This window comes from Tripterygium wilfordii, chromosome 12 (assembly GCF_013401445.1).
Source record: "Tripterygium wilfordii isolate XIE 37 chromosome 12, ASM1340144v1, whole genome shotgun sequence".
NCBI classification, from domain to species: domain Eukaryota; kingdom Viridiplantae; phylum Streptophyta; class Magnoliopsida; order Celastrales; family Celastraceae; genus Tripterygium; species Tripterygium wilfordii.
In genome coordinates, this window is record NC_052243.1 from 5403060 (window position 1) to 5475148 (window position 72089).

Genomic DNA, 72089 nt, shown 5'->3' on the forward strand with positions numbered 1-72089 from the left:
CTCTTTATTGTACTCCATCTTTATGGTAGTTTGAGTGTTTATGGGCCTTAATTACCTAATTTATTGGGTGAATCAATACAATTAGGTTTATGATCTTTTCAAAAACACATGTGATGCGTGTATATATATATATAATATATAATATATAATTTTAGGGAGCGATTATATACACCACATTTTTTGTTAAATACAACTCTAGAGTTAAAATACACCATAATATCAATTTAAAATATATGTGTTTTTATGAATACACTCTCTCAATTTTACTATTATACCCTTTAATATAATTTGATGAATGCACACCCACAAACAAATATACAACCCCACTCATTTTAGAAAAATCACGCTTCTGACATATTGGCTTGCCATTGTGGCAACATTTTCCTGTAGACCACTCCAAAAAAGGAATTGAAAAGTAACATTGTCAACACCGATTGCAGGTTTTGAACAAATAAGAACTAAAGTGTACTTTGGGTCATACTCAAAAACTCCTTCAATAGTTTTTGCCCCTAAAGTTCTCCCAGATGACATTTTTGAAGAAAATATGTGTGCTACACATATATATTCACTTGATTAGATTGCCTTCTATTGGATATATAACTTCTGAATTTATAATACATTTGAATTTGAATGTATTTAACCATGAAAACTAGGGTATAAGATGGAATGGGTAATGAAATTCTAGTGCAATCAAATCCCTTATCTTTGTCGAGAGATATACTTGCACATTTCCTATTATTGGGACTGTTTTAAGGGTAATTGTTGTCGGGGTGTTGAGACACAAATTATCCACTTGCCAACTACTAGTAAATGGATAAAAATTCTAATGGTAAGATAGTCTGGACCAAAAAGAGTATGTACAATTTTGTCATATAAATATTATAAAATGACGTTATTGTCCAAAGATTATAAAAATTTTATGGTGTTGTTTTTAACAAAAGTTGCGCATATTTAATCACCTCCATAATTTTGTCAATGCGTTATTATTTCAGTTTTTGGTTTCAGCTGAATTTCGTTTTAAAAACTGAACCAAAATTCAAAATTATCAAAATTTTAAAATCAAAAATTGAAAAATCGAAATCGAATTAAATGATTTTCGGTTTGGTTTTGAATCCCCTGAAGACTCGAAACTTTGTTACGCATGGTTGATGGTTCCATGTTTCTGACGTGGTCAAAATGGCCCACAAGGATGCCTTACGGGCCATACCCCACAACCCGCCTTCACTTGTTTGGTGTTTCGATTGACAGAGAGTAGGGTTTTTCCAAGCACATCCTCCTCCTAAATCCCAATTTGGTGTTTCGATTGACAGAGAGTAGGGTTTTTCCAAGCACATCCTCCTCCTAAATCCCAATTGTTCTCTTCTACGTAGCAATTAGCTCGAGCTAGGTTTCAATTTTACAGTGATTGAGCAAGTAAATCGATAGGGGAGAAGAAATCGGAGATGGGTGCACCAAAAAAGGGTGCAGCTAGGGTTACAGAGGACCCAGAGGAATTGACCAGAACTCCATTGCAGGCCATTCTACTCGCAGATAGCTTCGCCACCAAGTTTCGTCCTATCACTCTTGAACGCCCCAAAGTATGTAATTACTTCGTCGGGGTGTGTGTAAATTTCTTATGCGGATTGTAGTTTATTCAATTTGTGATTTTCTATTGCTTGATTGCAGGTTCTATTGCCGTTGGTGAATGTTCCTATGATAGATTATACATTGGCATGGCTTGAATCTGCTGAGGTTGAAGAAGTTTTCGTTTTCTGCTGTGCACATTCTAAGCAAGTAATTGATTATCTAGAGAACTCTGAGTGGTTTGACCAACCAAACTTCAGGGTCACCACGATAGAGTCCCACAATTCTGTTGGTGCAGGAGATGCTTTACGGTTGATTTATGATCGTCATGTTGTAAGTTTATCTCCCCGCTTGTGAATCTAAGTCACTATATCTGTCTTCATAGGAAGTCAAAACATCTTTGAATGCAACTTTTTTTTGGGTGTCTTAGATAGTGTATGGCTCCCTTGTACAGTAGCCATGCTTTTTTATTAGCTTCTTTTCTTTTTGTTGCGTGCACTATTTTCTGGTCCACTTCCATAGTGCCCTTCAGTTATATATTTTTTGCATTCAAAAGGGGAAAAAAGTTCTCTTTTTTTAAGGTGTAGGAAGTCAAAACATCTGTTAGTCAGATGACGCAGGAGCTACTTATGTTTGATTTCCATGGACATTAACTCTAAATGAAGCTGGAAAGCCTTTATTTGTTATTCAAACGAAAGTTCTAACTCTCTTTGCGTGGATTGTAACATGAATTCTGAAGGGGTGGTTGTTATTTTCACCAAAGCTTTAAATGTTAATCTTATGCTCCAACTTGCATCTCTTTCTCAATCTCAAGGAAGCCGAAAAGGGTTCATGATCCTTGGTGTTTTAATAAAATTTAGCCTTTAAAGCAATATGATATTATTTGGCAGTCAAGGTAGCATATGGAGTGTCTTATGTTGTTTGTTTTATTGCAGCAATAGAGTTTCTTATCTATTTGATCTGCAAAGTCTTCAACGACTGAATAGTGAATATAAAGTGTGATGGTATTTTCTAGACTTGGTACTCAGAATCTCAGACTGCCGCAGCATCTATTTTTTAATTTTAGAAGTAGCTTTAACTTTTAAGTTTCTGTCTATTCCTTTTAAAAAAATGGTGTTTTGCAAAGGTCTTGAACTGCGCTTTCACCCCATCCCCAATTGACAGCTGTCTTGGAAAGAGATTTCGAAGGAACCAAGTTCAATAAGTACATTGCATTTTTTTATGCTTTAATGTAGTATCTTACTTTGTTGAGTTTGTTTGTGACAATCTAATGATTCTTCTTTCTTATTCGTGTTTGAAGATACATGGGGACTTTATCCTTATTAGTGGAGATACAGTGAGCAACATGTCACTTACACAGGTGCTCCAGGAACATAAGGAGAGAAGAAAAAAAGATACTAATGCTGTGATGACAATGGTTATCAAGCAGTCGAAGGCATCTCCAATCGCTCACCAATCACGACTTGGTACTGAGGAACTTTTTATGGCGATTGATCCCAATACTAAGCAGCTTCTGTATTATGAGGAAAAGGCAGACCACTCAAGAGGGACCATATCCCTTGATTGTTCGTTGCTCGCTGATAAACCTTCCATAACTTTGCATAATGACAAGCAGGTTTCTGTCCCTAATTTTTCCCAAAATCTCTTCATTTTGATATTCCATATTACCTCCTATCGCCTCTATTCTAGGCCTCAATGTCATGCAGTTTTCTTTTTGGTGACACTCTTTTCTCTCTCATAGACATACAAATTGGGACCATTTTAATCTATTCAAACTTTGACAATTGATCCCTCATGCTTGCATTTCTTTCTTTTTGGCTTTAGTTTCTTCTGTTGGCAGGGTTCTGTTAGTCCTCTCCATGTTTCCTTCGATTTTTTTGCATTAAGATAAAGACTAGATTACTATAAGATGGGCCAGCTCCAAATTTTCTGTGTTTTGAATTATTACATGGGCTTAATGGAACTAAAAAAGGCATGTTTTGAATTCATTACTATTTAGCATTTACTTGGCCTGTGCAAATGATGTCTTTAAAAAAATGGATATGTTTGCTTTGGCGTAACCTACATTAATGTTCATGTTGTTGCTGCTTCAGTTTCTTTTTGGTTGATGTGTTCTTTTATATTTTGTACATCTCTTTTATTTTTCTCTCAGGAGTCGGGAGTAAGATCCACTTTATGAAATTTATTTTACTTTCAAATGATCTTATTGAATACCCATGATTTCTTTGCATGATTGCTATGATCCACTTTATGAAATTTATTTTACTTTCAAATTATCTTATTGAATACCCATGATTTCTTTGCAGGATTGCTATATTGATATATGCTCCCAAGAAGTTCTTACTGTTTTTAAGGACAATTTTGACTATCAGCATCTTCGCCGCCATTTTGTCAAAGGATTGCTTATGGATGATGTATGTATTGCTTGATTTACAGTGAAATATACTTTCTTTACAATTCACTTATTTTGTGGACGTGCTTACTGCTCAGACACATGCATTAATCTTCATTGCAGTAGCTGTTCACATCCCCCGACCCTAATTAGTAAGAAATCGTTAAACATCTAATAAAAGGCACATCTAGTGTACACGGTGAATGAAAACAGAAAAAAAAGAATAAAGAATAATAGAACGGCTGTAGGGTAAAATAAAGCTGAAGGTTCAAGTAGAAAGCATCTGCTCGAAGGGGGAAAGTGTAGAAAGAAACTTTTCCTTGATTGGAAAATAGATTTTTCTTAAGGCAGCAAGGAGGTGCAAATACATAAAATTATTGTCTGTGCTTTGCACATATAACCAGCCACCTTTAATCCTTTTGTTACCATAGGAAATCATCCTATGGAAAAAAACGAATGCCCAAGTAGGTGCGGGTATTTATAGTGTTCTCTTCCTAGGGAATTGTATTGTGTATTACATTATTGTACAGCATAATGAGAGGATATTTGAAATGTGTGCCTTGAACTGAATGTGAGTTTTGCTCGTTGTCCAATTGAGGTAGAATAGATGCATCCTTCTCTAGTTCTCTTCCATTTCATCCAATCCAAGTCTATAGAGAATATTTGGTTTACTTATTGCCAAAGAACTGTCAAAAACTCTGCAAGTGAGGCTTTGCAGCTTGATTGAATTCTGGGATTTATTGCACCACTTTGAATTACTGAGAATTTTGCGTTTGACTAGCAAATATACTAGTAAATTCATTTAAGGTGGTCATACATTAAGTTGTCACTGTTCACTACATTTCTGATTATATATTATGATTGCTAGAAGTAAGACAAGCACCTTGTCGGCTCTTCTCTCAATCAACAAAAGAAGCAGTATCTTGCTAGACTTTCTGATATTCACTTTAGGATTCATTGGGTTGAGCATCATTTGGTTGGAGAGGGGTAGTTTTTATGTTCAATTAGAACTGGGCCCTACTGGAAATGCAACTATTATTTGTATTGTGACAACATAAATGAACTTGAGAGAAGATTAAAGTTTAATGTATTTAAGTTATGTGGCAATAATATTTTTTTCCAGTTCTGTGATCTTCCACTAAACGTAAAACTTTTATCTCAGAAAATGGTTTTGAGTGATTATATTTAGCTAATTGCCTATGCTTTCAGATCACGGGTTACAAAATATTCAGTCATGAGATCAACTCGAGCTACGCAGCTAGGATTGATAATTATCGAAGTTATGATACCATCAGCAAGGACATAATTCAGAGGTGGACATATCCATATGTTCCAGATGTAATATTTTCCGGAAATGATGCAGCTAAACTTGAAAGGCAGGGGATGTATCGAGCATCAGGTGAGGATGTTATAAATGGATTGATAAGTTTTGATGTATTTTCTTCCAAGAATTACTTTCTATGGCCAACAACACTCCCCTTTCCTTTTGAGTAAATAATTGCTTGATGTAGCTAACTGGCCAATTACACATTTAATATTGCTCTATTTAGCATTTTACACTTGTAAAAGGAATGCCAGGTTCTGTTATGCCTGATATCTTTGGATAAAACTGTTTTTTGTACCATGCATGCTTAATTTCTTAGTAATGTCTTTTGAAAATTTCTCTTCCGCTTTATGTTGTGCGTTGGACATAGATGCAGTAGAATGTGGTTCAACTTTTATGATGTTTGAGATTTCTGAGAATTGTATTTTATGATGTGTTTGAGTAGTTATTTCATATGGTGTTTTACTCCCTTGATTTGTGTTTATTATTTCTGTTGTTTTGATGCTCTCGTGGTTTGCTAAACACTGAAACCAGTTACAGAGTGAAGAAGAAATTGGATGGCAGGGTAGAAATTTTTTAGTTAATGGGAACTAGATTAAAATGTTGATTGTCATCTATATCAAATATATAAGCGGGGGAAGGTTCATTTTTGTGCTTGCTTGCATGCATCTCTGAACATTATGGGTTTAAATGAGCTGAGCTGAGGTGAGCCGCTTGGCTAGCCTTAGGATCATCTCTCTTTTAAGATTACGGAGCTTGAGCATCTGCTTGAGTCATGCACTTTCAGCATTAAAAAACTTTGGCTTGGGATGACTCGTTTAAAATTAGCTGATCCACAGCTGTAGCCCTAACTTGACTTTCGATTTGACTAAAATCTTTAAAAAGCTCGAATTTAACCTTGTCATCAAAATCAATCTAATTGAATTGAAAACCACCACTTTAAATACAAGCAGGAGAAAGAAACTTTATCTCATACCAGTTCATTGTGAAATATTTGCTTAACCTTTGTCGAAATTTTAATGTCAGAAAGTTCCATAGACAAATAATGAAATAAGGAAGGGTTAATAGGTTAATTGAATAGCTAGGTTTTTAAAGCAGCTCTTCTGTGGTGTCATTTCTTTCTAATATTTTTGCCTTAACCACCATATTATAGTGATATTGTAACTGGCACCTTTTCATTTGCCAGTCGTGGTATCCATTTCCATGATATAAACTGAAACTATGACATTCTTTCTTTTGTAGTGAGAAGCAATAATTTTTATGTTGTGTACTTCCCCAAAAGCTTCTCGTTGACTTTGATTTGATGTCAATTTTTGTCAGAAATAGAGCAATCACGCTCTGCAAAAATTGGTCCTTTTACCGTTATTGGAAAGGGTACGAGAATAGGGAATGACGTCAAAATTGCAAACTCAGTTGTCGGAAATGGATGTAAAATTGGGTCAAATGTCGTCATAGAAGGTTCATATATTTGGGATAATGTCATCATTGAAGATCACTGTGAGCTAAGGCATGCAATAGTATGCAGCGGGGTTACAATGAGGTCAGGAGCAGTTTTGGAACCTGGTGTTGTATTGTCTTTCAAGGTACATGCCACTACATATCTGTCATATTCCGTTTATTTTGGCTCCCTCTCATACTATTAGATTTCCTTGTGAATTTCATTGAAAGGTTTGTATCCGGAGTTCCTTGTGACATGCTACCTTATGTTCTCTGACTGAAATTTAAATGCTTTTGATTTAATTCACCAATATTAATGTAGTTTTAGTTGTTCATATTGAGTATGTTAAATTATCTTAATGTTGGTGGCTTTCGAAGAAATTTAAATTTTGTGCCTGCTATGGTCTTCTTTTTTTTTTTAATTTTTTTTTAAAGTTTGGAGAGTTCAATTTGACTTGGGACTTTTGTTTGTCGTTGGGGCAGTGTATAATCCAAGATATTTGAAGCCCTTAATTTTAGTTTCATTTTTTCATGCCTTTGTTGACACTCACGAGTTTGTTTCTTTTGTTTTTGTTAATATATTTAATATTTGAATGACTATGAAAACAATAAATGAGAAGTTATGGCGTTTCATTGACCTATTAAGTTATTTTTCCCACTTTAATATTATAGACTAACCCAATTTCTTTTGCTCTGCAGGTTATAATAGGCCAAAAGTTTGTCGTCCCTGCTTATTCAAAGGTGTCTTTACTTCAGCAGCCAATTGAGGAAGATAGTGATGAAGAGCTTGAGTATGCAGAAAATAGCAGTGGAACTGTAGATTCATGTAAGTGGCGAGCATAACCTTTGTCGTAACTTGCCTTGATGTTCTAATTTTTTTAAAGGACTTTTTTTTAATGGAATTTTGTTAATAGCTATAAATATTCCTAGGTAGTTCTGGTATTGTCCACCACAGTTTCCTCCTCATCTAGCCTTTGTAGAGCTTGCTTCTTCTTCTTCTTCTTGTTTTTTTTTAAATTTTACTTCTTGAAATTTCACTTCTCGAAATTTCACAAAATTTCAACAAATTTATGTAAAGGAGGTTTGAGTTGTGTTGTTCAAGGGGTTGGGTAGAGATTTCATGGGCCATGAAACGTTTAATCACACTAGCTTACAAACCATTTAGCCATAAAAGGAAGAGAGAGCCTGAGATGATAGAGGGTGGATTGGGTGCAGGCAAAGTTAGTGGAAGGCTCTTTTTGAGAAGTGAAAAAGAATTTATTGAAGGAGCACCACTATGTTGCAACCAAAGAAACAATTACAAAGAGGATAAACTGATACCATCAAAGAAATTAGTGCAGCAATCTGATAATAATCCGGAAAGAAAATTAAGAGAAGGAATATGAATAACATGTTCGAAACTAGGGGTATAATTTGAGATCTGAGGATAACGTGCATCTATCAGAAATAATAGATTAAAAAAAAGCCACACAGAGTTTGTTGGAAGGATGTGTCCAAAGGTTGAGGAAGTGTGCAATGTTGAACAAGGGAAAGGGTATAGATAGTGAGAGTACCGGAGACAAACAACCAAAGAACATTTGGATTGAGCTTCCGTTTTGGAATGTAGGGCCAAAACTGTGATCCATATCGGAGAGAATAACTCGATTGCTTTATAAGACCAGAAGGCATAAACAACAGAATCACAACCATAGTCAGTCAAGTGGGGTAAGAAAGGTCTATGTCTTTTAGGTAAGTGAAAAGAAAAGCAGGTTTGGCCTATGAATGGAAACAGGCCAGCCAAACAAATTAATGCCAAAAATAATGCTGTAACGAAGGTTCAAAGTCCAGAAAATATTGTGTGTTAGAGTTTAAAGAATGAATAAAAGGCAAAGCTCAACTGGTAGCTTTGGGGGTGGAAGTTGAACAAAAGATAGGATCCTCCTTTGGTTGTTGGGGGGCATTTTTATGTAACGTTCACTTGTGGTGTGAGAAGTGGGTTTTTTTTGGGCTAGGGAGTGTGGCCGGAGGAAGCTTCAACAAAATAAAAGTAAGAAAAGGCTGACAATAATAAAATATTGATGATAAACACAAGATTCTGGCAATACCCCTACTGATGAAAGTTAAAGGAAACATAATAAAACAGACCTAATAATTATCTTTAGAAAACATAAAAGGACAAGGCTAAAAGCTAGCTTGAAAAGTGTGTGAGGTACCAAATCGGCCATTATCTGGGATCTTTTGATCTTGAAATTTTCTACTCTACACTATCTGCATTAGTGGCTTTTGGGAAGGGCATATTACCATCACACAGGAGTGGTAACTCTTGCCTGCTATGTGGTGGCTATAGACTTTTGGTGAACTTTTGCATTGATGTGTGGAATGAAGATTTAGGAAGGTGAGTGTTTTTGTTTGTTAAAAGTATAGCCAGGAGTAAAGAATCTATGGTGGGTGGGAATTTCACCATTTTTGTCCTTTAATACTGCTTTTGCTATGTTATGATGAACATAACTCATAGAGTTGTGGCATGAAAATTAAATTTATTTGTATTTTGTCTGCTTGGATAATTTGCCTATTGGTTGTTTCTGTACGGCTCACCTACATGTTATTTGTAGCAATTCTATTAGTTATAATGGACAAGAGCTTTATTGTTTCGTTTTGATATTCCACGTGATTTGCAGTGATCACAGGTGCAGTAGATAAGTTAAATGGAGTGATGACGCCTGCAGCTGAGGTTAGATATTACTCTAGTTTTCATATTCTGTTACCCAGAATAATCTCTAGTGTGTCTGTTTTTGTCAGTCCTATGCTATACATATTGTGAAAATTAATTATATGAAATATCACTAAGCTTGTAGTGTTGTGGTGTGTCTAATATGCAAAATATTGAGGCTGAACATAGCACCGTATCATAGTAGTCGTGAACGTAGTTCTCACTTGTCAGTATCATATGATACTCTATATACATCTTATTTGTTGATTTATTCATGTGTTTTGTTGAGGTGCATCTAGAGGAAGCTCAAATTTGAAAATACAATGTACAATATCATTTTTTCTAGCGTGTATCATACTCCACAGAAAACCTTAGGGGTTTTTTTGGAGGTAGAGAGGAGGGAGGGAGGAAGGGACAATCTGCTTAAGTTGTATCAAAATCTGGTCCTCTTTACTTTATATCAACTTTCTGGAGGCCATTGACTCTTTCTATTTGTAGTTCTTTCCACCCTCTTGGTGCTTCAGTGATAAGCCTTGCATTGGCTGAGCTACTTCAATGTCAAGAAGTATCTCAATCTTTTAAGATCTTTTGGTACTAAAGTAGGCATCCTTGCTAATATTGAAGCCATCAACTACTTGTTTCATCCTAAATTTCTATGCAAATTATCAAACCAGACTATAAATAGCTTTTTTCAATTTACATGCCTTATGTGACTGGGCAAATTTAGGAGGTTGCTTTATGATATACCTCATCCAAAACATAATGTAAGCAAGATTTTATGCCTAACTTATGCATTGATAAGTGTCATTTTTTTTGAAACTTGGTTCTCAACAACCAATTCTTGGCTCTCTAAACATCGTAACAATGTTCTTGATATTTTCAACCTAGAATAGTGGTGCATTCTTTGTGCCCTGGAATAAAATTTTCTTTCACACTAAAAAAAAAATGAAAAGTAGTCTAAGATGGCCATTAGGTTGAAATTAATAACGCATTTGGGCTACAATTAGGTGTTAGTTTGATTTTTAATTATTTAGTCTATTCGTGGTATTATTTTTTATTTTAAATGGTCAGATTTTTTTTTGAATGGAAAAAAAGTTATTCAAGCACCAAGAGGGTGCAACCCAAACAAGTTACAAGGAAGAGCTACTCAAATGATGAAAACTGTTCCCAGAAAAGGAAGAACCCCAGAACCTAAGACAGTCAAACCAACTAGCTAAGAAAGAGTCTATGGAGAATAGTTAGATTTTTTATTTGGTACATTTCCCATCACAGCACAATTTATTATTAGTACTTACCAAAAGAAAACAATTTATTATTTGAACTTGAACCCTAACTGTTCTAGGGATAGGCTGCGAGTCTATGTATCCTTGTACTTCCTGCTTATGAAGAGAATATTTTTGGCTAATAAATATAGTATTTGAATTCTAATATTTGAACCATTAAAAAATAATTCTAATATTTGAAATATTGAATATTATTCCAAGAAAGTTAATTATAGTAACAGAAGGCGTAATTTAACTCAGACAATGGTCATTCAGTTGTGTTCCAGACTCAAATTTTTTGCAAATTTATTTGTCTGGTGTACTTTTACTCTTTTTTGTTTTTTTGCCCTTTTGAAGATTTGTTAGCTTATCCAAAGGAAAATAATTGTGTACTTTAGAATGGTTGATAAGCATGAATCTTAAGCTTTTTTTTTGCAATTTTGCTGCAATTCCTCTATCCATGGTGAATGAAGGGCATGAGACTGGAGTATATTAACTTATTATATCTGGGTGATTCATTATGTATTTCAATATATTTGTTATTTGCCTCTGCTAATTGTTTTGCTGTATTAGGTTGGTGATGGTGGAGCTGGCTATATCTGGTCAATATGCGAAGGAGGTCATGAGGAGGAATGGAGGCATTCAATTGCCCCCATTCCTGCTGATAAACTTGCTGAGGCTATACGGGCAATACATGATGATCTTGAATTGTTAAATCACGATGGTAATGCTCTCTCGTCATCTGGGGAGGTCAAATGTGAGTTGGACAGTGATGATTCTGAAGATGATGAAGATCCTAGAGATTTCGAGCAAGAGGTGAAATGAAAAACATCAAATACAATACTGGAATTGAATATGCATTTTATACCGACAAAAGGTTCAAATTATTATTTATTTGTTATGGTGTGTAGGTTGAAGCAACTTTCCAGAGGGCTGTTCTTGAAAACATTGAAGTAGGACATGTGATCCTAGAAGTTAACTCATTGCGGTATGCTACTTCTATTTTCCTTTTATCAATAAATGCCTTATTTTAATGTGTAGTAGTATAACTACTATTCAATTTTTATCTTTATTTATAGTTTTAAAGTGTAAACTTAACTGTGGCAGCTTACTTTTGAACATTTGATCTATATATCCAGAATTGTGGCAGTCATCAGTAAACCCTCTAACTTTAACGGTATCCTTTGGCGACGACATCAGATGCACTCTTCCACTCCAACCAATCATTGTTAATTTTATGGGATCCATTCCTCCTCAACCTCTATACTCTTGTATCGCTTTTGATCAATTTTTATCTGATCTTCATCTCCTCTTTCTCCTTTGCTAATTTTTTACTTCATGTACTCTGTTTCAGTGCTATCTCTTCCCCACCACATTTTATTAAATCCTAATACCGTCTTCTCCTTTGCTAGATGTTCACTTCATATTCTCTGTTTTTAGTCGTCCTTATTCTAGAAACTGGTGATACCCAATTATGGGCTTACATGTGGCATCTTACAGAGAAAATTGAACTGGTGGAGATATATGTGTGTCATGATTAAGGGATGGTATATCGACTGTCATCAAATGAAGGTCTTTTTTCCGTGAAAGTTGAAACACATGTTTTACCAGAAAAGTATATTTCCTCTCTTTACATTTTGAATGAAGTACATGGGCTTCTAGTGTACCTGCCCATAATAATATTAATCTGCCAATCATCTTATTTTTTTTTTTCTAATTTCCTTTAGATTCCAACTCTCCTAGCCCCTCTAAACTCTCTTGATGTCCAAACATTTTTCTCTAACCCGTACTTAGCCACAATGATTTTTCTCCAAAGCCTAGTCTCCTCATTAGCAGATCTCTACAACAATTTCCCGAGGAGGCTCTTATTTGAAAGAATTAACAATTTAATCCCTAATGCAGGCTTTTCTTCTTTTTTTTCTCCGATCACAATCTCCGATTTCGATTGGTGATTTATGTGTAGTACTATTTGTTTTTGGATGACTCAAAAGTGGAAACTGTCAAGTGTCAAGCTTGGTCTGTCGGTTGTTTATTCCTTCTTATGTTGTTGTTTGAGCTAAATGCAGTTGTTTTGCTGATCTGCCTAAGTTTGGACTAACTTGGTTAGTTAGTTATGCAGTCATTAATTACAGTTAGCGGTTAATCAAGTTTTGCAAAAGAACTTTTAAGCCGTCAATACTTCCTTTGTATCAACGGTTGCGATATGTTTTCAGCAGGGTACAAGAACCTGCTGTTTGGGAAATTAGGGTTAGGTTGATCATTCTGAAATTCACTATCGGCTGTTCCTTCTTTTCTGGAAACCCTCATTGATCTTTCATTTACAAATTTATCGTGTTCTTGTGATTTTCTGTTTTTCCTTGCATTTGAGTTGTATTCAGTCCTCTCAATTGGGAATCTATAAATTCTCTATGAAAGTCCTTATGTTCAAAACCCAATTCTTTGTGTATTTTACCCAAATGTTGGGAATAGCCCACATGATTAGTCGTGTTGGCTAAATCTCTCTGCAATCAGAAGATCGAGTGAATCATTGATATGGAAAGATCACCAATACACATCAATACATATGATACTGAAACCGTATCCCATGATATTTAAAAACTAATACGTGTTTTACGTGCATCATATGATATTAACAAGCATGAACCTTACTCTAATGGGCTTTGATGGACGTGCTCTTATTACTGAAGCTCATGTTTGATCATCTATAGAAAAATAACTCAACGTAAAAAGGCAACTGACAGTTACGCCTATAGCCTCTCTACTATGCCTAAATGTCAATGATGCCCCCCACCCCAAACTTTTTTTTTTCTTTTTCATTTTCATTTTCAGCAGCTCCTCTCAACTTTTTTTCCTGTTGTGAAGAAGTCTTTCTAAATGACCATTTGCTAGAGGACAGTTAGTATCGGTAAAATGCTGTAATGGCAGTTGCATACTGTATTATAAATTTATAATACATGAGATGGCTTTTTTCGAGTAAAAAATATTGTATTTTATTTTTGTTTCTCTGACCCTCCCTTTTTTTCTTCCTTCCCTAACATCTCCATCGTCATCCGAAGGCCCAGCTAGAGTCCCCAACTGTGTACGGTTTCTCTGATCTGCATTTGTTCCCACCAAAAGATATTCAAAACTCCAGGATTCTGTGGGTGGCCCCTTGACTGCAGCTGCGACAACTAGTTGTTGGGGTGGTTTAGACTGTTAGTGTCTAGAGGCTATTAGGGTATTAATCCCCTTTAAAAATAAAATAATTTGTCACAAACTTAGTTAAGCAAGCTTTCAAACAACTTAGTTGCTGAAATCCTGGATCATATCTTGGGGTTTGGAAGCATACTTTTTATTCTCTTGTAAAATCTATAGCGTTCCTGACGATTATATCTATGAGTTTAACTTTGCATGATGGGTAAGTAAGGGGCTGATTTCTGAAACCCTTCTTATCTATTATGTTTCATTTTATTTTCTTTGTTTAACCCTTTTGTATTCCTTTCTAAAAATTTCTTTTGTTTTCAAGTGTTGTTCTTGCTATGTTGCTTATAAATTAGTTCAACACTATCAAAGTCTGAAACTTTTGTGTTTTTCCTCTAGGTTGGCATACAACATGAACTCAGATGATTGTGCTGGAGCACTATTTTATTCAATGATGAAATTGGCACTAGAAAACAGTTCTGGGGGTCGGTAGTTTCTCACTCATGTCTCCTTTCATTTTCCATTTTCATAATATGCTCAATCTTGTGCATTTTTCTTTGTGTTCACTGAATATTAAAGTTACTCTATGCAACCGGAACATGATTGCTTAAAATAAGGTTAAGATGTACATGCGAACATGTGGCCCATTGGTAGAGTTGCAGTGGTGCAACCTAGAGGTCAATTCCTGGAAATAGCCTCTCCACATATTATGTGGGGTAAATCTCCACATATTATGTGGGGTAAGTTTTGCGTACATCTTGCTTGTCCCCGACCACACCCACTGTGGGAGCCTTGTACGCGGGTGTTGCTTACATACCACATACCATGCTCATGTTGTCTTGTTGGAACATTTCTATGACTCTTGTTTTCATCATTTGGAGCTTGGTTGCTGCAGATCTAACACTAGTCACTGACTTTCAAGTTTATACTTGATACTAGGGTTTTTGTATCCCCCAGTTATTTCATTCTGCAAATATGAAAAGTTCCGTGTGTGCTCACTTTGTTGTATCCTGTTTACCTATGTGAATGACCTCTGTGACTTCTAATTATTATTATTATTTTTGGTCTATTTTTTGTCACTTATCATGTGTCATAAGAGGAGGTTAAAACTTAAAAGTCTAAATTTCTCATTCAGGATAATCCTTTTCCCCCAGAAATGATCCCTTGTTTTCACTTTTTTACCTTTTCTTCGAGGCTTTGCCATAGACCAGTTATGGTATTTGCAACTTATAAAACAAGTAGCATAATTTGTGGTGATACATTTTTCATGTATAATAGGCATTTGGAGAAACATTTGATTACTAGAAAGCTTTTACGCAATTCAAAGATATTTGAAGTGATCCATAGCTACAGCCTATGCCTCCATTTTTGTTCTCACCTGCTATATTTGTTTAAGCATCTTTTTTGTCTGTATAACTACTTCCCCTTATAGCACATGGCCCTACCTTGTGCGGTTATAGTTCTCTTCTTCACATTCTACAAAGCGCATAAATTGTGCTTTAGCTATGGCTTTATAATACATGTGAAGTATCATGCCTATATTGGTATGCTGATACTCAAATTGCGTACCCCTATTACATCATCATTCTCAAATTAAATGTTTACAACTACTACATTGTGAGTGTTAAAGGTTAGCTACTTGTCATTCATATATATATTCTAACACTCCCCACGTGACACTCCCCCTCACTCATTGGCTGCGCAATCTGACGGTCCAAAACGTGCACAACAAACGATGTCCAACACTAGGGAATCTCACAAGGTTCACACTTAGGGCAACAACAAACACAAACAAAGGCCCACACTTGGGGCAACGCCCCAACGACAAATGGAGGTTTAAATTACGGAAGCTAAGGTTTAAACCCAAGACTTCCTACTCTAACACTATATTAAGATTAGTTACTTTGCCATTCAATTCAATAAATTAACTTGTTGGTTTGAGGTGTTTCACATCATTTATATATATATATATATATATATATATATATATATATATATATATATATTCCAACACTGAGGAAGGAATACAGGTGGGGATGGTTATTTTACCCCAAGAGAAGGTTGGGGGAGTTCCAGGAGCATTCCATTCCCTCTCTTTCCTCCTTTTCTTGTTTGATAACGGAAAATAAGTAGATAAGCTCATAGCCTAACTGTTTCTGTTCACGTTAGCAGTCATGTTATGATAGTTTATTTGACATGGTTGTTTGTAACTGTTCTTATTTTGTAGAAACACGTGATTACAATCATCACAGTTCCATGTGTTGGAGCTGGCAAGACTTGAGGAACCTCATTCACAGTTCTTGCAAATTGTTGAATGGCCACCTCTAATTAAATGGATTACCATTGATCCATAAATTGCTTTCTCCATATTATTTTACGAGATTTATGTAATTTTATGAGCTTAAAATAGTATTTTTGTTTATGAGGATAGAAAAATTCTAATGCTGATATAGATGATAACTGAACTGAAGAGCGGCTGATTTTTTGGGTCTCATTTCTTGCATGAAGCCTAAACCTGTTTCCTCACAATCCCTCTATGTAAATTCCCCAACCTCTTTATTTTCTATGTTTATTTACTTGCATGAAATTTTTTTATTATGATCCAAAAATATAGTGGATATATTAAATTTCATATGGAAGTGTGTATTTGTGTGTGAATTTTGCTGTACCTATGTGTTGTCTGCATCTTAATTCCTTTGAGGATTTTATTTTTGTCTCTCTGTTCGTAGTCGTGCTGTTACTGCATACTTGCAGCATAAAATTCTTGTTTTATATATGGATGCAAAATCGTTTGTGGTAATATCTCTGTTCAGAATCTCTTTGGTTTTCTGTTCTTTATGGTTCCTGCAAAGGGAACATGCACAAAATTGAGAAGTTCTATAGGAGTTACATTTTAGCTTGGACTTTCTCATTTTAGCATTTAATTTTTGGCTTTGCTAATTGTTTTCACCTTTACAGCTATTTTACTGTCTTTCTTTCAGGTGAATTGCTTAAAAATGCTGCTAATGTTATAAGTACGTGGCAGAAACTGCTGAAGTCCTACCTTCGAGAAATAGATGAGCAGGTTTGTACCTTTTTTTCCCCTCCAAATTACACATATTACTGGGAAATTCTATTTTGAATGTTAACTCCTTTTAGCAAATTATGTTTTTTGCGAGAGAATCTCAATGATTAGTTATTTAGAGGTTCTCCTTGATTGCTTTTGAATTTTTGATATTTGCAAATGGGAATTTTTCCTACCTTCTAGCTATCAAACATGGTTATTGCTCCCCCCATCCTTTCTCTCTCCTCAGGAATGGTAAAGAGACTTCTGTTGATAATGTAACCCAGAAGGTGTTAAAAAATAGAACTGGGAAGCATCAGTTTATGTAAAGTAAATATGTTCTTCCCTTACATTTATCTCGCAAGTAAATGATAAAAAAGATTTTTATTTTCCCCATCCACTCAAGAATCCATGTGGTTTCATCGCAAAGATTCTTTTATTGTGTTCTCAGCAAATTACTCAACAACTCATTAATGTGTTGAGTCTTGAGTGAGTATTTTCTCCAAAGTGCTTTCTAGCATAAAGAGCATCGATGGAAAATTACAGAATTAATTCATCTCTCTTCCTTTGAGTTGTCTCGGGTGGACAATAGCTTGTAACCATTTCTCATTGAACTTACTAGTTGAAGCTTGGACCCTCCTCAGGTCCAATTTACTCAAAGGGCATGCCATCTACCCAAGGTCTTTATGAACGGGCCTCCTTGAAGAATTCCTTATTGTGACTTATTTCCCTTGCCTCATGTCTTGATCCTCAGTCATCTTGCCTTCAATTTTGCTAATATGATTATAGCCTTTATGAATGATAGCTATCCTACAGAAAAAGTCTGGAGGACTATTACCTTGTTTCAACCTTAAGTACAGTAAATTTGTCCCAAAGCGATTTACTCCTCAATTTTGCTGCCTAATTCCTTTATAATCTTACTTCTCTCCCTCGTACCTTCCCCCCAATACCTAAATTTTCGGTTTTCTCACTTCCTCCAATGTGGCCACAGGGGACCCAACGGTCCCAACCCCGCTGAGTGATTACTAGATACTATTGGTCACCCACTGACCGCTAGCATTGTTCTAAATGCAAGATGCACTAACTAGATTTGAACCCAAGACCTCCGAGTTTACTATTGGTGCTGGAGTTCAAGTTTCGCATTCTCATGTGTTTTCCTGTTTGGATCTCACGAACCCCTCCATTGGCTCGCATATTGGTGGTCCATAATGCTCCCTTTTACTGGTCTGGCCCGAAAAACCCGCAATCAATTAAAATTGGAACCTGCTGGTAATCAGCAGCCTGCTGCTGTCCAATTGTTGTGTCCTAATGGATTGATCGGGCCCATAGTGAGCAACATGTGCATCATTGTTAACGTTTGCCTACTCTTTGATTTTGTCATGAGAACATTGGGCCTTTGGTATCTCCTGGATTCCCTCTTCAAAGGTCCCAGTTTGTGCGGGTATTAGGGATTGGGGGTTTATTTTCAGCATGTTATACATCTAATATGTTTTTTAGAGTTACGCATTTGATAGATGGGGTCATATTTCTTAGTAATTATACACTATGTTTGCTGTAGTTTTTGTCCTATTAGACCCGATCTTCAAAAGTTATGGTATTTTTATTCTTGGGTATCTTATTTATCGATGAAGGCATAGACTTCTCCAACTTCTTTCCTTGCCATCATGCGGCAGTATATCTTGCAATATCACTTGGGGTTTGTTAAAATTTCTTCCCTCCGTGTACTTCATGTTTCTGTTATTGCTCGTATTATCTAAAGTTTTCTCATACTTGGTATTTCTTGTGGTGTTTTGTATTGTGATCACTATATGGAAAAAGTGACAGTTCTTTCCTTTTTCCATACTGAATAGAATGTTGTCATTGTTACATTACCCTAGAGTAAGATTTATTGGTTAATCAAATCAATGGCTAGGAAGTTACTATGTTGTTCTGTGATGTTCTTGTTTCATTTTATAATTTCACTTGTATTAAATTTTAATGTCTCTGGTGCTCAACAGATAGAAGTGTTACAAAAATTGGAAGAAATGTGTCTGGAATCTGCTAAGGAGTTTGCACCATTGTTTGCACAGGTATTTTTATTGTCTTCCTTTATGATTTCTCTGTCAAAGGGTTTTTTTGAGTAACTTATTGAACATATTTGCAGTAATTATGGTTTAGTTCATGATGGTGATTTAAATTGCCTTGGTTTAACTTGACAAAATATTAAATTCAGTCTAGAACTATATACCCTTACAGCAGCCTCGCTTATTTAACCCTTGCTACTTTTAAATGACCATGAAATCCCTCTTCAGGAGGGCAAATAACTGATATACGAAAGATATGCAGGAGCATAATTTTTTTTAACTATTTTGAATATCTTCTTGGTGCTTCCCTTGCTTTATTTTGGTCTACAGTTAGTAGACCTTTTAAAGTAGTTATGTGTCTTTTCACGGGTTTCAATGGCTTGTTTAAATAGATTTTATAAGATATCCTTTTCCCATGACCCTAGCATAAGTAGTTTCTTAGGACTTTCTGAACAGATGTTTATTTGCCGCTCTGAATTTAAGTTATTATTCAACAATTGAGACTATCAGTCCAATTCTTTTGCTTGTTATAAACTCTATTTTGCTGTTTCTATCACTACAGTGTTATATTCACTACTTCCAAAAGGTTATCCATACTTTGTACGCTTTCCTTCACATGGTGTTTTGCCATACGGGGTGTCAAAAGAAAATATGTGTGCACTTGTTTTTTTGAATTTTGAGTTCTCCAGGGGGAACTTTTAGCGTGGACCTTGGTTTTACTTTCATAGATGCTCTTAAAAAAAATTTTATATTTTGCTCTTCCATTTAAAAAAGAAAAAAAAGAAAAAAGAAAAGGGATGGATCATTATAGAGCGCTCTCGAATATTCCATGGTATTGTGCTCGTGAATTACTGGGAAAATTCTTTGGTTGTGTTGATGAATTTACCATTGAAGGGTGTTAATGGATGTTGTCAAGTCTTCAAGGATCCTAAATCTTTGGCTTGTTCTCCTGATAATTTTAAATGGTGTCCAGAGTCTGTTTGGGTGAGGTAAGTGCAAAAGATTGCCTGTGCACACGGTGCATAAAGGTGACAATAGGAAGATTTCAATGGCATTTTTCAAAGATTGCTCTCTATCATGATATAAATTTTGTCATTTTGCTTACCTTTGCCATCAGTGCTGTCTTTGGTTCCTACTGGCCTCATGGGGTGTTGGGGAACTTTAATTGTGGAACCAGAGTGATGTGTTATATACTTATTGATATTTAACATGCAATCTTTAAAGGATGTTACCCTTTTCCTTTAGTTATTGTGACAAGCTAGACATTTAGACAACGTATTGTTAAGATCTTCATATCCAAAATATTGACTGATCTTTGGCAAGAACACCCAAGCAGTTAATACCGTCTTTGTAACATCTGACATCCTATGATTAACTGACATAACATAAAATTAATTTAGCGAATTATGGTTTCTGCTTTTATTAGCATGCAATAACTGAAGATGACAGTAAATTTAGTGTATTACTCGACTGTTATGTCTGTGCACCTAAAATTGGCGGAGAGAGAATTTCGTAGGGTGGCATAGCTTTCACAGCCATGCAAAGAATTAGTGTGGGTTCAGATTTGTGATTTTTTTTCCTTGGCTTATGTGCACAAGTTTTCCACCGTCTTGTAGTAAACATGCTTATACTGTGCTTCAGGGGAATGGATCAAGAATTTCATCCATTCATCTTTATGCAACATAAGTGGGATACAGTGAGTCATATTAGTTATCTGATAGAAGTTGCAATTCCCTATATGAAGTCTGTCTTTAAACCTATATAAAAAAGAAGAGTTGATGGCTAAAAGATTTGCAAATGGAAGTTGTAGAATTGCGTTTTTTTTTTTTTTTTTGGTTTCCTTCAAATTGGTTCCCAATTGAATATATATAAAGATGGAAAGAAAGAGACTGACATTTGGGCTTCAATTTAACACTTGTAAAATACCTTGATAGCTCAGTGTTTGTAAGTTTTAATTTATTATTTAGACTACTGGTCAAGTAATTGGTTCTTTTCACAGATCTTGCATTATCTATATGAAAAAGACCTTATAGCAGAAGAAGCTATATTGAGGTGGGCTGATGAAAAGAAAGATGCTGATGAATCAGATAAAGTTTTTGTGAAGCAGTCAGAAAAATTTATTCAGGTTAGAAATTTATCCCTTTTTACTGGGTATTATGTCAATTTATCAATTACTATATGTGGTATCCTTGCATTATACTTATTATGTGGTCACAATTTGTGTGCATAATCACCAACTAAAAACATATCAGAAACAGTATATTATTTCTGTCGACATGCAGAAACGGTGATATTTATGTGTGCTTATGTGTCCATTGATCTAACAATCATATGGGCGTGCTTGGGTCTAGTATCTTTTCAAAAATTAAAGTAAAAAATAGAAATTAGAAGTAAAACGGAGAGAGACAGTAGAGAACTGAAGGATTCACCTTAACCTTCCATCTTACTTGCCGAAGAAAAAGATCCGATTCTTAGCAGTTGAAACTTTGGTTTGTATTTGCCTTCAAATCTGTGTTAATTTCAGTTCCATGTTATTGGCATGCGATTAGAAAATCACCATGACACAGTTAATGCACGGCTCTTTGGATAATTATTTGTTTCAGAATGGCCAAAATGTTATGTTGGTTCTTGACTAATCGTGTTAATGTCAAATCTTTTTTGTACTAAAACATCATATTGTCGACATTGCACATGACATACATGCCTGTCTTGTGCAGTGGTTGAGAGAGGCTGATGAAGAAGAAGAAGAAGAAGATGATGATGTAGAAGATGATTGAGACTCAAAAACTTTGTGTTCTGCCTTTTTGCTGTGCAATCTTTATTTTGTGCATACCACTGCCAAATGTTGTAAATGGTCCTGTTATGCTTTACCAATTACCACCTGTTTTAGCGTAAACTGGTAAAGTTACTGAGAAGGTGGAGTGGGCGAGCAAGCTAACCTTGAAGACATAAGGCGGCATATGCCTTCACAGCAAAAGCCAACGCTACCACATTTACCTGGTCCACCTCTCGGTGGTGGTGCCCACCTGGTGGCGTATCTCTCCTCCTCTATGAGACGCCATAATCTTTTGAGCCGGTTCATTGAGAGGTTCTCAGACTCACTGTGTACTTGTGTAAGCCATAACTCTAAGAGTGTCAAGTCTAATTAAGTTGAGTTGATTTGAATTATATCTCCAAATTCAGAGTTGAATCCTCTCTTTAAACCAATTTCATAGATCAAACATCACACACAAAATTGCAAGGTCAACAACTAAATCAATCAAGGCAGAAAATCACATGCAAATCCCAATACACAACATGCAAGGTCAACAAATCAGTTTGCACAAAATAGAAATGCATGAGCAAATGTGTTAGGATAAAGTAAATAATCAAAGCCTTTTAAAAAACAAAGAGTAAATAATAAAAGCAATAAAGAAAAACGGTAAAATATAAGGGAACACAGATAATTTATAGTGGTTCGGAGACTTCACTGCAATGTCCTACTACATTCACTACCCAAACAAACATACCTATCTATGATTTCAAAACCACTAAGCATTGTGGTTTTTACAAGTTCATCCCCAACTTATATGTTTCCAAACATGCTAACCCTCAAACTTGATCATAAAAAGCTTCAGGTTCATCCCAAACTAGAGGTTTTCATAAGTTTACCTCCAAACTTGTACAAGAGTATGCAGTTTACCAAAAACTTTCTCACAAACTCAAAAATAGAAACCCTTTATAGAATGGGGGTATACAAATGATACTCCTGGCTCTCTCTCTCACAAAATATGAGTGAGAAAAATCAGCACAATACAAAGTCATGTACTCACTCAATTAGGCAAGCTAATAGGAATAGGCGGAGCCATGAAATAATGTTAGGGTGTGCTAGTATTAAAACAATATTACTTTGAGCCGCTTGAAAAACTTTTTGCGGGAATCTGAGGGCAGCGCATTCGAGCTATTTATAACAACACAACTCCTTGAGATGATATTATCGATAAATATTCATCTTAATGTTTGGTCTCATAAGTAATCCAAAATTTTAATATAAATACATATTAAAAATCAGATCACAAATTACATTTTAATGAGCCGAGCATAAGTCTTTCGATTCAAACATTCAAGTCTAATTATAAGGTTTATTAATGTTTGTTGTCGGGTGCGGAATTCTCGTCTAGACTGGCGTTAGAGGGTCAATTAGTTTCATATTAAATGGTTGAACCAAAAAATCCCTAGCATGAGACTTCATAAACCATCAGCATTCTGCAGCGGAAAATCAGAATGTTGAACAAGAAAAGAAATAGTCTTGCTGCTAAATACATATTAGATTCTCCTTCCACTGTACTAAATAGTAGCAGTTTTCACTGCAGGAATTTAATTATTTTTTTTTTAAAAAAAGAGAGAAACATTTACATATCTTGTGAATATCTGACCTTCCAACCAAAAAAATAAGACATGTTTGTTTTGGAATGGAAAATTTGATTCTTCTCCGTGTCGTGGTGATTTATTACAATCCTATAAAATAGCAGTGCTTCTGACGAATATGTGTAAAACTTCAGCAGTTCACCGGGTCTGCGAATTCTTAATGCAAGAATTTAAGCTTTCTCTTTCCTTCCCTAGGCCCTACTTCGATCTCTCTGAGTCGCAGGTCGTGGTTTGGATGAATCTCGTGCATCACTTGCTGCATTCTTCTTCCGTCTTGAAACACGATTACTGGAAGGATCACCCAATGGACCAGACCAAGTTTGGATTGGCTCTTTTGAATAGTAGAATGAAGAGCTGAAAGGAACGCCAGCGGGAACCAAACCAGGATCAATATGATTCGACATTCCCAATGGATAGCCAAGCGCGCCATCCTGGTGTGGTGGAGGAAACTTTTCACTCTTGCTCTTTGCATTGGCATGATTGATTAGACGTCTTCTCTGAAATAGATGCAGATGAACATGGCCAACAAATTACGACAGTCAAAAAACAGTAGTAAACTATAGCGGCCAAGTTTAGTTATTGCTCATATATACTAATTTCTAAGTGTAGAAGAAAAGGTTCCTAAGTTGCTTTTGCTCCTATATCATTTAAGAAATAGTTCGTAATAAGTGCATTGGTGGTCAAGTCTAGCACCAAAAAGGAACATGAGAATGCCAAAAGCAGTAATAATGGGTTAGTATTTTCTGCAAAAAAGAAAATCATTTGTTTTGTTGGTTTGGATATTGATAACTCTAGATTTGATTATAAGGTTATAAAAAGAGCTTTGACACTTGAAGCTACTACTTGCAAACAAGGATGATGATTTAGAGAGCTCAGACATACATCTATATTAGATTGAAGCTCTGCATTTGCTTCAGGAGCAGCCATTGCCCGAGCACTACGTTCGCGTGTTCGTGTTTTCTTTGAACCATCACCGTGGCCTTTACCGGCAGCTCTTATTCTGCACAATGACAATATAAATGCTGAATACTTCACATTGTATCGACTATCAAGAGTAGGCATGCAATCAAGGTATGGCATAAACAGGTACAAATACGGTAACTAATGATCATTTTATCTAAACTCTATCCAGTAGAACTGCATCAAGAGATGTGCATCCCGAATATAATACGAGGAGAAGATAAGCCACAAACAGAAAGGGAGACTTGATCATTGCTCTGACTCAGTAACTTTAAATGATCCATGAAGTTGAAGCAAGAGCAAAAATTACTCCCTCATTAAGATCTGTTACTTCACCCTTCCAGATTGTTGAATTTTTGCAAAGACCCCAACAAATGACATTATAAATCACAAATGAGAATCCACATATATAAATAAATAATTTTTTTGAAAACATATATGAATTGTATGGTGTGACTTGTGAGAGTAAGCAATTTTGTCACCATCAGCCCATTAGCTGGGAAAAACAGAATTCATGCAGTTGACTCTAACTGATTCCTCACAGCCAGGGACTAGACTCAGATGATGATAATGATGATGATCAGCCAATTAGCATTATGAACAGAGTATCAGATTATCCAACTCATCAATAACGATTAAATGCTTTACCCTTTCAGCGTCTTGTCCAGACCAGGGTAAATGAAATGAAAAGATTTTAAATAAGGTGACCTTTTCTTTTTCCTAGTTTGGCAAAAAATAACATTCAAATCGCTAGGCAATCCTTTACTTATATCATTGGAGTTATTTATATTAAAGTAGAAATAGAGGAGAGATTTGTTTTCTTAGTAGTTTAGAGAACTAAATTTTAACTTCACTATTAGTTCGGAGTAAAAGTATCTTGTCTCAGATAAGAATTTTTTTAATAATTATTATATAATTGGAATAATATAGTAAAATCAATGGATATAATAAAAATATGATGGAGATAAACAACGATGGTGCAAGATTGCAAGCAAATGCTGTCACAACACACTAAAAGATCTTAAAACATAGTGACTTACATCTAAAAAGTCACTCACCACAAAGCAAAATCATGTACCAAACCACTTATAGGAGGGAGGGAGAAGTACCAAACCATTATTAATTTTACACTTAATAAGTTTGAGGAGATATTACCCTAAATGGATGGCGAAAGACATAAAAATGCATCAAGAAAAATGCATTCATCAATTAAGATTGTAGTGTGCCTAGCATGCCGGTCAGCTGTGTTTGTGTGTCTAACAAATGTGTTTACATGTGTGTGTGTGTGTCTGGTTTGAGAATGTACCATGGAACGATATTAGTCATCATAAAAATAATAACAACAATATACGGAGACGAGAAGGCAGACCTCCGAGCTTCATCATCTCGTCGTTTGGCATCGATCTCCTTACTTGGAGGATATTTCGGGAGACTAGAAGGATCACAAGCATAAGGCTCCGTCAAGAAGAACTGTATTTAGAAATAAAGCAATGATAAATGAAGGTTTAAGGAGCACATCCTCACATATGGAACTCTTATAGAGTGAATATATGTAAAGCATTCAATAATATTCCGTTACGCAATTATAGAAGACAATGAGCCATATATCTTAGCTGAGGCACAAATTCTACTGCTGTTATATTAGCTTAGTCTCTTCTGCTGATGGCCTTGTAGCCTATTAGGATCTCCCCTCACCGAAAGGTGGGATGAAGGTCAAGTCATGAGTTATTTTTCATTTGAATGTGCTAGTACACTAACCAATCTAAAAACAAAAGGCCCTCGCCCCCTTCCCCCCATCCACCCCCCAAAAAAACTGACAATTTCGCTAGTCCAATAATTAGATTGGAAACACAAAAGACCATTTCCCACACGCAGCAGCCCGCCAGCAATAAGAATAAGTTATTTTTCATATATAAATGTAACTAACGTATCGCCTTTGGAAAGGATAACTCCATAATGGCCATGAAGAGTTGCTCCTGAAGTGGTCAAATAAGGCTTAGCTGATCTTATTATTACCAAGTCGCCTTGAGCAATTATAACTCGACCTGATTTTAGGTGTGGTTCGTAATACTCAAAAAGGTGCAGAGTACAGAGCAACCATCAACACCGAGGATGAAGAGATGAAAAACATGTTTATTTCTTTGTGAGATCATGCCAAGTGGTCTGTGGTCCTAAAAGGACAATTATACAATGCTGAATTCCCAGGTCTAAAAAAGGGGTAACATAGATTGTTTTAAAATTTTCAGTGTCCCAACTACCTAATAGATTTTTATCCTATTTTCTCACTTTTTTTCTTTGAGTTTCATACAGGTAGAATTTTTCTAGAATATGCATATCAAACTTGAGCAATGTATTGCAACCACATTAAATTCCAATGTCAAAGGATGCAATAAAATTTTCCAAAGATCTAGAATGGGACTACCACGAAAAAAAGGAAAATGATTGCTCTTGGAAACGTAAAAGCTCACCTCACTTTTTAATGCTGCAGTTGCAGTCTCACGTTCAGCAGGATCTATTGCAAGTAGGGTCTCTATGAGAGGAATTGATGACAGTGGGAAATCTTTAAAAGTTGATCGTATGCACCTTTTATAGGGCTCCCGGGGCCTAAATAAGGTTGCGTTGGGCAACCTTGATTTTTTCCAGTATTCGTCAGAAGGTGAACCACATAGCTTGTATATCTTATGTAGTTGTTCTACCTAAGAAACAGACAGAATAATAGATAATAGGATTAGAAACATCGATAAAATTGAAACCAGACAATAAAAACCGCATTTCCGAATAATACATAATAGAGGATACTGAAAAGTGAAAAATTTGAAGGAAAAATAAAGTATATCTCTAATTTGCCTACAGGAAAAGGCCCAAACTTTAATCATCCAGATAAGCACACAACACAATTTGAATCTTCTTATTTTTTATTGAGACACAATTTAAATCTACAAGAAGTCAGCAGCAGAGATACAAAAACCATTAAACCAACCAATTGAACAAGGCAAACCAAATAGCAAAGAATCATGGCACGTCTTAGATCCAACATAGAAACATGTACCTAGATGGACAAAGATGATTTACTTTAAATTATTCAGCAGTGTCATCTCCATTGATAACAAACCTGTTTGTTCCACGTTTCAAGATGAGAACATGGTCAAGAACTATTAACATCAATTCACTTCTGGTTTTCATACAGCAACATGTTAAAGTTATTAGAAAGCCATTAAAGCTCAAAAACCTTAGCTAAATATGCACAAAGATAGAGAATGTCGGAGATATGCATCAAATTCGCATTCCTATATCCATCAAAAGAGATAAAATAAAAGCAGTAAGCTTCACAACTCTTCCATTGACAATCAGAATATACAAACACCCCATCTGTACCAGCTCATCAAGTAATAAATTAAGCCAGATCTATGATTCAGAATATACACTGAGCCTCAGCAAACAAATTTATTTGTCTAATTGTCTTTTTGTGAATGCAACAAGGATAATATTATTAAGAGACACTAAGAAAATGCAACCCAAACTAGAGAAACAGAGTACATAGAAGAGTGAAACAACAGAGAAAAGACAGAGCAACATTGATATTAGCAACAAATTACTGAGAATTTCAAGAAGATTGTTACAATGTTTTGACCACAAAAAGTTGGTCATAGAGAACCAGTTATCAATGAATATGTCCAACCGAGACTTTTTCTCATGGAATATCCATTGTTCCCTTCCAACCGCAAGAACTAAAAAGTAATCATAGGAAATCTATGCAGGATTTTCCCTTTAGTCCTGGCTTTACAGAGTAACCTCCAAAAAAATCAATTCTGCGCCCATGTTTTCACTTACTACCTAGCTGATTCTCATCATCGACCAGATTTTATTCAGTCTAGCAACAGTGTAGGGGGCTATGACCAATAGATATCGCTCTTTGTACTATCAAATGTCAGAAACTCAGAATTCTGTTCCATAGGACTTCCCACAACCCAAGGGTTACAAGTTCATATCCCAGAAACAGCTTCTTCCAATATGGGAATAAGGCTGCTTATGTCTTTCTGGCCCTGATCCTGCCTCCATTGTGCAAGAATTTTGTACGGTTGTTGCTTAACATTTAAACTACATCACACATAAAGAAGAGTTTTTAGGGGGTACTTTGGCTTTCCAAATCCAGTCCCAAGGGAAGTCCGTCCTGCCCAGATGATGACTATGCTAAACCACCTCATTGTAATAAGACTTGGCTGTGTAATTTCTATCTTTGGTAATATCCCAGCAGATCCTGTCGCTGATGATAGATTTAACTTTTTGCTTGTAAGCCACTGCCAGAAGCTGGTGAAAAGATCAACTTCCCAACTATGTCCATTCCTAAGGAAACTGATGTCAAAGTAGTAGTGGAATCAGAATGATTGTCACCATCAATAACTAAGGGTCCTTTAGAAAGATTGTAAAGTACCGGAAATTGGGTTGTTAAGGGATAGGATCCTATCCAAGTATCATGCCAGAATCAGAATGATTGTCACCATCAATAACTAAGGCTCCTTTATGACTGGAAAGATTGTAAAGTACTGGAAATTGGGTTGTTAAGGGATAGGATCCTATCCAAGTATCATGCCAGAATCTGACTTCGTTCCAAATGGCTAACTTAGGTAGAGGGTTCCTTATACACTTCCATAACACTGTTCTACAAGGCTCTTTCTTCTGATTAATGATCCAGTTTCTACTGTCCGCCCCATATTTCCTCCAGAGGAGATCCCTATTGGTGTGAAACCTTCAAATCCATTTTCACAGTAAGGCTTTGATAAAATCTGTAGTTAAATGATGATTATTTTCCCTCCAATTTCCCATTAAGCACCTAAAGAAGTTCAGATGGAACCTAAGAAACTGAATCACCAAAATTGTCTTTCAAAAAATATTAGTTCAGAAAAAAAAGAAGATTGCCCACAAGAGAATATTAGAAACTAACTACCAATTTAATCCAATTCTTATAATTGATATTTCCATAGCAAATTCTGTCATGGAACAAATGCAGTGTCTTTGCACAAGCAATGTGTATCTAACAAGTGAAATATACACTGGTTTGTATTCAGTACCACAATGACAACCAAGAGCTCATAGTCATCGTTCCGCAAGATTTATCTCCACCAACCGCCAAAATATATGTATATTAAGTATTACATACATTGAGAACTAATAAAACAAATGGTAGAAAGTAGCTGAGAGGGCAAAAATGAGAACTTACACCAAAGTACATATGTACTTTTACCATTACAGAATAAAATTAAAGTTAGTGCACGCTTACGATAGTGATCAACCCAAAAAGAAAATGAGCTAGTTATTTGCCATACATATTCCTATACTTTTTTCCTTGGCATATTCTATCAGTATCCATGTCTTTTCTGTTATCCAATTTGGGTTCGGCCGCTTTTGGGTAGCATAGTTGGAGCCTTTAGCTAAACTTTGTACGAGCTAACCCTACCAGCACTACCCTTTGAGGTTATCTAAAAATATGCATTAAACCATGACGATAGGTGTTCTTTTTTTTCACTCCTAATAATTGTCCACTTTTTCATTAATGTCTGCACTGCTTAGTATATACGTATGCAGTTTTTACATCCCAATGTAGGTCATTTTCTATTACATTACAGATATTAGAAGAGAAAAGAATAAATATGTAAGTCATTTTCTATTATATTACAGATATTAGAAGAGAAAAGAATAAATGTATGACTCCCTCTCTCCCTCCCTCCCCCTGTGGGGTAACTTAATGGGGAAGGATCAATCAAATTAAGCAAAGGGCTAAAACACGGAATACATGACGCATGCACTTGAAAAACTTTCAAACTGAAGCAAAAAAATGAGTATCCAATTGAAAGAAGGAAGTTTCTTGTTACCTCTGTACGACCAGGCATAATGGGTTTCCCAGCCAACAACTCAGCTAAAATGCAACCAGCACTCCAGAGGTCCACACCCACACCATAGTCAGTAGCGCCAAGAAGCAGCTCTAGAGGTCGATACCACAAGGTGACCACTCTACTGGTCATTGGATGCTTGTGATTTGGATCGAAGAAAGAAGCCAGTCCAAAATCAGCAATCCTAAGAATTCCCCCATCATCAATGAGCAGATTTGAACCTTTTATGTCTCGGTGAAGCACACCACGATTGTGACAGTGCTCAAGTCCAGAAAGTAGTTGATGCATGTAACATTTAACCTAAACGATGAAGAAACATTGGGTATCAATGAGAAACAGAAGAATACAACAATAGCCATTCATAAACTTGAATCATCCGGGTACCTAACTTGTCTTGAATTTCAAATAAAAATTGGACAAACCTGTGATACAGTAAATTTTACAGCTGGGCTTGCAGCAAGTCCAGCCAAATCATGATCCATGTACTGAAACACCAAGTACAAACTACAAGACATTCTTGAGGTAACTAAACCCTCCAACTTTACAACATTGGGATGATCCAATCTTCGTAGAATGAGTATCTCTCTAGCCATAAATTTCACGCTCTCAGGTTCCACATTATCAAACCGAACCTTCTTCAGCGCAACAATTTTACCTGTTAATAGATCTTTAGCTTTATATACATTGCTATACGTTCCTTGCCCAATCTACCATGAAGAAAGAAAAAGGATTTCAGGTAAACCTAAAATTCTATCAAGTTAATATGAAATAAGAGTACATAACATAACATTTCAAATTATAGAATCAATGGATGTCAAAAGCACGGGGCAGCGAATACATCCAAACTCCCAATGTCATATGAACTAACAAATCAAATTTCATCAAATTGACTATCATGGTACTGCTACTTTCAAAAACACCATGGCCATATCATTTGTTATAGGCATGATGCATTGGGAGCCATATGCAAATTCCTTCATACTTCCTTTTCAAAGCAAAGCAACCACCAGTGGCCATCAATTTTAAAAAGCTATAAATACTGCATCTTTCAGTACATGCACATGCAAATGATGAATCATAACTAGATTAAAAAAATGATACCCACCTTATCAATCTTCTCGAAGGTGTCTGCCCGCCGTGGAATCCATCCATCGAGTGCCTCTCCACACACAGCTGAAAGCCAGGACGGCCACCCAGCCGCCACCTGCTCCCCATGCAAGTGCTTCGGCGGATTGCTTAGCCTTGGGTTTGGCCTCGACTTTCTCCTCTCCCGTCTTGGTTTTATCTCCCCATCCACCTTCTCCTCCTTCTGGGTGTTATCATCTTGAGCTTCAACAACACTAGCATCTTCCTTACTAACAGTAACATTCTTAACCTCCCTAACAGTTTCAACACTTGGGTTTTTCACTTCTCTAGACTCCGAAACTATGCCGGAGGATACCTCTCGGCCTAGCACACACCCCATCTCTGGCAACTAAACCTCATTGCTCAACATGGTCCATGTGGGTGTTCTCTTTTTTCTTTCTTTCTATCAACTACTTTCCCTAACCAACGATCAGGCACCGTGAATCAAGAACTTAACAAGCCTAATACGTCACCTACAAAAACCCAGCCAATATGATCTAAAAAGCAAAAACCATCTCAGCATAGTATCTACGGACGATCAATAGACATGAAAAGCAATGAATAAATCCAATTTTGAGATCATAGGCTTCAAGATTCACAACGTAAGGGGAAAACATGGTCAAAATAATACAGCAGCAAAGAAAACAACTTTAGAGTCAACATTGATCTACTAGATGGATAAAGAATGACCAAAAGGGAAAGAAAAAAAAAAAAGATGGATAAAGAATAAGAGAAAGAGAGCAGTAGCTTGTTCTGTAATTTATACTGACCTGAGCAGAGACAGAGAGACGCAGAAGTATCTCGCTTTGACTGATATTTTTGGGTGTCTTGTCTCGGACAAGAAGAAGAAACACGCACAGAGACTAACTAGGAAAGGAACAGTAGATCTCTCTATCAGAGATAGACTATTACTAACAGGCAATATATATATGATTTTCTTTCCCATTCTTTTTTCTCAAGTCAAACCCCTGCACCGCTCCCTCTCCCATGTTTTTCTTTCTTTTCTTTTCTTTTTTTATTTCCTTAAGTACCAGCGGTTTTTTTTTTTTTTTTTTTTTTGCCCTTTAGCTTCTTTATATTGCACATTCTCTTTTTATTTCGTTTTTTATTTTCTGGATTGAAAATTTGTGAAAGAAAAATGGAAAATACACAAAAGATCATGTGCTATATTACGAAGAGAAAATTTAGATGCTGGACTAACGTTCCACAGTTTGTCGATTATTATGTTATGAATAATTTAAAAAAAATACCCTTCTTTGAAGTGAAGTAATGTGAAACTGTCTTTACTCCAAGTCCCAAATCCACCTTTAATTACACTACCATTTTGTTTGGGTATATAAATACACTGCCGATTATTGAATGCTTTAGTTTTTTTGAATGGGATCCATTTTGTAGGTAGGCCAAATCTTTGATTACACTACCACGTTGTAAGGGTATATAACTACACGACCAATTCTATAATGCATTTGGCTGTGTGGGTTCGTTTTTTTCAAACCTCCCTAGTGTATAAGACACTACCATTTTGTATAATGTATTTGGTATAGTGCAGTATGCATAATGTATTTGGTTTACCTTTTGGCTTGAATGGTTTACTTTAATGAATAATACACTATCAGTTCACATAATGTATTTGGTCTAGTGTAGTATGCATAATGTAACTACTAACTTTGTTTGTTTCAGTATGGCCAAATTACAATACCGGTCTAATCTGCAAGGGATAACGTTGCTATTAAGAAGCGTACGCTTGAAGAAGCGGCATAAAAACTTTTTGCAAATGACACCTTTTTGGAATTTGTACAAAGTGTTCAAGAAGGAAGATTATAAGGAATTAAATACCAAGAAACATGATTTGATCGTACGAGACATAAGCGGCACTTACAACGAGAAGCGTGAATCATTTATTCTTAGAGATAAGATAGTTACCATGACAGAGAATTATGTATCTTTAATTTTTGGAGTGGTGTCTGGAGATATTCCATTGAAGATAGGCTGAAACAAGAAGCCTGATGATTGTGAATTTGTGAACCGAAGGTTTAAGGGAATTGATATGATGAAATCGCCCAACATAAATCAAGCAATTAACAATGCTTTGATAGGGGATGCAGACGAGGACGCAAAAGATGTCCCACGATTGTTTGTGTTATACACATGTCTAACTCTGTTCTTTTTAACAAGAGCATATGCAATACCACGGACTTTTATGAACTTTATTGATGTGGTCAAGGACACGAAGTAATGGAATTGGTCGCAGGCAATCTCAGAAAACATCCTGTGATCAATTAAAAAGAACCAAAAAGAAACAAACAAAGTTACTGGTTGTGCGACTTTGATCTCGATAAGGAATAACTACTTTGTGCGAGTACTAATTGATGAGTATTTACATTGACAGTTTATATGTATTTGCATGCAGTATTGGTTTCGTGAACACACAACCGTTTTCACCCTTGCAAAGCCTGGCGAGTTCCCAAGGTTTGTAAAGTGGGGCGTAAGTGGATGACCAAAGGACTTCGAGAAAAATTATATACGCACTTTGGTGGGGTAAAGGTTAGTTAATTAAGTATATTTACCTACATTTGATAGTTTATAATTACATTGCCTAGTGTATAGTGTATTTATATTCTGTTGTGTTTGACAACAATATAAATAAATTACCAATTGTATAGTGTATGTAGTATATGATAATGTGTAATACCTATTTGATATGCATCCGTTAACAGGTGATTGAAGGTGAATTGTCCATGGATGATAAAGAGAGAGAAGCACTGTGGAATGATTGTGTGACATTGGAAGCAGGTTCTGATGCGGACACACACCAAGCATCAGTTTAGTGCATAGTGATCCATCATCGGAATCTGACGATGGCAGTGATGAAGATGTTAAAAAAGTTCAAGAGGACATCAGTCAATTGAAGCATCCCAAAAAATACAAGATTTGGAGGAAGAGTTGAAGTCTAAAACAAATGCTTCTAAATTGCTCCAGGTTGAGAAGAATAATGAAGAAAGAAAAAATCAAGAGCTGCAAGTTAAATTGGATCGGGTGATTGCTTCAAATATTCAGCTTAATGTTGATATTCAAATGCTGAAAGATGCGATGCCAAATACAGTTGTTGAAGTGAATGACAAATGGCAGTCACGTGATGATCAATTTGTCGTTCATGAGAGTGCATTAGTAGAGAAGGACGAGGCTACAAAAGAGGATAAAATCTATGATAATATCATAACTCAAATAGTATTCGATGAAGATGAAACGAATGAGAAAAGGGAAGAATCAATGAATGATATAGCTGATCGGGAGCAAGTTCAAAGTTTGAAGACTAAATATACCCCTAACTCAATGGTAAAGGGTATTAAAAAAAAGAACGCATACCAAATGAAGATTCGGACTTTGAGTATGAGTTGAAAAAGAAAAAGCCGAAAACAAATGTCCATGGGAAGCAGTTGGCAATTATCAATATTGATGATTGCAAGACACCGGAGCCTTCTATGAGCAAAAAATATGTTATGGACACAAAGTGTGCAAGGTACAAGCACCTTATTCCAACAGTCTCGGCATCAGTCTCAACACAATCATTAACACTATCAACTTGATTGAAATTTATCTGACTATCGATTTGATCAAGTGAAACCATATCTTCATTGGAAAAAAATATTGAAACAGAAATGTACATATAATATGAACACCAAATATGAATTGACTCTGACATTATTACACTATCATACTAGAGTGTCATAAATCATTGGTCTAAAAAGTAAAACCAATGTATTTAACAAGGAAAATGTCAATGTAATGAACATTTGGGCTAAATACACTGATAATTCGTAATGCATTAACAACTGGTTAAGAAATACACTATCAAAACCCTAATGTAATAATTAATTGGCATGACAAAAAATGGGTATCCCCAGTGATAAAGTCCCACCATGAAAAATATCTTAAAGGAACGACAATGTTCATCACCAACATTCTCAACTTTTTTTGTCAAATAATACTTCAGTCACAATAAATCTAAAAGGAAGGGTTAAGTCAACTTTTGGCCATTGAAAGATACTCAAAGTTTCACTTTGGTCATCCAAAGATAAAACGTTCCAAGTTGGTCACTCAAATTTTTTTTTGCTACATTTTGACCACTCGGGCAGATTTGAGGGATTTGGGACAGTCAATCATTCGACGTGTCACGTTGAACGTTATTACACCGTTTAATATAGCCCAGTTGGCATGGCGGCGTTAAGGGTGTGTTAAACATTGGTGACCTGGAAAACTTAAATAAAAAATTAAAAGACAACAAATCAAACACTAGGTTTCTTTAATATAAAACTTAAATAAAAAAATTAAGTCGCTTCTTCGTAATGAATTGGAACTGGGCATCTCTTCACCTTCACCGTAGCCATCTCTTCGTCGTCGCCATCTTTTGTCCATTGCCCCAAAGATTTCAACTTGATGTACTAGTATCTGAAAGGGTTTTTTTTTTTCCCTAGGTACCTATATCAGCAGCTTTGAAAGTAATCAAATTTAACTTCACTGGTTGCATAGCAACAGTTCTTCCTCAGCATCATCATGGTCCTCGTCATCACTAGAGTCATCTTCAACTTTGTCCTATCGTGCGTAATCCAAACCAGAGGAGCAACCACATGTAACATAGCTCGGATCTACGGTTTGGTTACGAAAAGGGTGGCGTTTTTAGGCGGTGAGTTTGTCACTGATTCTGGTTTGATTTATAGAGAGTGGATTTTTAGATTTTGTTTTCTTGTGTGATGAAAAGTTTAGATCCCTAGAGTATGGGGTTTTGTTAGCTTTAAGGAATTTTGTTCTCCTTCTTTAATCTTGTTGGTTCGTTGTTGTTTGAGCTGTTGATTTGGTTTCTCTGGTTGTTTGTGGAGGATGCACCGGAGGGAAGGATCATGGAGGCCGGTGGTGGAGGAGAAGATGTCAAGCCTTATCAGTGTTGATTTTCAGGTTGGGGATCGAGATAATTTTAGCCGTTCGATCAAACAGGTGTATAGGTCTGATTTGGCCATTTGGATTAAAAAAAATTAAAATAGTTATTTTCCACTGTGGATTTTGTCAGACCACATAAGCAAAAACACAATTGGAATTGGCAGTCAACTTGACACGTCTTATGGTTGACTACCCCAAAAACTTCAAATATGCCCGAGTGGTCAAAATGTAGCAAAAAAAAAATTTTGGGTGACCAAAGTGAAACTTTGAGTATTTTTCAGTGGCCAAAAATTGACTTAACCCCTAAAAGGAATAACATGGGCATCTACCACATCTAACTCAATCACAACAAATCTAAAAAGAATAACATGATCATCTACCACATCCAACTCAGTATCAACAAATCCATTCAGAAACATAAACGTAACTTCTAGTGTTCATCAAAAGACGTTGAATAAGAGAATAATAACCTGGAACAACTAGGAAAACTCATAAGTCATAAGTGAATAGATCCGGAACCTCAAAAGAAGCAACAAGATCCAGAACCCGCAGTCTACCGTGATGAATATGTGCAGCATTTATAATACCCCGTCCTAATGAAAAGGAAAGAAAAATATAGAATAATAAAATAAAATGAATAAATGGGACATAGTTGGGAAAAATAAAAGTTGCAGGATGAAATTAAAATGTTACAAGGGTTTAAAGAATATTTGAAATGAATTTAGGGTTAAATAAGTAAAAGAACAAAATTAAATGATTTTTTAAAAAACAAAAAGGAATAAAATAAAATAAACAAAAAAAAAATATGAAAGGGTGAAGGCGTTGCAGCCTTCACCCGAAACCAGTTGTAAAAAGAAAAAAAAAAAACAAGAGAAGCCACCCACTCAAATTCCGTTGAATAAACCCAGTTTCTGGCGAGATTTTCGGGCAGCAAGGGTGCTACCTACACCCATACTTCATTTGCCTACAAAGAGAAGAGATTAAGGTAAACTTTCGAACCTAGGTTTTGAGGGTTAAATGGGTTTTGTGGGGTTGGTTCAATTTCATGAGATTGGGGTTTTGGGTGCTTAAATTAGTTGATTTATCGTGGATTATGAACTATAATTTCAGATTTGAACTTGAATTGAAGAGGTGGGGTTGACAAGAAGGGATTGGATTGGAGATTGAAGAGTTGAGCAAGGTATGTGGTTTGCTTTGAAAGTATGAGTTGATTACGGAGAGAATGGATGGATATTGATGTTAAGTGGTATGTGTGTATGGTGAAGGTTGATTAAACTTGGAGGAGTTGGTGATGTTTTGCTCAAACGAGGTAGGGATTTTATTAACCCTCAATTTCGAAACACTATTGGCTACCCGAATCGTGTTAAATTCATTCGTTTCCGCCTTTTTGTTCAAGGGGAAACAAACCTTGGTTTGTGTGCTATTGTGAACTCAATTTACTATATTGTGCGTTTGATATTGGATGCATTAACCATGGACACTCGATCACCTATTGAGTAGTCGATGCTCTTGATCATACGTTTAATGAAATTGCACGCAATGAATTTAGTTGCATAACATGAATGTGTGATATTGCATTTGTTGCATGGTGGAGGTGGTGGATGGGATTTCTGTATGTATGTCAACGTGCACTAGTGGTTCCGGTTAATTGGCTCTAGTGGCATGGAATAGAATAATTATGAGATGGTGCGCTAGTGGTTCTGGAAAGATCGGCTCTAATGGCACAGTATGAGAATTTGTGGGAGCATGTGCTAGTGGTTCCGAATAATTGGCTCTAGCAACATGGCTCGGTTATATGTAAGAATTGCATTTGTTTGATGACATGGCATGTTGTTGCATTGCATTACTTCTTTAAAAGATTCCGGCCTTATTCTTCATTTTATGCTCCTATTCGATATCCCTATTGAGCCTCCTGCTCACTGTTTTATTTTCCCCCTCCTCAGGTGATATAGGTACTAGAGCCAGTGCTCCGACTACGGATCAGTGGGGAAAGCGTGATGCGGATGACCTGGACTTGTGATGGTTTGTTTTTGTGTGGTGTTTATGTTTTGGTGTTTGATTTGTCTTTTGTTTAGTTATGTATTGAGATACATACGAGTATGTATTGTTATGGATGAATGATGATTTTGGATGATTAGGCCTGAGGCCTTGGTATGCATATGCATATGGTGATTTATGATTTGGGATGATATGGCCTGAGGCCCTGGTTGATTAGCTTGGTGGTATTGGAATTGTTTGGTTTGAATTATTATATTTGATGCAGGGGGCATTCTCCGATAGACGGGGAGATGTTGTAGGATTTTTGTTTAAATCTTATTGTTTTTAAATTTGTGGGTTAAGTTGATTTGAGTCCTTGTTTTAGGTGGCGGCACGTGGATGCACACATGTGTTGCCAATAAGTCACGTTCCTGGATGGGGCGTGACAGTGTTGAACCAAGAAATCAAGCAAGCGAACTCACGGTCTACCGTGAAAAATAGAGAGAGAAACTTGTTCAGTGGGTAACGTAAACCAGTGGGTATCGTACACCCCAAAGAAGCATCTGGGTTGGAGTGTAAAGATAGAGAAGCGGGAAAGAAAGTGGGCATTTAGGGTTTGTGTAAATATATCTATGTGGCATGCCTACTTTCCACTCCTATGTTCTTCCTTCTCTTAATCCCAAAACTAAATCAAAGATGACAAATTGAACCAAAACACATTTCAATTCCAAGTCAAATTCTTGAATTGACATGGTGCATATCCAAATCTATCACCAAATGACTCCCTCCTTAGATCTATCGATCATACTCTGATGCATAGACCAAATCTAGCATAAAATGGGCTCCCTCTCTCTAGGATTTTGTTAGATTTTTTTAGGCTTATAGGTTTGTGGGTGTCGGTGAGTGAGAGTTACAAAGAAATTTCATGGTTCAACAGTTCAGGGAAATAGAATGAGAAGACTCTCAACTTTTATTTGAGTGAGGGACCTAAGAAGTAGAGATATCTCAGAGGACCTAAGAAGTAGAGACATCTCAGAACTCTAAAATCAATGTGTATTTCAGAGACCTCGCCAAAGGCTGTCACGTGTCTGGTCTTTCTCAAGAGTAGCCGTTAGATGGGTATGAGTTCAATGGCTGAGATGATGTTTTGAGTTTATATATATAATTTTTTGTGTTTAGGGTTGATTATCTTTTGGATGTTTGGACTCTTGTTTGTTATTGGAGAGCCCTCAAATAGGCGTATCTGTGATTTCCATTTTCTTCCTTGTGAAGCTTTATCCACACTATCTATTATATCTTTGGGCTAGTTACATTGGTTGTGTAAAAAATTGGTATCAAAAGCATTGTTTCTCATGGTGAAACCCAGGTCGTCCCAGCTTCTTAAAGCCATCTCCACCTCACTACTCGCTTAGATGCTCAGAATTTGGCAATTCAAAACCCAATGACTGTCTTGATCATGCCCCCAACACCGCAATCGTAGCCACAATCATGGGTGCACTTAGAAGGCGAACATGTCCTCGAGCACGGGCAAGACAAAAATATGGAAAACATTGCTTCACAGAATAGAAATCCCTATTTGGACTTCCCAAAATCTATGGGGGAGGACCCAACAGTTTGGTTCCAACGAGCAAATCAATACTTTACTTATTATCAAACACCTATCTCTCAGAAAGTCTTGATTGCTTCTTACCACATGGAGATACGTGCAGCAGTGTAGGCTCGTGAGTTTCAAACCTCCAAAAATCTTCCATCGTGGACTGGTTTTCTTATCCACACTATTTGATATACCTTTGGGCTAGTTACATTGGTTGTGTGACAAAGTCATGCCTTCCTCTACTGGCTTGAAGAACAGACCTTGTAACTACCCTATAATGGTTTGAAGAACTGACCCGCCCCTAATCTATTTCTTTGAGAGTTTCTTCTCATATGATAGATACTGTGATGAGAGAGATGACAGAGAGAAGAGATATTCTCATAAGAGAGAACGAAGAGGGAAAAGAGAGGGGAGAGATGAACATTGGTTTCCTATAGGGGACCACTGTAGCAGTTACATAAAATAGGTAACCTCTAGATATGACTACTTCCCTAGTTCCTTATATTTCTCTATAATATAAGGAAAGAATCATGTTTAGGTAATCTGATGTGGAAGCCCTTAATATCCTACCTAGAGGGTACTCGCATAACCCGTTTCGAATCAAATGGGAATCTGCCACTAGTTAACTGGTCGGGAATAGATATGTGTATTTTCATGGAGAAAACAACGAGCGCAAGTAAAAAAATATGGTAAACACAATTATGTGAATTTTATTGTATTCTTTCGAATGCCAAAAAAATCATCTCAATCATAGCTCAAATGAGTGAGTTATGACTGTTTAAACACACTAATGTCAGAAACACAACTTCGATGTGTAAACTTCTGTAATACCCCATAATTTTAGGGTCATAGTAGGATCGACATGTATTGAGTATGTATCTATTTGAGCCGGGTAGACAAGTTTAAATAGTCAAATTTGTGGTTTCAAAACATTAGAATTAATATCGAGTGATTTAGGGTGAAGTATAAGTGTGTGGGATTCATTTCGAAGTATTAAAATTTCTTAGAAATATATTCAGATCAAAGAGGAAAGGTTTTAGTGAGAAGAAAATACAGATTTAGGCTTCAGAACTAAAGGATGATTGATCGAGCCTTGTAGCCGATCAATTGACATTTGCATGTGTTAAGAAAATTAGAAAATGGGGGTAGCTGTCTGGAAGGCCTGCCAAGCTGTTTGAAAGGCAACTTTCATTTGTTACCCCATCCGAACAGCACCAAAAAAATTTGCACGGGTCAGGCCTGTTATAACATCGATTCTCGTAATTTTATTATACCACTTCGATCCAAACTCTGTCTAAACCTCATTTTCTCTCAAAATTCTTCTCTCCTTCATCCAAGATCATCAAGAAAGGTAAGATTCTTCTTAAGTGGGTTATTTTCAAGTTGGGTTGTAGATTTCCTCTCTAGCTTACAATGATTTTCATTCTCTCTCTCTTGAAGTTCTCAAGGTTTCAAACCCTAACTCAAAATTGGGGGTTTGTGCATCTTTAGAGGCCTAAAGGAAGCTTGAATCATTTTCTCTTACTTGTTTCTATACCCTAGGTAAGTCTTTTAAACCTAAAAGTTTGTAATTGCGGATTTGGGTTTTAGGGTCCATAAGTAATTTGGGATTTTTAGTTTAAATCAATAATTTTATGTAGTTAATGATAAATGGTGTTGTTTATGGGTGATTAGCTCAATGGATAGTACTCGGAAAGCATTTGGTGTACACGTGCATCAATTTATGGATTTTTTGGTAAAACATTAAGGAGGAGAGATAGGGGATTTCTTATCTTTGGGCTCTGAAAGCTTCAATATTGTTGTTTTTGCTCTTTCTTGAGATGGTAATCCTTGTGGAAACCACTCTTTACATGGTCATATGTATTCATTGAATAAATTGTTCTTAACCGTTATTTCGACTTTGGTGTTTTGAATGGCCATGCTGTATTTTTATAGTCTGAGACTCTTTCTATTAATTAAATTCATATTCCTTGGTGCATTCTGGGTTATTGAACTCATTGCCTTCCTTTGATTAGGTTGTTTATGAAATCTTACAAATTCTCGGACTCATTCTTAAAATTGTTTGCCCTTAGTGTCTCCCTTGGAGTTTGTTGTTCTCCCGATTGATTAACTTTCTTGATTTCTTCTACGGAAGAAAGTGGTACATGCATTCATGGTTTTGATATGATACATGGGTTATAAATCCTCACATACAATGAAATCATATTTTTGTGGGTATATATATATATGTTTAAATATATAAATTTAAATATTATAAGGAGTTAAATATTTAACACTTGGTTTTCCTGATCTCAATGGGGTATGTGACCTAGCTGGACCTGAGAAGACAACTTGATTTTCTTAAAGTTGCATGTCTTTGACAAAAGGGTGGATAGGGGATATTGATGTGGAAATATTTTAAACTCTTGAAAATACGGCATACATCATGAATTTTTATGGGATTTTACATTGGATAAATGTTTGACATAACTGGTATTCCTGGACCTGACTGAGTAAAGCTCTTGGTTAGGAACCAAAGCCATGGGGGTCTAGAATTGAGCAAAGCTCTTAGGCCAAGATCTTTAGTCAGAAGTAGGCTATTGGAATTGTATACTCCAATACCTAAGGTAAGGCTCTGGATGTCCTGCTAGGTGTACTTATAACCTAGTTAAGCAATAATTGGTGATCAGTTTCTGGTGAAAGACCGGTAAAGGATCATGGTAAGGCTAAAGAATGTTTTACTATTGAGGTTGTTATTATTATACCCTCAGTAACTAGGATGTTTGAAATTGTACTTATTTTACTAAATAATTACTTTGGATTTGAGCATACATTGATAAATATTAAATCATCGATTGCATGGACATATTTGATGGATCGTCACATCCAATTTATTCATGTTGTCTTTGAATTCTATTTTTAATTCCTTTCCGACACAAGTCATTAGCTTTCTGCTGGACATTTGACTCACCTTATTCTCTTTCCTTGTTCCTTATTTACCTTTGTTTTCAGGTGAACAGGTTGAGGAGTAGTTGTCGAACGTGTGATCTGGGTGTAGTCCATTTTACTCTATTTGCACTTTGAATTTCTAGTAGAACTGACTTGTTTACTAAGATATTGATTAATTCCGTTCTTAAACATATTATGATGCTTGGCATGGTATTCTTGGATATGTTTAAGGATTATGTCCCTTGCTCTTTGGGCGTTTAGACACTGCATGGGACATTCCTATATTTGGATGTCCGGATATGTGTTGTACATGGATTAGATAGGTTGCATGGTTTGAATCTTTAATTATGCTTTTGAGAAAAAAGTTTGGGCCACTTTGGAAATTTTTCATGTTACGGATTGGTTTGACATGTTGGTGTCATTGTTATGCAATGTTGCGCCACGACTGTCGCTTGATCCCGGGGCATTTTTGTCACTTTCTCGCGTTCATTTTCACTATGAAAATCGGGGCGTGACAACTTCGATCCTCGATTTGACCCCTAAGATGTTCTAATCTCTAAAAATGTATTAACACAGTTCTGTAGGTATTAGAGTCTTCTTTCGAATGCCATAAAAATCATATCAATCGGAGCTCGAATGAGTAAGTCATGACTATTTGATCACACTGATGTCAGAAACACATCTATATCTTACAAATCTTCAATCTCTTTACGATCCCAACAAATTTTCCTTGACCCAAACTCGCAAATCGCTGAAAGAGAGAGTCAGGGATAGAGAGATAGATAGAGAGAGAGAGAGAGGAGATTTTGCATGTGAAGGTTAAAAAATAAAAGAGGGTGTGGGTTTTGTCTATCAAGTTGATTTGTCTATCGTTTTTAATGTCAATATTATTGAAATTTAGAAGTAAAACACTAGTTGAGGGTACTTTGGTAAATAAAAATATATTTTAATTTATTTTTCCTTAATAAAATATTCTTAAAACTTATGTATTGTATGAGTTAAAAAAAATAGAATGGATCTATTGGAATAAAAATGTGTTATAAGGGACCTATTACTAATTAACCCATTTTTTCAGTTATCCTTATTGAAACATGTCTTTCTAATTGTGTCTTTATTATTAATTGTGGCTTTATTTAACGTGCTCAAGGGATTAGATATTTAAATTCCCAAACGAAAGTTGTAGCACACATTAAACTAAATGGATGAATACCTAATACTTAGCATGAACTATTATTCAAAAAAGCATAATATTTTTGTCAATCTTATTTCCTATAATTTATTATATATGAGAGGACATAATAGCTAGTATACTATACCCAGCAGAAACTCCCAAGAAAATTTGGTGAGAAAGAAATAAGAAATACTAAGACAAAAAATGGGTATATGTCACTCTCAAGTCTCATCTCATGTCCAAAACATCTGCTTTTAATTTAGTACCCTTTTTTTTTGTCTTAATTGCTAGCTTCCGTTTGTTTTTTTGTGAGGATTTTCACCTTTTCTTTTCCAGTATTTACACCTACGTGGTCCAAAAAATAACTTATTTTTTAAAAAATAAAAAACTAACGTAATCATGTTCAATTTAATCAAATCTTCTAAAAGTCTAGGTCATATCATAATTAGAATATTTTAAATGTTTTTATGTTTTGTTGATATTTTTTTTGGTACAAGAGGGAGAATTGGAGCCATAATTTATGTGGTAGGGAGTCATTTTACCAAGTAATAATATTATTATCCACAAAAATTATAGTAAAAGAATATGATCTTAAGACTCAAAATCCTTAGTATTGTGATAACATACTTCTTAAGATTATTAAAAGTATTTATATTGTGAATTGAAGTTGGAGTGTTTAAAGCTTCAATCATGATTTTTTAATCAACATGTATCCATAAAATGATTTTAGCATGAAGAAAGGTCTTTACCCTCTCCTCAAAACATAAGATAAATCCTACCTCAGTATGAAGACAAGAACTCTACGTTTGTTTTGTATTTTGTTTTCGTTTTATCTCTAAAATTGGGTGTTCATCCTGGTGTAGTATCTCCGGTGTCCGTTTGTATCGGGAGAAGAAACCCAAGAAAAAGAGAACTACAAAGACAGGCAGACAACCTTGTATTGTTATATATATAATTTAGAAACGTCTAAATTAATTTGGGGTATTGCCAAGTTTAATTTGTTCATAGTCAACTAATTGAGGTAATTAACCACAAATATTTTTGATTAACACTATTGAGATATGAAGCATGTTCTTTTTTAATGGAAGGTGATTGATCATTTCTCCGTCACACATTGTCTTAGTGAGAGGTTATGAAATGTTTTTTTTGGAAAAATTCATCTTTAATTAGTATGTCTCGTTTTTAAAACGGTACAATTGTGTGTACACCTAAAACATATAATATTGTGCTAATGGTCTTATTTTCCGTTAATTTGTAATATTTATAAGAGTTAAGAATCTCATTGTGAATGTTATTTGACGAATGTAGAAATGACTCTTTGTTAATCACAAAACATAAAATAAAGATAAGAATTGGCGATTTGAGGTTAGTCCACGGTAGTTCGATACTCAAGTTAGAATTTTCAAAACTTACATCTTCTATCCCCGAGGTTAAGCCTGATTTGGCATTGTTCGTCCAATTTTCTTTTATCTAAAATTTTGGATATATGAATACACCTGAGTATGTCATCTTTAAAAAAAAAGGTAAATTAAATATTAAATACATCTATATGTTTTAAAAAAACAAACACCCAAGTTGTCTCTCTCAAAATAAACTTAAAAAAGAAAAGAAAACAATAATATAGCAGCTTTTGTTATCCTAAATCATAGATTGAGTAAAAAAAAAAAAAAACCTTTGAAAGCCTTTTCTTTGATAAAAATAAAGAAACTTAAAATTCCTTATAGTTATAGTACCAATTGTTTTCAAGTTATCTATCGAGGGATGAGTCAATACCAACCTTTGGGTCATTAAATACATAAAACCATGAATACCATAAAGTAATAAAAGATAGGTCATACGGTGAACCCATCAGCCAACTAAAAACAACTACAACCAAACCTAATCCAAGAAGGCAACAACCCAAATCCAATGTTTGAATAAGCTATTTTGTAACAAACGCATTATGTCCAGCTCAACTATCATGGACTCGTCCTTTATTTATTCCCCTCAAAAACTAACACAATTGCCCCAGCTGTAAGCTAAACAAAGCGAAAATATGATGGATCGACATATCTCAAGCCATTGATAATTTAAGCAATTGAAATGCAATATTAGGCCTTATGCATACCTGAGCATGCATCAAACTTTCAATAACTTAAGCGTAGGGAATATTCTTAATTTCTTTCTTCTCTAATTCATTTTTCGAACATTAATCTAGACTGAATTTATCATCTTTCAATAATGGTGCTGCATTTGGCTTGTATTGATTAATTCTATATCTTTCCAGAAGTCGTTCAATGTAGGCTTTATGAGACAATTCTAATTTTTTTTAAAGGTCTATCTTTGTGAATTTCTATGCCGAAGCATTATATAAGGCAGTGTGGACAGGGTTTGTGGGATTAAGGTGTTGATTTTGAGCGTCAAAGGCAAGAATACGCGAGCGAAGTTCGGCAAATGAGATGAGTGGGGTATTGTTATAGAAGGTTGTACGAAGCATGATGTAATCAGATCCAAGGCTTTTGAGAGTGACAATGACAAGATCGTCAGCATCAATAGGTTTGCCAATAGAGGTGAGATTGTCGGATAGAGATTTGGCATGGTGTAGGTATTCCTCAATGGATTTGGAACCTTTTTGAAGGTCAAAGAGTTGAGACTTGAGGTTGGCAACACTAGCAACAGATTTTTGGGAGAAATATGTTTGTAGACGTTCCCAGTGATGTTTTGCGGTTTCACAACCGATGAGAAGAGAGAGAATAGGTAGTTCAAGGGTGGTGGTGATTCGACTAACGAGAAATTGGTCAGTACAAACCCAGGTTTCATAGGCGGGATTAGAGATGAGAATGGTGGCAGTGGATGAGGAGGTTGCAACATTAGCGGAGATTGTTGTATCAATGGAGGTAATTTGTTTTAGAGGGGTAGGGTTAGAACCATCCACAAATTTGAAGAGTCCAAGGCCAACAAGAAATGGTTTCATTTGGCACAACCATTGAAGGTAGTTGGTGTCATTGAGTTTGAGAAAATTTGAGGTGCTATAACCACCAGAAAAGGAGAGTGAGAGATCGGAGGGGGGGGCAGTGGTGGAAGACATAGAGAAGGATCGAGAACAAAGAGAGACTTTTTGGTGAGAGTAAGGATCTCCTAAACGTCCGTCCTTCTTCCTCTTTATGATTAACTTCCCAAGTGGCTTATAAAGTAAGCCATGACATCATCACCATCGTCTGCATAAGGCCTTGTGATTCTTGATAAAGAGCATTGATGGGAAAAGGAATTGAGTGGACCTCGTCTTCATTGAAACTTCCAAAAAAGTTAGCTTTATAATATCCTTAGATGATGCGGATAAAATATTCTTTAATAATCCTTCTAAAACTGCTAAGTATTATAGTTCTGGGATGGTTCTAATACAAAGAAATCTAATATTTTATTGACATTAAACTTTTTCCACCATTTAACAATATTCTTCGACAAAGCCAAGGACCTTCAATCTGAATGCCGAACTTATTAGTTTGCGATTTATTTATAAGGTAATCCCATTTCATGATCCATGAAATTTGGCTTTGTGTATACATATACATATATATATATATGCAAGTGCAATTGCTATCCTCACTTACATGCTCTAACTTCTTATATTGCCTGGTGTATCCTATTGCTTTAGCATCAAGCTCATGCCAAGAGCTTCGCTTGATTTAGGAACACTGTTCTCCACAAACCTTACCCACCCGACTAAAAGTATACAATAAAAGGCAAAACTTTCCAGTATTTCACTCTTAGGTTCTATTTGGTAGACAATTTTGTCAGTAGCGTATATGTCGGTAGCAGATATGTTGGACAATAATGATAGCATATATGCTGTCTGAATGGTTTGTAGTGTTTGGTTCAACTTTTGCTGGTAATATATTTGCTGGGTTATATTCTATGGCAAATTACATGTAGGGGTATTTTGCATTATAGTTGTAACAGATACATATAAATGTCAAATTAAATAACAACTAATTTATAAAACAAATATAATTAATTAAAATATTTAAATCTATAACTCTAAAGAATTTTTAGTAAATTGAATACATTTGTGATGATGACATAGAGAGGGTAGTTTTGGAATTACATTAATAAGGGAAGGGTAGATAAAGACGAGGGTATTTAGGGGAGTACAATGAAAAGCTAAGGGTAGGTTGGTGAAAAAAAAGAGTAAAATGGCCTCAAAATGGTCTTTTTGAGTATAGTTTTTAAAATCGACCCGTGTATTGAATCGTCAAGGTAGAAGGGTCAAGGTTTTCAAGGTTCAACCGTTATAACGAAGGTTGAACCGCTTATTTATAATAGATAATAAATTTATATATATTTAAATATATAGTATTATATTATATCTAAATATATAATATATACATTATGTTTTTTTGGATACATGTAATATAATATAATGGAGTCCAGAAGACTCCACTATAGTCTATATAGTCTCCTGACTCCCAAAATCCCAAGTCCATCAAATATATTATATAAAATAGGATAGAATATTATATGTTAGAATAGAGTATTCTAGAGACATTAGGTCGTCTTCATCTTCACCGAGTTTCTTCACCTGGAGAGTTTCTTCAGTGCAGAATCACAAACAGCTAAAAGGATCTCCCATTACCAGTCGTGCTCAAAGACACAACAATCTACGATCTTGCACAAAGCATAACGATCTCCCATCTTCGATTTCTTCTTGCTCCTGGCCTCTCCACAACTCTGATTTGCATCGCCATCACCCATTTGCATGGGCTTCGGTGTGTATCCCGCTATGTTTCTTAACCCATTAAAATAATCTTGTTATATTTCTCCCTCTACTATGCTTATCAAGCTTTGAAGTTTTTATAAATAATATTGATCTTCCAAGTGATATTCGATTGAACTTCTTTGAGCATGTTATGTCTACAAGTAAAGAGACGAGAAACTATGGAATGAATGGGTTTTGTGATAAGCAGGTTTTCACTAAAACCGCATGGGTCATAGTTCATCGGTTTTGTGGTTGACGCTTAAACGGTCTTTTAGAGGAAATAAACCGTGGAGGCCACCGATTCACGGGTTTAACGGTCGATCCGGGTTTAAAAACTATACTTTTGAGGACCATTTTATTTTAGCCATAATATTGTCCAAATATTATCTTGGGATTATATGCTAGCCAAAATGGCTTACTAAACGAAGCCTTAATTTTAAAACCTTAGACTTTACCAGCTCGACCAAAGAGGCACAATCATAAAGTTCCTTCAGAATTGCAACATAAAGTTTCTAGTAATTTCAATTTTTTGCGATAGATCTCTTCGTTGGGAGCAAGTTATACTCATTGTTGGGTGTAAAATACACCTACTTTTACGGGCTTAAAATTACTATTTTTCTATGTTGTTTAGTGCAAAATACTACCCACATTGGTGTTTTTATGCACAGGTACTGCGGGAGAATAAATTCATTACTGGACAGAATTTGTAGCCTGTTTTGCAACTTGTCGCGGCCGCAGAACGTGGGAACGAGACTTGTTTAATTAAGTTGCTGACGTGGCAAGGGCAATTGGGCCAGTTTAGGGCTTGCTAAGCACTATATAAAGAGTGTTAAGCTGAGACAAAAAGGGGGACTTTACTTTGCGCAGCCGAAGACCAAAGATTGAAGAAGTGGGTGTCGGCAGGAAGGAGGAGAAGCAACATCAAAGCTGGGCACATCAATTCTTCAGCAAATTTCTACTCTTCCATTGATTTGAACATTGTCTATGAGTATTTATATGGTTTTAGTTATGAGCATGTGTAGCTAAACTCTTTTCTAGCTAGGGTTTGGTAATTCTTCTACCATAAACCTTGTGCACAGATTTAATTGACAATCAGACTAAGTTTAATTTTTTGTTCTCTGGATTGATTGCTTATTTCCTATTGTTATGCATGCCTGATCAACATCATAGTTTTAGGAATTGTTAGTTAAACATATTCGGCTGACCATGACCCGGTGTTTGACGAAGTAACGAGAACTTGCGTAAGATCCAAGTTTTGGGAACATAGGACATAATTGATTGGGTAATAGACCATTATCCTAAATTGTGCAACTGTCGATTTCCTAGTGCTTATGCTTGTCTTAGGAAACTCTTAGGGTAGACCAACCAAGACTCCTTTGATAAGAAAAGATCTTGCAACTGGACCAAAGTCAGGATCGTTGTTTAGGGAAATCTAATTGACTGCAGCTGGACCAAGGCCTTTCAATTGACATTGTTAAACTTTTAAATTGTGTGATTGCATATTAATTTGTGTGCACAGGTGGAGGTAGTTGGCAAGCCAAACCCAAGCTAGTTTTTCATCCATTGATATTTATCTAAATTTTATTGCTAGTTAATATTAGAAGCATCCGAATTTAATTTGCACTATTGTTAGTAGTTATAGTTGGTAATTAATACAGTCCTCGTGGATTCGACCCCTTTCACTATTATACTGTCAGTTGGCACGTACACTTGCGATTGGGATAAACCCGTCGGTGTTGAGTTGCAAGTATTTCTTGCAATAAAAAGTATCGATCAAGTTTTTGGCGCCGTTGCCGGGGACTGTTAAGTTTATTATCAGTTGTTTCTTACGGCAATAGTGTGTAGTTAAGTATTTAGTTGATTTATCGTACTGAAACTTACTTTAAAAAAAAAAAAAAATTTCTTGTACAGGTCCAGAATTGTCTCTTACATTGTATGGTCAACACTCGTTCTCAACATCAACCATTAGAAGAATTTGACCCAGAAATTGAGAGAACAACTAGAGCTTTGAGACAAAGAAACATGGCTGAAAACCCACACAATCATGAGATTCAAATTGCTGGTGGTGCTGGGAATGCAGCGGGTAATGCAAGGATACCCATGATGAACAGATACATCCCGCAGAACATTACCCAGCCATCATGTATTACATATCAACCTACGGGAGCTGCTAATGTCAGCCTGTCACCTCAATTGCTGAACTCTGTACCACATTATGAGGGGCGGTTTGATGAAGATCCACACCAACATCTGAAGGATTTTACTGATCTTTGTCGTACTCAACACATGACAGGGATATCTACTGATAATCTGAAATTGGTGCTCTTTCCATTCACTCTTAGAGGAGGAGCCAAGATGTGGTACAACTCTATTGAAGCAGGTACTATTGGCACGTGGGAGCAGATGGCAACTAAGTTTTTAAGGGAATTTTTCCCAGCCCATAGAACCAAGCAGCTGGTGCGAGAAATTCAAAATTTTCAGCAAAAAGAAGGTGATTTATTCTATGAGGCTTGGAAAGATTTCAAGAGCCGCTTAACTCGTTGCCCAACTCATAATCTGCATAAGGATGATGTTGTGCTGCACTTTTATGAAGGGTTGAATGAGATTAATAGGATGAAGGTTGACTCAGCTTGTAATGGAGTGTTGATGCGAAAAAGTAGTGAGGAAGCGATGGAGCTATTCGAAGAATTGAGTGAAGATTCTCAACAATTTTCTACACGGGGTAGAAGCTCAACAAGGAAGCAAGGCATGTACGAAGTAAGTGTTGACACTATGGTACAAGCTGAGATGGGAAATATCAATCGAAAAATTGACATGATTGTGGAAGCCATGAAGGGAATGAATATGAAAACTTCGGTGCCAGCAAAGCCAGTTATTGTGTGTGCTATTTGTTCAAATAATGACCATGTGACTGAAGCCTGTCCATTGACTTCTATGACAGACCAAGAACAAGCCAATTACTTGGGGCAAGGAAATTTCAACATGAGAAATCAATCTTACCCATGGCGAAATCACCCAAATTTCTCGTGGAGGAATGAACAGAATTCTACTGAAACAACAGCTCCTGCACAGCAAACATCAAAGAGGAGTGACTTGGAGACCACAATGATGCAATTCATGCAGCAAACAACTCAAGCCATCCAAAAATTGGAGACTCAAGTGGGACAAATGGCTAAGGAGATGAGTGAACGAAAGAAGGGAGAATTACCTTCGCAGCCCTTGAATAACCCAGCTGGGCAACCAGAACAATTGAAAGCTATCACAACTCTCAGAAGTGGCAAGCAAATCAACAAGACAGAGCAGTTGAAAACAGAGTCTACAAATTGCAGTAAAGCTACAGACAGGGTACAAATGGGCCGCAAAACTGCACCAGTGGAGACACAGGAATGGGAAAGAGATCCTCCACCTTTCCCGCAAAGGTTTGCCAAAAAGAACACTGATTCTAAAGCAGTTGATATTTTTGAGAATTTGCGGAAGGTTGAAATTAATATTCCATTGCTTGATGCTATTAAACAAATTCCATCTTACGCTAAATTTCTTAAAGAATGTTGTACTAAAAAGAGAAAATTTGCTGCTCATGAAAAAATTGCTTTGAAAGAAGAGGTCAGTGCTGTGTTGTTAAACAAAGTCCCACCAAAACTCAAAGATCCTGGTAGTTTTACTATACCATGTAAAGTGGGAAATCAATTTTTTGAAAAGGCATTATTAGACTTAGGAGCAAGTATTAATTTGTTACCTTACTCTGTCTATGAAAAACTTGGGTTGGGAGAGCTTCAAGAGACTTCTATAACACTGCAACTAGCTGACCGTAGTGTTAAAAGACCCAAGGGAATTTTAGAGGATGTTCTGGTGACTGTAAATGACTTGATCTTGCCTGCTGATTTTGTTGTGTTGGATATGGAGGATAGTCCTAGATCAGCATCTTTGCCTATCATACTTGGACGACCTTTTATGGTTACTGCTGACATGAATATTAATGTGAGAAAAGGGACTGTAACTATGCAAGTAAATGACAAAGAATTGAAATTTCGTGTGTTTGATGCACTTAAATCTCATGATGATCATAGTGATTGTTTTAATGTTGACACTACACATGATCTTGTGAGTGAGGTTTTTCAGGTTACTAGAGTGGATCCAATTGAAGCAGTGGTGGCGTATGGTTTGAATGAGAAGACAATTTTGGAGGGAGAGTTGGAGGATGACCGTATAGAGGAGGCCATCCAAGCATTCCAGTTGGACCGGCCTTATGGTGGTAAGAATACTCCTCCATTTGAGCAACTGACGCCTACTAATGCATCTCTTGTTCCTTCCACAGTTAAAGCACCCAAGTTGGAGCTGAAGCAGCTGCCAAGTCACTTGAAATACATCTACTTGGGTGAACATAGCACTTTACCAGTGATAGTGGCTGCAAATCTAAGTTTGGGGGAGGAGGGAAAGTTGATCCGAATTTTGAGACAGCACAAAACAGCTCTTGGTTGGACCATTGCGGACATAAAAGGCATCAGCCCGTCAAGATGTATGCATCAGATTTTTCTGGAAAATAATGCAAAGCCTACCCGAGAAGCACAAAGGAGGTTGAATCCACATATGAAGGAGGTTGTCCAAGCTGAAGTTCTAAAGCTACTTGATGTGGGGGTAATTTATCCGATTTCAGATAGCAAGTGGGTCAGTCCAATTCATGTAGTACCGAAGAAAAGTGGCATTACTGTAGTGAAGAATGAAAATAATGAATTGATACCTACACGAATGACCACGGGATGGAGAGTGTGTATTGATTATAGGAAGTTGAACAACGAAACTCGAAAAGACCACTTTCCGCTACCATTCATTGATCAGATGTTGGAGAGACTAGCTGGGCATAGTCATTATTGCTTTCTTGACGGCTATAGTGGATACAATCAGATTGCCATAGCACCTGAGGACCAAGAGAAGACTACGTTCACATGTCCATATGGCACTTTTGCATACCGAAGGATGCCGTTTGGGTTGTGCAACGCACCAGCTACATTCCAAAGATGTATGATGAGTATTTTCTCTGACATGGTAGAGAAGTTTATTGAAGTTTTCATGGATGATTTCAGTGTATTTGGAGCTGATTTTGATGAATGTCTTGAGCATTTGAGGTTGGTGTTAGAGAGGTGTGAAGAAACCAACCTTGTTTTGAATTGGGAAAAATGTCACTTCATGGTGCAAGAAGGAATTGTGTTGGGTCATCTGATTTCCAGCCGTGGCATTGAAGTCGACAAGGCAAAAATCGAAGTCATATCTAAGCTGCCTCATCCTACCACAGTAAAGGGTGTGCGGAGTTTTCTTGGTCATGCGGGGTTTTACCGAAGATTTATAAAAGACTTTTCCAAGATCTCGCAACCTTTGTGTGTATTGCTGACAAAGGATGCTGAATTTGTATGGACAGATGACTGCCGGACAGCATTTGATAAGTTAAAAAAAGCACTCACTTCAGCTCCTATTATGCAGGCACCTGATTGGGAGTTGCCATTTGAGTTAATGTGTGACGCCAATGATTATTCGCTGGGAGCTGTTCTGGGCCAGCGGAAAAATAAGACACCATATGCCATCTATTATGCTTCTCACACCATGAATGATGCTCAGCTGAATTATTCAACAACGAAAAAAGAATTATTGGCAGTGATTTTTGCATTGGAAAAATTCAGATCTTACCTCATTGGCTCGCGAGTTATTGTGTATACAGACCATGCTGCGTTGAGGTATTTAATGACAAAAAAGGATGCAAAGCCAAGGCTAATACGTTGGGTTCTACTTTTGCAGGAGTTCGACTTGGAGATTAAAGATAAAAAGGGAAGAGAAAATGTAGTGGCTGATCATCTTTCTCGGCTGCTACCTGACAATGAACATGAAGAACTTCCTTTGGGTGACTCTTTCCCGGATGAACAGCTCCTGTCCATAAACACACTGCCATGGTATGCCGACATTGTGAATTATCTTGTTACTAATTCTTTTCCTACTGATTTGTCTTATCAGGAAAGGAAGCGGATAATTTCACGGGCTAGACATTATATATGGGATGATCCTTACCTTTTCAAGATATGCCCGGATCAAATTATTCGTAGATGTGTAGCACAATGTGAACAACAAGAGATCTTGACTCATTGTCATGCTTATGCATGTGGAGGCCACTTTGGGCCTAAAAAGACTGCAATTAAGGTATTTCAAGCTGGTTTTTATTGGCCTACTATTTTTAAAGATGCTTGGAGTTTTTGTAAGACTTGTGACAGATGCCAAAGGACCGGTAACATAGCTGCCAGAGATCAAATGCCTTTAACAAGTATTCAAGTCCTTGAACTTTTTGATGTATGGGGAATTGACTTCATGGGTCCTTTTCCCAACTCTTTTGGCTTTGAATATATTTTAGTTGGTGTTGATTATGTGTCCAAATGGGTCGAGGCTGTCCCCTCACGAACTAATGATCATCGAGTGGTTGTGAAGTTTTTGCAGGACAATATTTTCTCTCGTTTTGGGATGCCACGAGCGATCATTAGTGATGGTGGCAGGCACTTCAATAATTATGCATGTTCGGCCCTAATGAAGAAATATGGGATCACTCACCGTGTGGGAACCCCATATCATCCTCAGACGAGTGGGCAAGTGGAGATAAGCAATAGAGAAATCAAGGCCATTCTTGAGAAGACGGTGAATCCAAACAGAGAAGATTTTTCTCTACGCTTGAATGATGCTTTATGGGCATACAGGACTGCTTACAAAACGCCCATTGGGATGTCTCCATTCCGGTTGGTTTATGGGAAAGAGTGTCACTTGCCAGTTGAATTAGAGCATCGAGCTTATTGGGCTATTAAAAAGCTAAATTTTGACATGAAGGCAGCTGGAGATAGGCGTCGCTTGCAACTAAACGAGCTTGAAGAATTACGGTGTGAAGCTTATGACAATGCTAAGTTATACAAGGAGCGTGCAAAGCAGTACCATGACAAGAAGCTTGTACGGAAGACTTTTTCTGTGGGACAGAAGGTGCTGGTGTATAACTCTCGTTTGAAATTGTTTCCGGGAAAACTCAAATCAAAATGGCATGGCCCGTATGTGATACAAGCTGTGTTTCCTCATGGTGCATTAGAATTAAAACATCAATATTCTGATCACACATTTAAGGTGAATGGCCATCGAGTGAAGCCTTATTGGGAGAATGTACAAGTTACTGTGGATGAAGTGGTATATCTCCAATCGACTGATCTCTGACCGAGTATAAGGCTATGTCCGGCTGAAGACAATAAAGTTAGCACTTCATGGGAGGTAACCCATGTGGAAGAGGAGCACAATTTACACAACTTCAATCAGCTAAGTCTCTCTTCTTTTCTTTCCCTTATTTTTGTTATTTGTTTTCGTCCTTGCAAATTTTCTTTTGTTCTTTCTTCTTAAACATTGAGGACAATGTCAATTTCAAGTTTGGGGGAGAGGGAATTTGCTTTTGCCGAAAATTTCTGAAAAAAATTTTTGAAAGCGTTTTGAGAAGAGAATTGGCATACTTGTGCTTAATTGTTAGGCAGTGTTTTTGAGACTGATGGTGTGATTATTTGCATAACCTTTTGCAATGAATGTCTGCTTAGCTTACACATTATTTGCAACACCACTTAGCTTGTGAGGAGCCTTCAGGAAATTTTGTGTGCTATGAATTTCATGACTTTGTATAGCTAGAACTTGCATTAGACCATCTGAAGTAAATACTATGTTTTTGTTCTTTGAAAGTGATGAAGGCATTCTTTGTTAATTTTTGGCCTACCTTGAACCCGGCTGTTGCTTCCAATCTTTTCATTGAATTTTTCTACTCTTGCGATAAACCTTCCCATCTATGTGATGTGTTATGCCTGTGTCATAAGTCATAAAATAGTATCCATCATGAGGCTATGGTCGAGGTGGTTGTAAGGTTATGAGGAGTCTAAGTATGATGTTGAATGAAGAAATCTGAACAGTGGAGAGAAGTATATAAGTAGAGTGCTGGGGACTTTGTAGCCTTTGTGCAGCCTAAGTGTGGCCTGAAGTGTATACAGTGAAGCGGTGACCAAATTTAAAATAAAAAAAAAAAAAAAAAAAAAAAAAAAAGATAAATATATATATGGAGTAGGGTTGGTGCCAGGCCCTACAGCCGCCGCAACCCCTAATTTTCTCTTCTACCTCTTGCACCTAAAGACAGGGGAGATTACCTTTCTAAAAAGAAAAAATTGGGTTAATTCTCTCAATTTTGGCAACAATACCGAGTTCATTAATGGCTACAAGAAGTGCAAAGAGGAAGAAGGAGTTAGCAAGCAAGAAGAAGGGAAAGGTGGTTGAGAGTGCGGATGTCCCTGTGGAGGAAGAAGAGGGTTTTGACCGATTCATATCCCCGACAGTGCAAATCGAGTGTGAGGAAGTGTGGTCGAAGCGGGCTTTGCATGTGGAACGCCATGTTGTGGTGGAGCACTTCCAACGGGTTAACTGGTATTACAAATTGAAAGAGAGGGGATGGCTCGGCATCACCAGTGTTCCAGGTGTGGCTATTCGGCAATTGGTTTATGAGTTTTATGCCAATTTGATAGTTAATGATAACCACTGTATGGCATATGTGCGAGGTAAGCAGTTCTTTTTCAACCCAAGAAGGGTTTCATCTGTTTTGAGCTTACCCGAACCATTGAAGAAACCTAGCTTTAAATTTAGGGATTTTGGAACTTCGAATGTTGATATTGTGTGGCCTGATTGGAGGATTGTGGTTGAAACTCTGACTGGGAATAGTAGTGATGAGCCGAACAAAAATGTGATTTTATATGTAGATTTGATGCAACCTTATAGACTGTTAGCTCAGATAGTGACCAGGAATGTGATACCTGTGACTCATCTCTCCACTGTCAATGCAAAGTCTTGCTATTTGATGTATGCCATTATTTGTGATTTGGATTTTTGCATGGCAAGTACTATATATGATCACATTGTTAAAGTGAAAGAGGACAATAAACCTGGTCAGGTGCTGCCGTTTGGAGTACTAATCACTACTTTGTGTCTTGCTGAAAGTGTGGAAAAGGAGCTGGGTGATGTTCAGGAGAAAAGGAAAGCACCTCTTAACAGGTTTTGGTTTGATAGAAGTGAAGTGCAGCTTGTTAGGCAGCAGCAGAAAACTTCTGGGACAGCTGAGGAGTCTCGGGTGCATAATACTGAAGAAGGAACTGTTGGTGCAGGTTGTGGTAATTTGGACGAAAGGTTGGAGGCTGTTGAGGAGAAAGTGACTGATTTGGGTGTCGAAGTTGAGCAAGTTGGGAGTTTGCAGGGGCAGGTTATAACCCGGTTAGAGCATCTTGAATCAACAGTTGAGTCACTTCAAATGAGTATTGGGACACATATGCATGAGATGAAGGAGGCAATGCAGAGGTTTGAGGCTCAACAGAGGGAGATGTTTGATTTGATTCGTGATGGAAGCCTACCCTGAAGTTATGTGGATGTGTGCTGGTGTTCTAGTTAGGTTGCTGACAATCTTATTTGTTATTTTGGAGTAGGGGAGTTCTCTTTTGGTACTTTATTATGTTGGGATGGTTAGATGGTGTTAGGATTAGTCGTATGATGGATGCCTATTTTTGAGACTGTGTGATATATGGCATGATCATCACATATTTTGTTAAACCATACCCGTATCTAACCTATGTATTCATTGACGCTTATCCTTGTTGCATTGTGCCTGCTTGTGATTGGATCATGATAACTTTGGTTTGAATCCAGTTTATATTTATTTTGTTCATTTTTTTAGCCTTCCTTAGCCAAATTTCTTGCCCCAATAAAGTCCTTCTGATTTATTGAATGAAAATTTTAGTGTGAAGTAAGATTGGTGGACATGTGAGCATATGGCTGCAGGTTATGAATTCATAAGAGAGTAAACACTACCCTTATACACTTGAGTGAAAATTCTCTTCTATATATTATGTGCGTACCTTGGTGAGGGTGTGTGAGAATAATTGTGTAAACCAAAGTGGTTGTGAGCAGAGTTAGGGCTGTGCAATTTTCTACTGGATGTCAATATTGCATTGCAATAATGAGAGAGTACTTGTAGTGCCAATTCTTGATTGCAGATTTTCAACTGATGCTTAAATGGTTTAAACTTTTTCTTGATTACTTGCTTGAGGACAAGCAAGAGTGAAGTTTGGGGGATTTTGTTGGGTGTAAAATACACCTACTTTTACGGGCTTAAAATTACTATTTTTCTATGTTGTTTAGTGCAAAATACTACCCACATTGGTGTTTTTATGCACAGGTACTGCGGGAGAATAAATTCATTACTGGACAGAATTTGTAGCCTGTTTTGCAACTTGTCGCGGCCGCAGAACGTGGGAACCAGACTTGTTTAATTAAGTTGCTGACGTGGCAAGGGCAATTGGGCCAGTTTAGGGCTTGCTAAGCACTATATAAAGAGTGTTAAGCTGAGACAAAAAGGGGGACTTTACTTTGCGCAGCCGAAGACCAAAGATTGAAGAAGTGGGTGTCGGCAGGAAGGAGGAGAAGCAACATCAAAGCTGGGCACATCAATTCTTCAGCAAATTTCTACTCTTCCATTGATTTGAACATTGTCTATGAGTATTTATATGGTTTTAGTTATGAGCATGTGTAGCTAAACTCTTTTCTAGCTAGGGTTTGGTAATTCTTCTACCATAAACCTTGTGCACAGATTTAATTGACAATCAGACTAAGTTTAATTTTTTGTTCTCTGGATTGATTGCTTATTTCCTATTGTTATGCATGCCTGATCAACATCATAGTTTTAGGAATTGTTAGTTAAACATATTCGGCTGACCATGACCCGGTGTTTGACGAAGTAACGAGAACTTGCGTAAGATCCAAGTTTTGGGAACATAGGACATAATTGATTGGGTAATAGACCATTATCCTAAATTGTGCAACTGTCGATTTCCTAGTGCTTATGCTTGTCTTAGGAAACTCTTAGGGTAGACCAACCAAGACTCCTTTGATAAGAAAAGATCTTGCAACTGGACCAAAGTCAGGATCGTTGTTTAGGGAAATCTAATTGACTGCAGCTGGACCAAGGCCTTTCAATTGACATTGTTAAACTTTTAAATTGTGTGATTGCATATTAATTTGTGTGCACAGGTGGAGGTAGTTGGCAAGCCAAACCCAAGCTAGTTTTTCATCCATTGATATTTATCTAAATTTTATTGCTAGTTAATATTAGAAGCATCCGAATTTAATTTGCACTATTGTTAGTAGTTATAGTTGGTAATTAATACAGTCCTCGTGGATTCGACCCCTTTCACTATTATACTGTCAGTTGGCACGTACACTTGCGATTGGGATAAACCCGTCGGTGTTGAGTTGCAAGTATTTCTTGCAATAAAAAGTATCGATCACTCATCCCACTTATTACTTGATATGGTTATTGTTAGTTAGTACATACAGAGACTAAGGCTACACATTTGTTCAGTTTATTCTCATTCGTATAAGAGTATAAGTATACAGGGTTTGGGTAAAGACCCATAATGACTAAACTACCCTTATTTACACTAACACTACCCCTTAAGTTGGAGCATAGATGTTAATCATGCCCAGCTTGTTACAAAGCAAAGTCATTCTACTTCATGTAAGAGCTTTAGTGAATACATCGGCTACTTGATCACCAGTTCTAACACGGTTAAGAGAAATTAATCCCTGCTCTAGTTTCTTATGAATGAAATAACAATCAAGTTCAATATTTTTCGTCCTCTCATGGAACACAGGATTAGAGGCAATATGGATGGTAGCTTGATTATCACACCATAAATGCATTACAATAGACTCATTAAGCCTCATTTCCTTGACTAGATGATTGATCCACATAAGCTCACATGTGGATTGAGCCATGGCTCGATATTCAAATTCTACACTGGACCTTGCCACAATATTTTGTTTCTTGCTCTTCCATGACACCAAATTTCCTCCAACAAACACACAATACCCTATAGTAGATTGTCATTTTATAGGAGACTTTGCCCAATATACATCACAAAATCCCTTTATTCTACTATGGCCATGATCTCTGTAGACAATACCATGACCTGGTGCACTCTTTAGATATCTCAAAATATGAACAACAGTATACCAGTAAGGTATCCTAGAAGAAGACATGAACTGACTTACCACAATGATTGAGAAAGCAATGTCAGGACGTGTCACTATAAAATAGTTCAGTTTGCCAACTAACCTCCTATACCGCTCAGGGTCAATAAATAAATTTCCCTCTTCAGCTGTAAGTTTCACGTTAGGTATCATAGGTGCATCACATGGTTGTGCTCGAATAATACCTGTATCATCAAGTAAATCAAGAACATATTTTCTCTGAGATAGAAAGCTACATTTTCTACTTCGAGAGACCTCGATTCCCAAGAAATACTTAAGAGGTTCAAGATCTTTTGTATGAAACTTGGTACGAAGAAAGGATTTAAGATTGGTAATCCCCATACCATCACTCCCTATAATTACTATGTCATCCACATATACCACAAGAAGTATACATCCCAATTCTGATTGTCGATAGAATACTGAGTGATCATGAGAACTCCGACGCATCCCAAATTCTATCACCACCTCACTAAATTGACCAAACCAAGCACGAGGAGACTGCTTCAAACCATGCAATGATTTTCTTAGATAATAGACTTTCCCAGGCTCCCCCTGAGCAACAAACCCTAGTGGTTGCACCATATACACCTCTTCATGCAGATCACCATGAAGAAATGCATTCTTAACATTCATTTGGTGAAGAGGCCAGTGATGTGTGGCAGTAAGGGAAATAAACAAGCAAACAAAAGCAAGTTTAGCAATAGGAGAAAAAGTTTCAGAATAGTCAACGCCATATGTTTTAGCAAAACCTTTAGCAACTAGCCGAGCTTTCAATCGAACCACTGAACCATCAGGATTAACTTTGACACTGAAAACCCATTTGCAACCTATAGCATGCTTGCCAACTGGATGTGGGACTAAATTCCAAGTACCATTCTTTTCAAGAGCAGACATTTCATCTTCCATAGCTCGTCACCACCCCAAATGGGAGAGAGCTTATGAAACAGAGTTAGGAATAGACACAGAATCGATAGAGCATATGACAAACTTGGAAGCAACAGATAAACCATGGTAAGAAACAAAGGAAGAAATAGGGTAGGTATAAGAACGTTTACCTTTACAGAGAGTCTGGGTCTATAAGCTAAGCAGTAGAAGGTGCCACAGTAAATTGTCAACCATGATGAGAGTACACATGGGTAATTAGGGGTCGAGACTCATCAGGAATAATAGGAGGCAAAGACACTCGATAGACAAGAAAGTCATTCGCAGTCTTGAAAGAGGAAGAAGACTTACCAAATAACGGGGTGGATTAAAAAAATGTAACATCAGTAGAGATCAAATATCGACCCAACGTAGGAGAATAGCAACGATACCCCTTTTGTTGACAAGAATATCCCAAGAAGACACATTTGAGAGAACGAGGGTCAAGTTTAGTGAGGTATGGTCTCACATCCTACACAAAGCACACACAGCCAAATATACGAGGAGAAAGAGAGAATAAAGGCTGAGAAGGGAACTAACTAGAATATGGGATACTACCATCAAGAACTGAGGAGGGCATACGATTAATCAAATAACAAGTTGTAGTGACAGCATCTGCCCAAAACTCTTGAGACACATTCATATGAAAAAAGCAAAGCCCAGGCAACTTCCATTAAGTGATGATTTTTTCTTTTAGCCACCCTATTTTGTTGGGGGGTAACAATACATGAAGATTGGTGCAACACACTATTTTGGCTAAGAAAAGAAGAAAAAGAACTGGAGAAATATTATTTGGCATTATCACTACGTAAGATGTGAATAGAAACATTGTGTTGGGTCTTAATCTCAGCACAGAAAGCACAGAAGATAGAATATTACTCAGCATGACTTTTCATTAAATATAACCAATAACCATGTTACTCTTGAAAAATCATCAACAAATGTAACAAAATAACAAAAGCCACTTTTAGCTATAGTACAGCAAGGACCCCAGACATCAAAATGTATTAACTCAAAAGGGGACACATGATGGTGTTTGGCAAATTGACAAACCTCACACTATAACTTAGACAAAGACCTAAGACTCGAGAGAGTCTTTTCAACACATTTAAAGAATGGTGGCCAAAACGACAATGCAATTGATAGGAGGAAAGATTACTAGCGTAGACAACCAATTGAAGCACAAATTCTTGAACAACATCAAGAACGTACAAGCTGTCAGACGCACGACCTCTACCAATAATCTTATTCGTCACAAGATCCTGAAACAAACAACGATTAGGAAATAAATGAACACTACAATTAAGTGCATGTGTAATTTTACTAACAGAGAGTAAATTAAATGGAAAGTGAGGCAAACAAAAATAGAGCACAAAGATATGGAAGAAGTCGGAGAGGCCATGCCATGACCAAGAACTGGAACAGTAGAACCATCAGCTAAAGAGTCACACTAGGTAAGGCAGGGGAGGACTAAAATAAAGAAGGAATACATGTATTGCTAGTCATGTGATCGGTAGCGCCTGAGGCAATAACACAGTTACGAGAGGATGAGGTATGACATGCAGTTGGATTATCTGACTGAACTAGAGTAGTAGCAGTAGGAGATTGAGATTGAGCTGTCTGATATTGAACAAAACGAGCATACTCATCAGTAGGAATGAGAATCTGACTAGGAGAAGACTTGGATACTGTAGGACTGGGCAAAAGACCATCCTGAGTGGCAACATGAGCAAACTTTTAAGCAGTAGGAGGCTTGCCATTCAGCTTTCAGCATGCCCTTTTTACGTGCCCTTGCTCACCGTAATAAAATAAACCTTCAATCCTCACAACCACCACTATCTCTACCACCACTACGACCACCTCTACTACCGCTCCTTCCTCTTCTAGTACCATCTGATAGAGGATTCCAGCCTAATAAAGCAAAAGTCACAACAACACTAGTCCTTCCAGAAGAATCTTTGCACACCTTGTGGTAACCAAGAGAAGGTTTCAGCTAGGGAAGGTAGCTCAAAATTGGTAAGTAACTGAGTACAAGAAATCTCATACTGCAACTCCAACCTAACAAGGTCATGTTATGCCTACATCTTCTTTCCATCGACAGTAATAGGATACAAGGTCCTCATCTCCTCAAATTTCATCTTCAAGTCCGTGTAATATTCGAGTAATGATCACCCCTTCTTATTAGGATGATAGACTCCAAACAAGAGTTCATGAACATAATGTAAATTCTGCCTACTTAAATACAAAGTTTCCAAATATTGTCACATTTCCTTGATGGTATCACAATGCCCAATCATGTTATCTACCAAAGTCTCCAAAAGACTGAATTAGTGTGAAAATTTTGTCACCTTCCTTCTGCCACTGTGCCTTGGCCTTTTTCTAAAGTCAGTGCATCCTCAGTCAAGTGTTTATCCATATAAATATTCGAGAGATATTACCGAATGACTCATTTATAGTGACCATAGTTTGTACCATTTAATCTTCTGTGTGTAATACGATATGAAGTTGGGATTATGTCGGTAACAACCTTCTTTTCGTCAGTCTCAGCCATGACTCACACAGGATCCACCAAACACTCAGGAAATACCAGAAATCACAATACCACCAAAACTGAACACTATAACCAGTGATCACAATACCAGAAATCTCACACAATCCCTCGTTGTCAGACACAACAGGGACAGTCGCAAACCAAAAAGCCAGAAAACCTCTGACACTACAGAGACAGTGTCAACTTAGAAGAAATAAAAAAACACCCAAAACAAGGAAGCAAAGTTGTAAACCAGAAAACTAGAACTTCTGATAGACCCAAAACTGTCGACCCAGAAATTCAAACCCAGATCTTCAACACTACTAAGTCTCAGCCATACGAAGAAAATCGCATATAGAGTGAGTTACATAGAGAAATGGAATCAAAGAATCGATCTTCAATAGGAATTTGAAAATATAAGACAAAGGCAACTAGCAGCAACCCAAGTGTACACGGCTTCTGCTTTGCCAAGCTCACGACGGACGACCAAGAAATCGTAACGACTTTGATACCATGTTACTTAGTACGTACAAAGACTAGGGCTACACAATTGTTCAATTTATGCTCATTCATATAAGAGTACAAGTATATAGGGTTTTGGGTAAAGACCCATAATGATTAAACTACCCTTATTTATACTAATAGGTATCAACCATACAAGGTTATATTGTGATGGTTTCATTAATTATTTTTAATAACGGTAGCGCTAGTTGTACATAAGTATACATAACACATGTGGCATGCCACATTTACTACTGACAAGGTAGCATGACCCAGACCAAATTTAAATTTAAATTTCAAATTAAATTAAAATTTAAGCGGCTTAAATAAGGAAAACGGGTGGTAGTCATAAAAATCGGATGTTATGATCGATGACAGCTTTTAAGACTTGAAGAAGGGTTCTTAGAGACTGAATTTGCATGAGATCGTCAATTGTGGACAATGATAGGCTTCTGACATGCACTCTTCCACGAAATGAACACTATAAAAAGATCAACCACCTTCGAACGACGACTCAACTCTTTAAGCAAACCACCGCCACCTTCACCTCTAATCTTTTGACATTTCTCTTCATCTCTTTCCTCTTTTTCTCATCTCCTCACCTCATTCATCGATCGAGATGCCTCCCTTAAGTCCCTCCTTTCTCGTCTTGACCTTACCGACCACCACCAGGAGTTGCAGCAGCAGGACCTCCACCATCGTTTGCGTCATCACCATTGTCCCTTTTTTCACTTTACGTGCATGGGGACATTAGATGACAACTTCTTCTTTGGAGATAACGATACGGATCGCGCGCTCTTTGGGCCTCAACACAAGAGCTCTGTCAATGTCAGTTATGTGATTCTCTTGAATTTTGATACCAATGACTATATGAAACACATTTTGATAGTATAATTACCATCATTTAAGCTATAATCACACATTCTGACAGCTTTATTACATATATATCCCTTTCAGAATGGCAAAAACCAGAGCAGTGAAGCATAAAGGAATTGATAAAGAGTGCGAGATGGTTCTGTATTCGTCAAAAGAAAAAAGCATAAGAAGCATACCAATCAGTTTAGGCCGAATATATTAGGGATAATATCCCTAATTAGGAGCCTTAACTTTAAGAGAATACATAGAAGACTCATATCTTGCCTCTGAAGTGGTAGATATTTTGTTTAGATGAGGTTCAGATGTTACAATGCTATCTATTGGACTTATTACACTATATATATGTCTAATTACATTAGAATGATGCGTAATTACCTTAATGTCTATTTTATTACGCATTAAGTCTATGTATATACATATTTTTAGTTTATTTCCCATTCATGTACAAAATACTCTTTTTAAAATCCCAATTATGCTATTATATTAGGCTATTACACCACAATTGATGTTAATTTTTCTATAATAAAGAAGTCAAATGACTAAAGAAGGCATGAAAATGTGTAATCTCCCACTTTTTATTAGCAATTAACCGACCGACAAACCTCGCCTTGCAATTGTATTTATCCAATTGCCCACATGAAAAAACAAGATATCTTTATATGCCATTTGCATCCCTGGTTAATGATCTCCTCTTAACCGAAAAGCCCTTAAATTGTCTATATGCTTTGTAATATCCAAACATATCATCTACATATTCAATCAACATCCCATTAATCAGTGCATTAGAACCAACACCCTCTACATATTTATCAGTTGATCCCACATCATCCACCCCATCTTCAAGTCGACAAGATCCACCGCTTCCATATTCTCAGTGCATATAAATATATAACCATTCTACTTATTAGTATGAGCTAATGTGCATTTTTTATTGTAAAATAGGTAATTAAAACATATGATAGTGTAATAAATTATCAACCCCATGTAATACCATATAACAAGTACATAATTATTCAACATTCATCAAGTACACAAAAATAACATTCAAAGTAATTAAACCAGATTAGAGTGTAATAACAAATCACTTCAGTGCAATACTACTTTTTGGGTAACCTAAAAATGTTAAGTCTAGATTAGTTCACCACTAGGCACCCATTTCAGGAAGAACCTATAACCAAAAAATAATAAAATAGACATATCCGCTAACACAATAGACCAACCCATATAAAACTCTAAACTGGTAATCTAACATATCTAAGAATGAAAATAGGTTACATGAGTTAGTAAGAAAAACCAAGCTCTTATGTTCTTCCTCAACTTATTCCCATATATTTTGTCGAACAAGTATAATCCTAGATCTGGATCTCGTTAATGCAAATCGTGTGGCACAGAAAGAGAGAGATCGTATGCTTTAAAACAGAGAGAAATTGCAAGTCTCAAAGGTGCATAGAGAGAACATTGTTGGAGAGAGAAAAATTGAATAGAAATCTATAAAATAATGAGTTTTCTCCTCAACGGGAAAATTTTGAGGGCCACTAACTTTCATTAAATGAGAATCCTATGTGGCATGTGATTTTACATGCCATATGTGTTATGTACAAAACTTTTATGTACAGATATCTTTTTCCTTTCAATAATAAAAAACCACTTTGGCTACCATGAATCTGATAGACATTTTCGTACAATCTAACACGTTTTCCCAACACCAATTCCACAGTCATGTAAAGGTGAATAGTTAGATGTATAATAAATATAACAAATTACCAAATGTAGGTTAAGACTTATTTAGCTCTTGCCTAGAAAATAAAGAAAATCTACAAGTACAGAACCCAATGGGTTTATCACAGTATCCAAATAAGATGGGGGCTAAGGGGATGCTCCTAATAATTAAGTTCCAGAACTTAATGAAGTTGGCAAAATATCAAATGCCAATGAGTTTCTTTGCTACAATGATCATCCGGCCCAACCAAGATACATATGCATGTGCTTAGAGGGAATCATCCATTACAAATATAAGCACACATACAATACAAAGGCAAGTACATAATGAACTAATAAATATTGATCCATTACATGAGCTCAAAGATGTGCACAAATTCCTTACATTCAATACAAAATCAAATAAGAAGAGAGAACCGCAGTTAACACAAACATGTGCAGGCTAACAAGAGCAATTTTTAATGAATATGGGATCGAATGTCAAAGAAGCCTCTTGAAAATTGGTACAAATACATTTTTTAAATGCTACCAATACTTTCATCTGATTCAACGGAGAAATATAAATGAAAAGACTGGATATCAAACTACAGTAGCTGAATTGTCCAGTGAACCAATAAATATTTCATAAGTCATATAAGTGTGTATTAGTGATGTAGAACACATAGATAGATAAAAGCAAAATCAGAGACATAAATTGTATGCCCAAATTATAGAAAAAGGTAACCAAACAATCTACACATTGGACGAGGAAGAATCAAATAGTACTAGATAAAACCTTATAAGAAGTATACCATTTCCATGCCAAGAACTCTGTACCTTTCAAAAGCTTCTGGTGTAACATATTCAGAAACCAGCATATGGCGCTTTGATGGCCACATATATTGACCAAACGTCATCACATCAACACCTGCGACTCTCACATTCTCCATTGTTTTTAGAATTTGATCAAGTGTTCCCCTCAGCCAAGCATGATTGAAGTCTTGGTAAGTGTTCCAGTAGGAGCATAGTCTTTGGCCATCATTAGAACATCTAAAGATTGCTTAAAATTTGCACAATGATCCCTTACAACATCTTAAAGCTCCTCAATACTCTCAATATTATGAGCCAACACATCTAACCCATATTTCACAACTTTCTCCACACAGCCTGGATCTCTTCGAAAATCAGGAACTACATAACATACTGATCATCCCAAAAAGGTTCTTCTAACTTGTTCGCCCCACATACAAAACATGAAACAAAAGTACTTAAGGTATATTTATTTCTTTCTCAGGCCGGTAAGGAGGTATTCATCAAAGCTGTATTACAAGCCATACCGACTTATGCAATGCAATTATTCAAATTTCCAAAAAGTCTTTGCCTAGAAATGGACCAAATTCTACGCAAGGTGTGGTGGGGTGATAATGTTAAGGAGAAATATAAAGCTTGGCTGCCTTGGGATAAATTATGTGACTCAAAGCTGCATGGGGGTATGGGATTTAGAAATATTGAGGCTTTTAATGAATCCTTGTTAGCTAAACAATGTTCGAGGATTCTTTTTTATGATGGATTGCGATGGAGGATAGGGAATGGTCAAAAAGCTCAAATTTGGGAGAGTTTGTGGTTACCGAAGCTTATTGTGTATGACATGCAAGGGGTGGCCTTGGGTATTCCTAAAACAGCTACAGTTGAGACTCTTATTGACTAGTAGTCATGTGGATGGTGGAACAATAGTTTACTTGAAGCTCTGTTTGATGTTGAGATAGTGAATATGATCTTAAAACAATCAATTGGTTCCATCCATGTTCCAGATCAATTATATTGGAATCGGACAACGAATGGTTTATACTCAGTGCGAAGTGGGTATCATCGTGCAATGGAAATAAGGAGAAGATCTATTGCCTATACTTCCTCTTTCGCAGATGGTTCTCTAGATCCTGTGTGGAATCTACTATGGTCGTTGGTTGTGCCTCCCTCTACTAAGGTATTTATTTGGCGTGCGGTGCATGAAATCTTACCTAATAATTTTTTGTTGCATCAGCGGCACATTTCAGGTAACCTCAATTGTCCAGTGTGCAAACATACTCCAGAAACAATGCTACATTCTTTGTGGGAATGGCCTGCTGTTAAGGATGTGTTTTGCGTTAGTACTCAAAAAATCCAAAAGATGAATTCGTAACCCCTGAATTCATTTGCAAATTTCTGGGTTGCTACATCACAGCATCTTGAATCTAAGGAGTTAGCAGTGTTGGCTATACCATGAGGATAATTTGGCTACGCAGGAATAAATATGTTCATGAGGGTGTACTTTCCCATCTTACGCAAGTAGCCTAATATGGTATTTTAACAGCTGAAGAATTCTATAGTGTGCAAATGGGAATGGAGAGATCATCACCAAGATTGGCTAATGATCAAGATATGGTACAGATTTGGAGAAGCCCACTTATTAATACCATTAAGGTGAATTGGGATGCATCAACGCATTCTCAATTGAATAGGACTGAATTTGGTGCTATTTACAGAGATACAGTTGGAGATGTGTTAGCTGGTGGTTCATTAGTGAGAGAATCATTATTGGCTCCTGCTTTGGCTGAGGCGATGATAGCATTATTCGCAGTAAACTTAGCTTTGGATTTGGGCTTTAAGAATGTAGTTTTTGAAGGAGATGCTGCAAGTATAGTGACAGCCATTAATGGTGGGGAGCTGAATTTACATGTATGGAGTCTGGTGGTGATGGAGATTAAACGGCTAGTTCAATATTTCACGAGCTGGAAATTTATCTTTGCAAAAAGGTCAGCCAACATGGCTGCCCATAAGATGGCACGCTACTCATTTCATACACAAGGTTTGAAGGTTTGGATTGAAGACACACCTCTTTCGGTACCGAATGTTGTTCAAATGGATAAAATTTCTTGCAACCAAGAATTAAGGGAGGAGATTTGATCGTGAAGTATAATTTTGCATTATATATTATTTTTTTATTTGTGGTGCATGTTTTGTATTTAATCCATTTATTTTTTGCTGGCTATATCCCACCTATATGGTGGCCCGAGTGCCTATAATGGCCTCCATTTCATCTACTCAGTTGGTGAGTACATGAATATATCTGCGGTCTTTGACCTTTCAAAAAAAAAGGTATATTTATTTCTAAATTACTCATTTCATTTAAGAAGAATAATTTGTTAAATGTTTTGTCCTTGGTAGGATTAGGGAGTGAACTATTGAGACTAGGAGGGGCAGGAGATATAACTTGCGTCTCCAAATCTATCTCAAAGTCCGATATCTCACCCTTGCCCGACCCACTTTGTCAGGAAAACTGGTTCTCGTCAAGACAACATCCAATTAGTTGAGTAACATAATAATCAATACCAAACCATACTGATAGTCAATATCAACATGGTAATTGAGAGAATGTGATATTTAAAGGTCACCAAATAAAAGTTACACCTAACATCGCGATAACATGCTAGGAAATTATCAACCGAAGCTAAGAAAAGTACACTATGACTTAAGATTAAAAAAATAAAATAAATACACAACGAGATTACAATGCTGTCTTGAGATGAACCTAGACAAGCTAAACAACAAACATAAAACAAACACAACACACATGGATTGGATCTAGATGTACTCTTGACTTCCCCTTCATAAAAAAAGACTGATCTCCATCAGATCTAGGAGTCTCGTCACTATGCATCAGGTATGTGTCATTGAGACACTATAAGAACCAATATGGTGAAAAATCTATGATGGTTGGATGAGAAGATCCAGATTTCACATCCATGAGAGACGATGTGGTGGAGAAACCCTGAAACATTCCTTATTCAGCACAAAAATGAAAAGAAAACAACAGATCCATACAAGAGAAGCATAGATCTATGCCAGGGGAAGAGAAGGAGAGACAAGAGGCTTATCACAATCCTCCTCTCATTGACTTGGGAAAAAAAAGCTTCCGAAATTGAGAGAGTTTTGATAGAGAAAATCTTAGTTCTTTTATTTGTTTTAAAAAACCACACAATCTTTTAAATACAAGCAAATATTTGTTAAAATTTATTCAATATGACATAATATTAAACTTGAAAATTAAATTTATCCACTTACAAATTGAAAGACTAAATTGATCTACTTAAAAGTTGAAAAGATTAAATTGGTTATACAGCTTAAGTTGAGACACCAACAAACGTACATCTCTCATTTTCAACTTAAGCTGACCACCTAGTTACATGATGCCTGCCTCTATACACATATCTCTAACTCGGCAAGCTCATCTTCATGAGGAAGAGTATAAGAACCAATTATCTGAAGTTGATGCATTGGAGGACAAGCTGAAGGAGCTGGAGGGAATATGTAATCCCATTATTGCTAAGATGTTTGAGGGTGGTGGTGGAGCTGCTGGAGGTGATATGCCTATGGGTGGTAACTATGGTTGTGGTTCTACTGGAAGTGATGGTGGCCAAGGCCCAAAGACTGAGGAGGTCAATTGAAATTGAATTAGGAGGGAAATAGTGGGGCTACTAATCTTATTCTTGTTGCTCTATTTGTGTGTTCAGTTTGTATTTGGTAAAGCCAGCTTCTGCCTTTATGTGTCCAGTAAACAAGTAAAGGTAGTGATACACATTTCAACAAAATGCCAAAAACAATGTATTATAGTACGAGTAATTCAAAAACAATGTAATTACAATAAAAATTAATGTACTTATGGTCTGATAATGAAAAATAATGTAATTACATTGTTTTGAAAACAATGTAATTAAAAAGTATTTGTAATTTAAAAAC

General features: G+C 36.6%; 4 protein-coding genes and 1 long non-coding RNA gene across 6 annotated transcripts; 4 read left to right on the plus strand and 1 right to left on the minus strand.

Moving 5' to 3' along the window:
• Positions 1–1278: 1278 nt before the first annotated feature.
• LOC120011444 (translation initiation factor eIF-2B subunit epsilon-like) lies at positions 1279–22121 on the plus strand. Its single transcript, XM_038862557.1, has 15 exons — positions 1279–1577; positions 1666–1896; positions 2864–3178; positions 3870–3977; positions 5165–5354; positions 6600–6862; positions 7416–7542; positions 9374–9426; positions 11241–11483; positions 11579–11655; positions 14247–14332; positions 16829–16911; positions 18888–18959; positions 20953–21078; positions 21671–22121. Exons 1-15 carry the CDS (start codon positions 1443–1445, stop codon positions 21728–21730), a joined length of 2169 nt encoding a protein of 722 aa, XP_038718485.1. The 5' UTR covers positions 1279–1442; the 3' UTR covers positions 21731–22121.
• Positions 22122–23241: 1120 nt separating this feature from the next.
• Positions 23242–32055, minus strand: LOC120011057 (probable serine/threonine-protein kinase At1g54610). The gene is made up of 7 exons (XM_038862080.1): positions 31314–32055; positions 30631–30915; positions 30191–30508; positions 26789–27016; positions 25690–25790; positions 24243–24360; positions 23242–23857 (listed from the first exon to the last, which is right to left on the minus strand). The coding sequence occupies exons 1-7, from the start codon at positions 31671–31673 to the stop codon at positions 23552–23554; spliced, it is 1716 nt and encodes a 571-aa protein (XP_038718008.1). The 5' UTR covers positions 31674–32055; the 3' UTR covers positions 23242–23551.
• Positions 32056–36996: 4941 nt separating this feature from the next.
• LOC120011463 lies at positions 36997–43034 on the plus strand. 2 transcript variants are annotated; one of them, XR_005471035.1, is made up of 5 exons: positions 36997–37253; positions 37379–37448; positions 37534–37577; positions 38212–38290; positions 42831–43034. It is a non-coding gene; the product is annotated as an uncharacterized LOC120011463 (long non-coding RNA). The 2 variants fall into 2 exon arrangements; XR_005471034.1 differs by lacking the exon at positions 42831–43034 and having other exon boundaries at positions 37056–37253; positions 38212–38457.
• Positions 43035–69692: 26658 nt separating this feature from the next.
• LOC120010499 lies at positions 69693–70256 on the plus strand. Its single transcript, XM_038861290.1, has one exon. The coding sequence runs from the start codon at positions 69693–69695 to the stop codon at positions 70254–70256; it is 564 nt and encodes a 187-aa protein (XP_038717218.1).
• Positions 70257–71539: 1283 nt separating this feature from the next.
• LOC120010500 (heat shock 70 kDa protein-like) lies at positions 71540–71797 on the plus strand. The gene has a single exon (XM_038861291.1). The coding sequence runs from the start codon at positions 71540–71542 to the stop codon at positions 71795–71797; it is 258 nt and encodes an 85-aa protein (XP_038717219.1).
• The last annotated feature ends 292 nt before the right edge of the window (positions 71798–72089 follow it).

Coding starts and splice junctions, on each gene's coding strand:
- LOC120011057 (XM_038862080.1), bottom strand. CDS start 31,673: ATGGGGTGTGTGCTAGGCCGAGAGGTATCCTCCGGCATAGTTTCGGAG. Junction 30,916..31,313: donor CCTTCGAGAAGATTGATAAG/GTGGGTATCATT, acceptor TCTTCATGGTAG/ATTGGGCAAGGAACGTATAG. Junction 25,791..26,788: donor CTGCAGCATTAAAAAGTGAG/GTGAGCTTTTAC, acceptor TTCTAAATACAG/TTCTTCTTGACGGAGCCTTA.
- LOC120010499 (XM_038861290.1), top strand. CDS start 69,693: ATGGAGAGATCATCACCAAGATTGGCTAATGATCAAGATATGGTACAG.
- LOC120011444 (XM_038862557.1), top strand. CDS start 1,443: ATGGGTGCACCAAAAAAGGGTGCAGCTAGGGTTACAGAGGACCCAGAG. Junction 3,179..3,869: donor CTTTGCATAATGACAAGCAG/GTTTCTGTCCCT, acceptor ATTTCTTTGCAG/GATTGCTATATTGATATATG. Junction 11,484..11,578: donor CTAGAGATTTCGAGCAAGAG/GTGAAATGAAAA, acceptor TATGGTGTGTAG/GTTGAAGCAACTTTCCAGAG.
- LOC120010500 (XM_038861291.1), top strand. CDS start 71,540: ATGCCTGCCTCTATACACATATCTCTAACTCGGCAAGCTCATCTTCAT.